General features: G+C 51.9%; 1 protein-coding gene across 3 annotated transcripts; it reads right to left on the bottom strand.

The window, feature by feature from the left end:
* Positions 1-7,207: 7,207 nt before the first annotated feature.
* Positions 7,208-56,642, bottom strand: ANXA6 (annexin A6). Of its 3 annotated transcripts, none has more exons than XM_036313138.1 (26): positions 56,507-56,642; positions 45,514-45,557; positions 40,356-40,446; positions 39,303-39,397; positions 38,648-38,761; positions 37,822-37,912; positions 36,847-36,926; positions 35,452-35,508; positions 34,546-34,639; positions 34,036-34,131; positions 32,871-32,929; positions 31,811-31,933; positions 30,718-30,776; positions 29,101-29,179; positions 27,354-27,435; positions 26,503-26,597; positions 25,768-25,881; positions 21,942-22,032; positions 21,098-21,177; positions 20,482-20,535; positions 15,008-15,025; positions 14,193-14,289; positions 13,234-13,329; positions 10,352-10,410; positions 8,714-8,836; positions 7,208-7,617 (listed from the first exon to the last, which is right to left on the bottom strand). In XM_036313138.1, exons 2-26 carry the CDS (start codon positions 45,529-45,531, stop codon positions 7,558-7,560), a joined length of 2,025 nt encoding a protein of 674 aa, XP_036169031.1. In that variant the 5' UTR covers positions 45,532-45,557; positions 56,507-56,642; the 3' UTR covers positions 7,208-7,557. The 3 variants fall into 3 exon arrangements, with proteins under 3 accessions (XP_036169031.1, XP_036169033.1, XP_036169032.1); XM_036313140.1 differs by lacking the exon at positions 56,507-56,642 and adding an exon at positions 40,106-40,188 and having other exon boundaries at positions 45,514-45,558; XM_036313139.1 differs by lacking the exon at positions 15,008-15,025.
* Between the last annotated feature and the right edge of the window lie 5,371 nt (positions 56,643-62,013).

Below are 62,013 nucleotides of genomic sequence, written 5' to 3'. Positions count from 1 at the left end.
AGAAAAATTAAAATTCAGACCAAGTCACGATGAGGAGAGCAGATACATATAACTATGTCGGCATCTGAAAAATGGGATTCGGGGATGCATTTTGCAAAATTGTGCTTTCCAAGGAAACAAACACCGGGCAGTGTGTTGCAAGATTTTTGTCAAAGGAAAATGCTCCAAGGACAAATGTTGCAAGATTGTTCTGCTGAAGGAAGTGGCTTCTTGGCCCATCAAGTCTGGAACAAAGCTTAGAGATGATCTTAACCCCCCCCCCCCCCCCCCGGCTGGATAGAAGAGGAAACTGAGGCCCAGGGATAGGGAGGCACGTGCCCAGGGTCAGGCAGGGAGTTGTGGATGAGCTAGCGTCACAATCCAGGCTTCCCAACCACTTCCTGTCTCCTCCCTTTCCTCTATTCCTCAAGTATCCACCACGTCTGTTGTAGCTCCAGGTCCCCCGCCCACCGCCTGTACTCCCATTCTCTTGGACAGCACCCAAGGTCAAAGCCTGGGACTAAATCTGTGCCTGGGTAGACACCTGCCAGATAACTGGGGCCAGAGCCAGCGGGAGGCTGGGGCGCGCTAGAGAGGAAGGAGCCGTCTGATGATGTGGCCTGACCTCAGAAAGGAAGCCTGGTCACCAGGGGGAATTTCCCCGGGGGCGAGGTCTCATGTCTATGCAAATATGGTACTCCAAGTAACCTGGACCCCAGAACGGGAGAGGGGAGAGGCAGGAAGCAGGGAAGGCATGGGGTCTGCACCTCCCAGGGTACCCACACTATGCCAGGCTCCCTCTGTGTGATCTCATTTTGTCCCTGAGACACCCTGCTAAGGAGGAAAGTTGGCCGGGAGTCAGTGAGGGGAGGGTACATTTGCCCAAGAAAATGCAGTACATTCCAATCCCAAAGAGAGACCAGGAAGCGGCATCAGTGAGGATGGATTTGGTGCTGCCGCTGCTGCCACTGACAAGGGTGACAGTAATGATGCTTGAGTCCGAGAAGTCTGACAAAGTTTCATTTTAGGTTTCCATCTTGCTCACTGGGGAGTTTTATCCTGGGGCCAGGTCGCCTGCGGAGGTAGTGACCCTGCCTCTCGCTTTGGGTGCATCTCAGAGCTCAGAACGCTAGGGGGTATGGCAGCTGGCACCATTAACCCTTTCACCACCAGCTCCCAGAACATCCCTAGATAAGGGAAGAGAATGGGAATGATATTTTTGAAGGAAAAATCTCTCTTCTGCCTCTTTACATGTCACTCACCTTGAGCCTCACTACCCCCAAAAGCCTTCCCCCAGATCCTGCTCCCTTCCAAGGCTGATCCCATCACTGCCTAGCTCTCCAGAGAGCTGGCCTTGCCTCCCCAGAGCAGGGGGGCAATAGGACTAGAGTCTTGGCAGGGCAGTTAGGCCCCACATCTGTTTATCTGCCCATCGCAGAACATACACAAGAACAGCGGGCTGCTGATTTCTGGAGCTGTGCGCTGCACATGAGGCTGTGTGCCAAGAAGAGTGAGTGTGTGAAAAAGCAAGTGTGGGTACTTGTGTGAGCTGTTTCCTGTGTGGTCAGTAATACATATATGGACCACAGATCAGTCTGATTGTTACCAGCCGTGTATTTGTGGACCTAATCGTTTTCTTTTTCTCTATGTGGCCACCAACGTGTGCCTCTGATTCCGGCGTGCACAGCGTGTCCCTGTGGATATGCCTGGCAGTGATTTGGAATCCCGTGTGTCTGATAAGCAGTCATTACAGGCTGTGAGTGGATGCCAAATACATGGGAGAGTGGGAATGGGAATCGCTGGGCCAGCACTGGCGTAGGATCTCTATGTGCAGGCCCTCCCATCCCTGCCCATAGCTGTCTCTATCCAGGTCAAGGTCATCTCAATGGGGTAGCACTAGAGGGTTCTGACTGCAGCTGGTGGCACAATAGGCAGATGGTGGCAGCGGGGAGGAAGGGGCGAGACCCTCCCACAGAAGGAAATGTATGTTCTGGAAACCGCTACAACAGCTGGGCCTGGGGGGAGGGCTCATTCCTACATGGCTCTGATTTAGGGCTTCCTCCATCCTCACTTAGCTGAGAGGGCAGTGAGGTGGCCTGCACCTGGGGCCTGGGCCTCACATCCTGCCTCTAAAAGCATTTCCTGCCTCTGGGTTCCCAGGTAATGACTCCTGGTTTCACCGCTGCCTCCCTCGTTCATTCCCCAAAACCAGTTGGGCAGTTCCCTTGATTTCTTTTTCTTTCTTTTTTTTTTTTTAATTGATTTTTCACAGAGAGGAAGGGAGAGAGATAATAGTTAGAAACATCGATGAGAGAGAAACATCGATCAGCTGCCTCCTGCACACCCCCTACTGGGGATGTGCCCGCAACCCAGGTACATGCCCTTGACCAGAATCAAACCCGGGACCCTTCAGTCCGTAGGCCGACACCCTATCCACTGAGCCAAACCAGCTAGGGCTCCCTTGGTTTCTTGCTGCCCCGTGTGTTTGTTTTCTTTTCTTTTCTTTTCTCCATCTCTGCTTCCTCCACTCTGGCTCAGACCCTCCTGCCTCCACATCTGGGGAATGACTACAAGCCTGTCCAGTGGTCTCCCAGGCACTGGGCCCATCTCCTCCACAGACACGTCTTTCTAAAGGGCCTCTCTAATCAGACCAGTCTCGTCCCTAGCACCTTCGGGTGAAGTCCACACTCTTGCCTGGACTCTGTGAACTTCCAGATGGTGTTCGCACACTGGGTGTGGGGCCCAAGGTCCAGGGGCCCTTCCCCTTGCCTCCACGTCTGTGCCCTTATTCCAGCTGTTGCCTCTCCCTCCCACCTTTAATATCTTTCATTGTTGGAAGCATATCTACACATCTTTCAAGGTGCCTGGACATGCCTCTTTCCAGGGAGCCGCTCTCAGCTTCTCTGTGGTTAATCTGTGGCCTCTGCACTTGGTACCACTTGCTGCCATGAGCTTGGTTGAATTTTTCTAAAAATATTTCTCCACTTGGCTGAGGGTTAGTGGCAGTGTAGGGACTCAGTAGTCCTCAGAGACTGTTGGAAGAGACTCTCCGCAACCCCGTTCTCCTCCATGGGCTGGAATCTAGTCCATTTACTAATAACAAAGAGCTGAGTCCTTACTGTATCTTGGACAGTGTGGTTTGGTCTTCACAGCCCTGTGAGTTAGAAACCTTTGTCATTCCCTTTTCACAGATGAGGAAATCAAGACATGGAAAGGTCAAGTGACTTATCTATGTCTGAGCGGTATGCTGGGATTTGAGGCCGCCTGCCTGCCTCTGTAGATCTAACCACTGAGCAGAGGGCTGTTATTCAACCAGAATTTCCCACTTGCCTAACTCCAAACGCAAAGCGGGGAAGTCTGCGTTGGGAAACCTGAGGTCTGAGGGGAGTGGAGAGGACTGTTGGGGCGCCGATTTACCGCTTCTGGGTTCTGAAATTTGGGTTGGGCAACTTGACACTTCTCCCTCCTATTGTCTGTCAGCTCAGTCTGGCTTCCGCATGAGGAGGAAGAGGAAGAGGATATGTCAGCAGAGAGAGCAGGGCAGGTGCTGGCCCCAGATCTAGCCCTTACTCAGCCAGGGCCACAGTCCTGCTCTCTGGGCCGCAATTTCCAAACTTATGAAATGGGAGGGCTGCTTTGGATGACCACTGAGGCCAGTTCCCGCTCAGACAATCTTCAGGCAATTTGCTTCCCCACTTGGACCATCAGTGTCCTCATTAAATGGGGTGACACCCCCCCGCCTCCCCCCCCCCCCCCCCCGCACTACTGCAAAGGAATGGTTATGGAAAAGATTCTCCCGCCAGATGTCTCTGGCAGGGACTCTCTGGCACAGTGAATGGGGATGGGGGAATGGGGGTTAAAGAGCCAGTATTTCCCACACTGCTCTCCAACGGCAGGAAATGCGACAGTGGCAATTCCCAAACAGCTGCTCTGCGTCGGACTCAAAGGGCAACCCCTCCCAACCAGCCACTTTCTTTAGGCATTTCCTGTGACCCTGGAGACCAAGGTTGGCACATCCCAGTCCAGAGCTTCTGAAAAGGGTTTGCCCTGAAGGGAAAATGCATGCCTCAAGGCAGCAGGGGAGCAGCGAGGAGCTCAAGAGAGGATGGGTCTGGCCCTAGCTGGTTCGGCTCAATGGTTAGAGCATCGGTCCGTGGACTGAAGGGTTCCCCGTTGGCAGGCTCAATCCCCCACCCCGGTCATGTTTCTCTCTCTCATATTGATGTTAAAAAAAAGTGTTTTAAAAAAATATATTTTATTGATTTTTTACAGAGAGGAAGGGAGAGGGATAGAGAGCTAGAAACATCGATGAGAGAGAAACATTGATCAGCTGCCTCCTGCACACTCCCTACTGGGGATGTGCCCACAACCAAGGTACATGCCCTTGACCAGAATCGAACCTGGGAGCTTTCGGTCCGCAGGCCAACACTCTATCCACCGAGCCAAACCGGTTAGGGCAAAAAAAAAAAAAAGAAAGTTTTATTAAATAAATAGGATGGCTCTTGGTTGAAGCCTCCCCTTGGAGGGGAAGAAGGAAGTGGGAGAACGAACGTTCAGGGAGTTTATAAAAGCACTGAAGCTGGGCCAGGACTGCAGGGTCCCAGTTCTGTCTGCTGCTAAATTGCTGTAACCTGAGCCCATTGCTTCCTCTCTGTGGAAGTGACAGTTGCTGCAACTGAGAGGGAGGTGAGAATTTCTGAGGCCCCTTCCACATTCAGAACATTCACCGCCATCGTCCTCTTCTCCCACTTTGAGACAGTGCGGTTTGGGCTTCTGCTTTCTCTTTCCTTTTAGTTTTAATTTAGTCCACACTTCTCTCCCTTGAACTCTGGCCACAGAAGCGATCTCCAGTCTGTTATCAGTTGATACAGGTGTTTTGAAGGGAGGTGGGTGGAACACTCAAATGGAAGGTCGTAATGATTAGGACCAATTGGGTCTAACTTTTTACATCTTTAGCATCGAGCACATAGCATGGCACATAGGAGGCGCCTGGTAAGTATACGCTGCTGAATGAATGAATGAATGAATGAAGTACCTTGGATTCACAATAGTGGCTACTCTGTCCTCTGCTACAGCTCCAAGAAAAAAATGTGGTTTGTTCTGCAGGCACCTGGGTCTTAGTGGGATTGTTGCACTAGATTCCCAACTGGCCATGCTCCCTTCATGTTTCCTTTTTTATCTTTAATTTTAAAAATTTTATTTTTAGAGAGAAACACTGATCAGTTTCCTCCTGCACACCCCCTACCGGAGAATCAAGCAACCCAGGCATGTGCCCTGACCAGAAATAGAATTAGCAACCTTTTGGTGCATGGGATGATGCTCTACCAACTGAGCCACATGGACCAGGGCCCTCCATGTTTTCCTTAAGTGCATGGCTAGATGCACACCTTCCCTTCCCAAGAAAGGCTCCCCCTGGGTTATAAGAGAAAACCTGGACATACAGGTCTCCATAATTGGATGTGAACTCCCATTTCTAATCTGGTCTACCTTACCCCACCAACCTTGAGGGTCCCCCTTCTACTATTGACCAGTCCTAGAATACAATCTACCCAACTGAAAGAAAATTAAGTGGAAAATGCATGTTGGGAAATTAGAACAGTGTTTTGTCCAGCACGAGGGCGCAGAGCTGTCCTCATTCCTGATTTCTAGGAATTCTACAAGTCCTAGTTTCTCCACTTGTGTGTTCCCTCAGCCTCATGGGGCCTCCCAATTTCTATTCCCTCAGGTCCCATTGCTCTCTCCTTTCCACTCCCAGCCTATTTTCCCACCAGAACATATTTTTAAGCCAATGCCATATTTAGCTTTGGATGCCTCTGTGATCTGCAGCTGACTTCTTGAGAATAAAGCTCAGAAAACATCTTGGGCTCCACCTCTCAGTTCCTACAATGGGGCCTGGCTCAGGGCAGGTGGTGCCATCAAAGACCCCACTCCACACTTCCACGCATCACCTCTTTCACCCCACGCCCCACACAGAGTGCGAGATAAGCAGAATTGGGGGCCGTGTTTTACAAATAAGAAAACTGAGACTCAGAGCCGACGTGCTCACAGACAGTTAATGTTAAAGGTCTGACTCCACAGCTCTTCACCATTTTGTTATCTCTTGGTAACAGTTAAATTAAGTTGGGCAAATACCCCCAAAACTCAGCTGACTCTCATGGGGTTTGGGCTCACCATGGGGTGGAAGACAGGAAGTGGAGAAGACACAAGGTAAATTGTCTTACTTTCAGACTCATTTTGTCAGAGATGAAGAGAGGGCTCTTCAATACTGTTGGGTCCAGCCCCTCAATGTACAAATACAGAAACGGAGGCCCAGTGAGGGCACTGGCTAGTCCAAAGTCACACATTGAGGGAGGGACAAGACCAGGCCCAGCCAGTCTCCCAATACCCACGGTCCTTGCACAGCAGCTAAATTATAGACACAATGAACTCCCAGAACGGCCAGGACAGGGAGCAGAGCCCTCCAGCCAGCAGGCACTGTCATGCCATGCCACTGGACAACGTTAGATCCAAGTCTCAGGGTAGAAGCAGAGCTGGGGGAAGGGAGACAGAGAAATTGCAGTTGGTTCTACTGCTTATCAGTGATCTTCACAAAGTGGAAACTTTCCACGGGCCTCCCCAGATCACGATCACATCTGGTGCCCTTGAAGAGTTCAAAAGAGGAAGTTTGGGTTTGGTTGTAATGGATGAAGAGCACGCAGACAAACGTACGTCCAAGCAGCAGGGGGAGAGGGGGCCCAAGACCCAGAGCTCAGACTCTCCTTTGGGATCCCCAGGAGAGAGTATAAAGCTAGAGCTCACTCCTGGGCAGGCTCCAATGAGGACAATCTAGGCTGCAGGTTCAAGGTCAAATATGTAGGTCCTCACTGGGAACGTATTTATGTGTGTCTTTTTATTCAAAGAAAGAAGTATAAAGAGAATGATCTGGAGGCACATCCTAGACTGTCAATGCTAGAAGAAAAGCCAAGATCTCTTTGCCCAACCCTCTCATTTTGTAGACGAGAAAACAGCGAATGGAGAGGGGAAAGAGATGAGCCCAAGGTCAGAAAGAAAGTATGTGGCCGATGCAAAATTGAACCCAGGTATCTGGACTCCTGGTTCAGTGCTCCAGCACAACCACCTGGACGGAGATGGGAGCTGAAGAGGTGGCAGGACTGTTGGCTGGAAGACCTTTACTCCTCCCTCCCGCCCTGCCGCCAGGCCCCACCATTCAAAACACACACGTCACTCATTTCATAGACAGAGGCTCAGTATCTTTTTGGATTTGACAACGCCCAAGCCAGGGCAGGGGCTGTGGCAGGGACAGAAGGGTGGAGGAGGAAGGTGGGGAATAGAGATGGATAGAATCTAGGGCTACTGTTCTTCAGCCAATCAGATGTGAGGAGTGACCAAGCTGGGCCTTCCGTGGCCCCTAGGAGTGGGAGCCTTTCCTAAACCCCAGCTGACGACAAGAGCCCACCCCTGCCCCCTTCCCCCCACCCTGCCCCTCTCTTAGTCTCTGAAGCTGGAGAATCAGGCTTGGTCACGGTGGCTGGTGCTGATGACAGTGTCTCGGCCCAGGTGCCCGTCAAAGCCAGCGCCCTAGTCCTGGCCCCCACAGATAGCCAGCAAGGCCTTCATGAAGTCTCCGGAGGTGTCACCCTGGCAGAGGCAGAGGGAGAGCCGAGTAAGTGAAAACAATCCTGATGATCTCGATGTCCCTCCTCCTAGCTGCCCACGTTCCATGCAGTCTGTGCATCTACAAATGTGTGTATATGACATCCCTTTCCTACAGAGAAACAGATATGCAACAGCCGCACTATCTGGACTATACTTTTTTGAATTAAGAGAAGATCTCAAACCAACACATAGAGTCTCCTCATGCTTTTTCACGCCTGTATCGTATTCTACCACAGGGATATACATCAGGTATTTAAGCAGTCCTGTATGGAGGGCTTCCACTCTTGTGACTATAAACAATACTGGCATAAACATTCCTTTACGTGCCTTTGGGAATAGGTATGGCTATGTCTTAAAACAAATTCTTACACACAAATACCAAGTCCAAAATGTAAATGTCTTGAATTTTAAATTCTCCAAACTCCCCTTTGAAGACGTGCCACCAAGTCTGTGTGAAACTGCCTGTGAGATTTCCCACAGTCTTGTCAACCAAGTACAGCATCAAACTAAGATCCTGGTCAGTCTCAAAGACAAGAAAATGGGCTCCATAGTGAAAAGAGTCGGACACAAAAGAACCACATATTACTTGATTCCATTGATAGGAAATACCCAGAAAAGGCAACTCTGCAGAGACAGGAAGTCGCTTGATGGTTGCCAGGGCTGGGGGTGGAAATAGGTAAACAGGTACAAGTACCATAGCAGGTGATGGAAATGTTTTAAACTGGATTGTGGCCATTCTTGTACAACTCATTGCATTTACTAATATTTTTAAAATTATACCCTCAAACAGGTGCATTTTATGGTATGTAAATTATACTAGTTCAGTAACAATTTTTAAAAAGCAAAAAAGAAAGGCCCTTGTTTTATCTGGCAATCTTTAATTATAAACCTTTGAACCATCTGGAATTTATTTTGGTATAAACAATGAGGCAGGTCTTTCATTTAGCAACATCCTGGCTGTCCTCAGAGGTAAGTCATTGAGAAAAAGAGTATGGGAATAAAAAGGACTTCGAATCTTATATGTTCAGGGATCTGACTCTCACCCCCTTCCCCACTGACCTCTAGCCCCACTCCTTACCTCAATGACTTCGTTGAGAGACTTGTCATATTTCTCAATGAACTCCCGCCGGATGTTGAGTAGGTCGATCTCACTCCGGGAGACCATGATCCTGGTGAGGGTCTTCTCATCCGTGCCGGCACCCTGGTAGAGCCGGGCATGAGGGAGACACAGGGCAAGAGAAGAAACAAGGACAAGTCAGGCAAGGACTAGAGAGTGTCTATCTGCCTCTCTCCTTTTTCCTGCCTCTGTCTGCCACAAACAGTCCTGACCCTAATTCCCCTGGGCCTACGGCTGACCAGACAGGCAAAACTGGCTTGTCTGAGTTAAAGAGTGTGCCCCCAAAATTCACGTCCACCTGGAACCTTACAAGGAGACTAATTTGGAAATAGGGTCTTTGCCCATGTAATTAGTTGAGGTCCTACTGGATTAGGGTGGCCCTCGATCCAGTGACTGGTGTCCTTATAAGAAAAGGATGGCCCGGCTGGTGTGGCTCAGTGGTTGAGCATTGACCTATGAACCAGAAGATCATGGTTTGATTCCCCGTCTGGGTACACGCCCAGGTTTTGGGCTCGATCCCCAGTAGGGCATGCAGGAAGCAGCCAATCAATGATTCTCTCTTATCATTGATGTTTCTATCTCTCTCTCCAGCTCCCTTCCTCTCTAAAATCAATACAAATATATTTAAAAGGAGAAAAAAAAAAGAAGAGCATGTATGGACATGGACACAGCAGATACAGATAAAGGCAGAGACTAGAGGGATTCATCCACAAGCCAAGAAACACCAGGATTCCCAGCAACCACAGAAGCTAGAGACACCAGCAAGTTTCTCCCTCGAAGCCTCCAGAGGAACCAATCCTGCCAACACCTTCCCTTTGCCCTTCCAGCCTCTAGAACATGAGAGAGTAAGTTCTGTGGTTCCTCAATGTGTGGTCACTTGTTACAGCAGCTCTGGAACACAGGGCTCAAGGAGAAGGCACAGTGCAGGGACTGTGTGGGCAGCTGGGGCCCACTTTGCCCCCGAGAGCTCGCTCATGTTAGGAGTCAGAGCCGGCACATGGTAAGTTCCACGTAAATGGTGTCATGTTTGGGGACTGCAGGCTGATCGGGCTCTCAGCTCGCTCTCACCACGCAGCCTCCCCAGGCTCTGTCAGCAGCTGAGACTCTACTTGCTGGGCTGAGAGGGTGGCCAGCATGGCCTGGGTTTTTGGGAAGCCAGGGCCAGACCCAGAGCCGAGCACTTGCTACCTTCTGTGATCATTTCATAGGAGGCACTGTGTCAGCTGCTGGAAGGTGAGCTCTGAGAGGGCAGACTGTGTCCCCAGAGCACGTTTCTCAACCTTGGCCCCTGGGGCGGGATCATTCTCTGCTATGGGATCTCTCCTGTGCACTGTAGGCTGTTGGCAACCCCTGTCCTCTACCCACCAGGTGCAAGCAGCTGTGACTCCCCAAGCAGTGACGCCCAAGATGTGTCAGAACACTGCCAATGTTCCCGGGGGCAGGGCCACCCTCCTGCCAAGGGCTGAGAACTACGATCCTAGAGCCAGACACAGGGCAGATGCTGCCAAATAGCCAATGGGAACCCAGCTGTCACAGTGCTGCTCTGGGGGATGGCGGACGTGCTGGAAACGGAAGGAACGGACGAGCACGTCTTCTTACCTTCATGGACTTGTAAAGTTTGTCGGCGAAGAAGAGAGGCTTGTTCTTGACACTTTGAACTGCAGGAAGAGGAGGGGGATGCAGGGAACTTGGTCAGAGGAGCTGTGCCCAGACTCTGGGTGGGGCTTTCTTCTCCCACCTCCTCTCCCCACCTCCCCCTCCCCCGTCATTGCCAACCCCAGGGTCATACTCAGGGCCTGGCACACTCACTCCCCTTCCTGATGCCACCTCCTCTGGCTCTCACTGGGTTGCAACTCACTCCCTGCTGAGGTGCTTGTAGCTAACCAAAGGAGAGCAGAGGGACTCAAAGGGGAGAAACCCTCATGAACCCAGGCCCTGGGCCTCAAACTTCTAAGTGCATGGGAATCCCTAGAGAACTCGTTTAAAACTCAGGTGCTAGGCTCCACCCTAGGGGCTCAGATTCAAGGAATATTTCGAGCAGAGTTCTCAGACAACGGTCCTGGACAGCATCACTGGGGAGGTGGAGGAAATGCAAATTCACATGCCCCACCCCAGGTGTGCTGGCATTGCAACTCTGGAGGTGGGGAACCAACTTGTCCCTCTTTGCCTGGGCAGTCTTAGTGTTAGCACGAATCAGGATGGTCAGCAGCCCCTGGTCCCCAGATAATGCCTGTCTGGCTGTACCAATCCAGCCCTTTCTCAAGCCCTTGGCTGCTGAGGGATTTCAAGGCTCCAGAGCACACATGGGGGTGTCTCAGACACCAGTCCCAGAGAGCCAGAATGACTCTGGATAAAAGTATTTCTATGAGGAGGGCAGGGGGCAAGAGGGTGGAGCTGTGCACCCCAAGACCACAGTCACACAGGGTCAGTCCTGCACCCTCCCTGGGACAGGCTCAGGAACCCGTGGGAAAGGTCCCATTTTACCCCGAGCTTCCAAGCTCTGTATGTAGTTCCTTACCACCTTCCACACTGATCCCAGGCTCCTTGGCTAAAAGTCAGAGCTCCTACCTCCCTTTGCTGTCTCATCGCTCTTGTTCCCCCGGTCTCAGAACACACTATGAATTTCCTTGTGCCTCTGTCCTCCTGGTATGGAGCTTCCCATCTGCCCTCCACTACTTTATCCCCGCAACCCCGCCCCATCCTGCAAGGCTGTACTTGACATGCACATCCCCAGTTGTGTCACCTCCTCCAAGAAGCCCACCCTCACTCCAGGCCCAGGACTCAGTCCATCTGGTTAAGGAGCAAACTGGGCAGAAACTTCCATCCTCAGCAACCAACCCTGAAACCTGAAGCCTGCTCACCTGCCTCAGAGGACTCTGGCCCTGCCACGGAGGAGTGAGGTGGAGTGGTCAGTGTGTGTGTGCGTGTATGTGCACACGCGTGTGCACGAAGGCTCGTTCCAGGTGGGAGGAGAGAGGAAAGAGGGAGAATCACGAGGAGAACAAGATGTGAAAGTGCTCAAAGACCAGTTGTTCTGGTGACTGCAAGCATGAGCGCTGGCTCAGGCAGCCTCTGGTTGGAGTCCTGCCTCCACCACTGACACGTAACTTCTCTGAACCTAAAGGTCCCACTTGGTAAAATAAGCTGATAACAGTACCTCAAGAGGAGTCAACAAAAGCTGTGTGCGACTAACTCCACACAGGCCCCGGCAAGACATCACAATAACAGCTAACACTTCTCCAGTGCGTCCTATGTGCCAGGAGGCAGTGTTCTCAGTCTACACATAATTAACTCATTTAAATTTTACACAGACCACTTTATGGGCTGGATACTGTTATTCTCTCCACTTTGCAGAGGAGGAAACTGAGGCACAGGGTTTTTGTGACTTCCCTAAGTGGCAGAGCAAGGATTCGACCTAGATTCACTATGCTATACTGCCCCCTAGGTATTGCCCAGGGGGTAAAGGCCCATTGAATGCTAAATAACAACAATATCTCTATTTCATCTATTCCAAACATCTCTAAAATGTTAACATCTCTAAATCGGTGTGCCTCATAATTGATGGCAATTATGTGAAATCTTCCACCGGTATCTCCAGGTGAGATTAAAAAACAAACAAAAAAACACGAGCTTCGATGCAATGCAATTTATAGTCATAAAAAATATACTACTACTCATTAATGCTAACAAACACAAGTTCAGCCTGTGCTCATATCCATTCACCCATTTCTACACAAGGAGAAATGAGATCCAGAATAGGAAAGACGTTTTCAAAGTCAAGGACTCCAATCAGGTTGTGGGTAACAGAGGTGAGTGGATTAAGTACAAATTAAAAAAAAAAAAAAGTGCAAATTGGTGGTTACAAACAGTCACGGGATGTAAAGTGCAGCACACGGAAGACAGTCAGTAATGTTGTAATGACTAGGTATGGTGCCAGGTGGGTGCTGGGAATACCGGGGAAACACTGTGGAAAGCATGTTACTGTTCTATGTTAAAGTTCAGAACACTATGCTGGACCCCTGAAACCAATACGAAACACCGCAAGTAAACTGTAATTGAAACATAAAAACAGTAAAATTTTAAAAAGGACTCAAATCATGCAAGAGAGTAACCAAAGAGATCTAGGTGCGCGCACGTGCGTGTGTGTGTGTGTGTGTGTGTGTGTGTGTGTGTGCTGCGTGTGTGTACACCGAAGTCCTGCACACATTGCGCCCCTACCCAGCCCGCTATTGCCCTCCTGGTGTCTCCTGCAGGGAGAGCTGTTTCCTCATCCTGCCCTGCAGCCTGGAACAGCCCTCCTGCTGCCCACCGATCCATCACACAGGCAGGACGAGGGAGCCAGTGAGTGGCAGTGTTGATTTTCCGGTACCAGTCGCTTAGGCAGCTGCCACAGCCACGTGTTCAGGAATCTGCCCATGTGCCCAACGCCCCCAGTCCCTGCCCTGGACCTCGAGCCCCTTCCCTTGGTCCCCGCCAGTTACCAATGGCCACAAACGCGTCCTTGACATCCCCAGACATCTCCTTCTTGATGACGTGCTCCACGTCATAGTTGGTCATCTTGATGAACTCCTGGAAGACTGGCCCCAAGAGAAGCCCCAGAGGGGAGGTGAGCTTCAGCTCAGAAGGAGGGGGGAGACCACCCCTCCCCCGCACCCAGCTCCGCCCACAGGCTGTGGAAAGGGGCAGCAGGTATGGCTGTGCCTAGTGCACCATCATTGAGGGAGGAATTTCTGACCTCAGGCTGCTTTGGGCTCAGAGCCAAACCGTGTCAAGTCAGACACTGCCCCAGAGCCTTGGACAAGTTCTAGGAACAGGGCCAGGGCAGTAGATGAGCGTGGCTCCCAGTCACAGCTCTACCGTGAACTTACTGAACGACCCTGGAGGACCCCTCCCCGTTTCTGGGCTTCCCATCCTCCTGTGTCAAGTTGGGACGGAGATTACTCTAAGGCTGCGGTTCTCAACCTATGGGTCGCGATCCCTTTGGCGGTCGAACGACCCTTTCACAGGGGTCGCCTAAGACCATCCTGCATATCAGATATTTACATTACGATTCATAACAGTAGCAACACTACAGTTATGAAATAGCAACGAAAATAATTTATGGTTGGGTCACAACATGAGGAACAGTATTTCAAGGGCCAGAAGGTTGAGAACCACTGCTCTAAGGAATCCTAATGATAACGCTGTGGCAGTTACTATGTGCCCGGCACTGTGTTAAGTGCTTCTTGTGAATTACATTTGTCATATCCTCACAGCAGTCATGCGTGGTAGGGCTAAAATCCCAGTGTATAGCTAAGGGAGCTAAGACACAGATGCCGACTAACTTGCTGAAGGCCCCAGGGCTAAGTGGGAGACTCAAATCCAGACAGTCCGGCCCAGCCGGTGTGGTCGACAAACGTAGGGTCTTCCTGCGGACTGGAAGGGGAGGGGTGAGGCTCACCTCTCCGGAGGTGCGGGTAGCTGCGTGTACACAGGATCGTCATGAAACGCGTCTCCAGGGAGGTCTTGTCTCCGCTGCTGGACGTGTCTGCTATTTCCTGCAGGGACCGTGGGGGCAAGGAGTGGGGAGGGAGACATGGGAAGGCCTTGGTTATCCCTCACTTGCATGTCTTTGCCTGGGCCACGGGCAGTTAGGAGCTGGGCTAACCCAGCCCCCCCAGGGACACTGACACTGGCCCCTTCTTCCTTCCTCGGCCTCCTCAACCCCCACCAGTTCCCAGGATCCCTGGGGACGGACACACAGGGCTGAGCCTCAGGGCCGAGGACTGCGACCCAGGGGAGGGGCGAACAGGCACTGGGCGTGGAGACGCGGGAAGCGTGTCGTGCACACGGCAGGGGGAAGTGGCCCAGCTAGTGTTTCCCGAGTGTCGGAGTGTCACACAGACTAACACACCACGTCTATGTGTCCACAATGATCTAGCCAGCTGCAGCTCTATTTGCATTGATTCAAAGTTTCCCTTTAAAAATAACTGATTTCAGGTTTAAAAAAAGAGTCCATTTAAAGGAAATATTCACAACTCAGGAGATGTAGCACAAATCATGTGGGAAACGAGTGGGTAAAGTCAGGGAAACACTTGCCTTGGCCCATATGTTACCCAGAGGGGATCTTAAAGGAGAGAGAGAAGCTGCGAGGCAAACCCCAAATCACCAAACCCCAAATCACCGCCTGACTCTGCCCTCTCAGCCCCGCCCAGAAGCACAGGCACAATCAGACTTCATTCAGGCCTTAACCCACGGGGAGACCACGGCACTCACCAAGATCTCAGCAGCCACCTGAGAGCAGGGGGGAGAGAGGGGGGGAGGCAAGAGTCAGAGGAGGCCCGGAGAGGGTGGCTCTGGGGGTCCTGGGGTGCAGGGACAGGGGCCTGGCTCAGGGTGGCAGAGGTCCCGAGAGGCCCCAAGGGGACTCGGGACCACAATGGGAGCAGGGAGGAGAGAAAACGTGGTTCCCTGACCTTTGGGCTGGAGATCAACATGGGGATAGGCCTGGGAATTCATTACAAAAATGCTCACCAAGGGGGGAGGGGAGGACACGGAGCAGGGCACTCTGCCCATCGTCACCCGGGCAACCCAGGCACCTCCAGGCCTAGTGTGCTCCTCTGCAAGCCCTGAGCAGTCAGACTTCCTCACACCTGCCCCCACTCGGTGGAGGGTCCTCAGGAGACCTGCCACTGCACTCCCTCAAGTGACAGAGAGCAGACAGGAGAGCTGAGGCCTGGAGGCGAGGGGATTTACAGGGCACACAGCCCATCAGGGGGAAGTGCCAGCCATCCAGTCATTTTACAGGGACAGCGTTCATCGCTGCCTCAGGCGGAGCACAAAGTCTGTTGGGACAGGATTTTGTTAGGCAAGAACCACGACCTGGAATGCCGGGGTGTGAAATGTGGCCTCCCTGTGCACCCCAGGCTGAGTTCTGCCTTTGCCCACGTTCCCAAAACTGCCGACTCTTTCATCTGTCGGACAGACCAAAACCATCCTCTTCATGAACTTCCCAACAGCTCTCTGCTTTGGAAAGCTTCTTTTCATTCCAGAAGTCGGCAATGTCCACCAAAACTTAAACGGCATGTGCTGCTGGATCCAGCAGCGGGTGGCTGGGACCGGCCTCACAGACAGACTGGCCAGGTCTGCGGAGACAGCGCACGGTGCTGCCGCCGCCGCCGCCGCCGCCTTCAAAACAGGGAACAACCGGGCACCATTACTGACGGCTGGTTACCCAGGCCACGCATGGCTCATCCAATGTGAGAAAGGAAATCCACACGGCTATTTAAAAGAACGAGAGTGGCCTGCAGTGTTGATAAGGAGTTTCCATTTAAATTAAGCAGAAAAGTGTAGCCTAACAGGGCATAACTGTGGCTAACAGTGTTCCTTTTATCTAGATAAGGAGATGAACACACACTCTCTCCTCCCTACTTCCTGGGAAGTCGTGTGGAGGGACGGTCAGGACACCGCTGACCGCGGTTAGCTTTGAGGGGGACTGTGGGGGGAAGCTTTTGCATTTTATTTTATTGTTCCTGAAGTTTGATGTTTACATTTTCTCAGCATGGGAGTATGTTATTCTTATTTTTTATTTTAATGTCAAATCGGAGTTATCAGGGCTCCTAGGTTTACGGGATGCGTCTGGTTTTTACTTATACTTTTCTACATTAAAACTGCCCGGCTTAGTAGCTGAACGTCGACCCTGAACCAGGAGGGTTCCTAGTCAGGGCACATGCCTGGGTTTGGGGCTCCATGTGCAGTGTGGGGGGCATGCAGGAGGCAGCTGGTCGATGGTTCTCTCTTCATTAATGTTTCTACCTCTCTCTCCCCCTGCCTTCCTCTCTCTGAAATCAATTTTTACAAAGGTTAAAAAAAAAACCAAAACCCCAGTAAGAAACAAACAAACAAAATGATGTAGCTGAACCTTAAGGACATCATGCCAAGTGAAATGAGCCAGTTACAAAAGGACAAATACTGGATGATGGTGACTATTTGACCTGGAGTAATCAAATTCACAGGGGCAGGAAGCAGAGCGGTGGTTGCCAGGGGCTGGGGAGAGGGAAATGGGCAGTTATTTCATGGGCACAGAGTTTCGGTTTTACAAGATGAAGGGTTCAGCGGATGGACAGTAGTGATGGTTACACAACGATGTGAATGCACTTATTGTCACTGAATTGGACACTTACAAATGGTTAAGATGGTAAATTGTATGTTATATGTATTTTTATTATGTGTCATACACATTTTACCACAATTTTTAAAAAAGTTATGCTAAAAATTCCTAGTATTTTATTTTAAGAGAGGGAGATGTTTTAAAAATTTTAAGAAAAAGGAATTAAGGTATCAAACATTCTTCATTTATTTGGGTCAGAGAACCTCAGGCATATGTTTTTCAAAACACCTTTAAAATAATAGTATTTGTAATATGAAAAATGTAGTGGGTTACTAAAATAATTTTCCAGACAGTCAACACAAACACTTTTCCTCATTAGCCTAGCTACTTCATGTAAAAATTAATCTGGGCTGTTCCTCCAAAAGTTAAGTCATCCACTCCTAGAAATATACCCAAAAGAAACAAAACATATGTGCACACAAAGACTTGTACACAAATGTTTGCATTCTTCGTAATAGCCCTAAAGTAGAAACAACCCAAATGTCTATTAGCTGATAAATGGATTTTTAAAAATATATATATTCATACAGTGAAATATTGTTTGGCAATGGAAAGAAAAATATATGTGGCATAATATGGATAAATTTTGAAAATGTTATACTAAGTGAAAGAAAAGTCACAGAAGACCACATATTACATGATTCCAGGTATGTGAAATGCCCAGAATAGGCAAATCTTAGAGACAGAAAGTAGATCGGTGGTTGCCTAGGGCTGGGGGGCTGCGAGGAAATGAGGAGTAATTGTAATATGTACAGAGTTTCTTTTGGGGATGATGAAATGTTCTAAAGTCGACTGTGGTGGTGGTTGCGCAAGGCTGTGAGGACACTAAAAACAACTGAAGTGTACATTTTAAATGGGTCATTGTACTAGTATGGTGGATGAATTATATTTCAATTGTGCTGTCATATTAAAAAATACAATCCGGGGACTAAACTGTCTAAAACTGGCCACAAATCTTCATTTCACTCTTCGAGTATAACTAGAAAAGTTATAGGTATTCTTTTGTATGGCCACAATTCATTTCACAATTAGATTATCTATATTATTTATTGCTCCAACCAGAACATGGAGAGAGAAAGGGAAGCTATTGGCAATGACTGTGGGGCAAGAGGTGAACATGGACATGGGTCACCTGTTCACAACAGACCCAGAGCCCCAAGAGCTTGTTCTGGAGGCCCAGGTGAGAGTGTGGAAAGGGGGAGGCATAAAACAAGCAAACACTGCTAAGAACTAATGTGCATTATCTAGATTTTCAGGGGTCAACGTGGTTCTGCCTACCAAATGCCTTCAATTTTTGGATACATTTTCTGCCAGCACTCCCATTTCATCTCTAGAAATCGAGTCAAGGGAAAAAGTCACGCATGTGATAAGAGAGTTGGCTACTCGGATGAGGGCTGGTTAAATAAAGTGTGGCAGATCTTAAATGGGTCAGTATATAGCCATTAAATGATGGTGATTTTTAAATATAATACGCCACAGTTTTATCAGGATGTTATTTTTACATTTTTAACTATTAGAAATCAGGAATGACAACTAGAACAATATGTTCCGAAATGTTAACAATGGTTATTACTAGGTTCTGGATTTTGTATTTATTTTGCTTGTCTCTATTTTCTAAAGTTTCTGCAAAAGAATGCATGTAACTTTCCTAGTTATAAGGAATGAGCCCCCACTAAGGCCAGGGTCTAGCATCTGGAAAGGCAGCAGAGTGGGGCAGGGCTCTGGTTCCTTTGGTTGTTTCCACCCAGATTCTCTCTCATCCCTTCTCTTCCCCCAAAGCTGCAAGCGAGGCTCACCACTGCCCCCTGCTGGTAGCAACTGGAAGCATATTCTCATAGGCAGACCAGGCACCAAATTTCCAGAAGCATTGAGACAATGGATTTCGGGTGAGCTTTAAGGAGTAAGCCAGGTTCAGAGACCCTCAGCAGCACAACAGGGCCACTCTATTGAATGAGTGAATGAAATCCAGCCTCAGAAAGCCACTCTAGGGGGCTGGGTTCCCAGGTTAGTCCCTGAAACATCTCATGATGCAGCTGGCATACCCATGAATGGAACCCTGCAGCTTCTGGCAGCGGACTCCCAAACCAGGGGCTGGACACCTGGACGATTGGTTCGGAAGGTGCAGGGAAATAACTATATTGAGTCAGGCAGGCCTGGGTTCAAATCACACTATGGGCACTTAGAAATTGTACCCTTAGCTTTGTAAGGAGTTTCATTTTCCTTCAATAAAAAAGGGGGGGGGGCATAAAAAAGTACAAAGTAGTCTTAGCATCATACTCAGTACTTAGTAAGCATTCGAATAGCTCTATAGTTGTCAGGTCACAGCTAAGGATGCCTCCGGCTCAGGTGCTGCAGTAACATTCCACACCTCTGTTGGTGGAACTGGGACCTGACTCCTAATCCATCAGAGCTCTCTTCAACCCACAACTGTAAAAGAAGGGGCTGGGCCGTAGCCGGTTTGGCTCAGTGGATAGAGCGTCGGACTGCAGACTGAAAGGTCCCAGGTTCGATTCCGGTCAAGGGCATGTACCTTGGTTGTGGGCACATCCCCAGTAGGGGGTGTGCAGGAGGCAGCTGATCGATGTTTCTCTCTCATCGATGTTTTTAACTCTCTATCCCTCTCCCTTCCTCTCTGTAAAAAATCAATAAAATATATATATATATATATATAAAAAAAGAAGGGGCTGGATCCGCAGGCTGTGGTGTCTGTGCCAATCCCTGGACCTAGAGTTTTGGGGCTGGGAATGGTTCAGGAGAAAGAGACAGAGCCCAGGACCTGGGCCGGGCCAGAAGGAGCTGGGATCAGGGCACAGGTGAGTGGGGACAGTGCGGATGGCCTCAGCAGGGGCTGCCAGCCATAGGGACACTCAGGCACAACGGATTTGGGATTGTCCAGCCTCTGTGGGAAGCCACCCCCAGACTTCAAGCTCCCCAAGCCTGAGGAGCAAGGCAGAAGCGGAGAAGCCAAGAGACCCGAGAGAATCCCCTGCCCCCTTATTCACTCAACAGCAAATATATACTGCGTTCTGATCACGTGCCATTTCAGTACACCAGTGAGCAAAGCAAAGACCTCAGCCCTTGGGAAACTCACTTTCTAGGTTCTCCCAGGATATGGCCTTCAACCTTGGTCCCATTTCATAAATAATAAACTAGGAGCTGTAGCGCTCAGGCCCCCGTCCCAGCAAATTCCCAGACCTGCTCCCTCTGGGTTAATTCACCTGGGCTACTGATTTGCGGTGTGACTTGCAGGGGTCACTCGCCCTCTCTGGGCCTGTTTTCCCTCTGTAATACGAGGAGTTTGACCTGGATGATCTGTAAGTCCTTCCAGCTCTCAAGGTCTGGGACTCTTAGCCTAACTCTTCACACAAGAAATACCAGTAAGACCAGCACCCCATCCCCAAACATCACTCGGACAGCTCTGAGGGTCTCAAAATCTCACTTCTAAGGGTGGAAAGGGGCAAGGGGCCCAGAGTCCAAGTGTCTGCCCATCAAACCACCCATGCCTTTGCCAGAGCCTTCCCCACTCCCAGATCCAGGGCCTGGCATGGACGGATGTCAGCTGAAGCAGCTGGGGTCTCACCTTGGCATCTTCCCGGGCCTTCTCCCGATCTTCTCCTCCCTCCTCACGGTTCCCCTGCAGCAGGACCAGTGGGAAAGGTCAGTCCCCAGACATCCACCCTCTCTGTCCCTCAGCAGCCACAGGAACCCTTTCCCTCAGCTGGAACGTGGGGACAATAATCCGGCCCTCATGGGGTCGGCTTCGTGAGCACTGCATGTGAACGTCTGGGAGGCACTTGGCCCAAGGCCCGACTCAGACCCAGTGAACTTGCATCAGGGCCTGGCACCCGGGCTGTGAGAATTCAAGAGAGGGTGGTGGCAGCCCCTGGGTAAGAACACAAGGAAAGGTCACCCACATGGCTTCCTCTTGTCAGCCGAGTGCCCAGAAAGCCAGGCTGAGGGCCATCCCGGGAGGGCTGCCCGGAGAAGGTGGCACCAAACCAGCTTTGAAAAGTGAACAGTGGAGAAGGCTTTACACGAGGAAGTAACTGCCTCAGCAGTGGGACTGAGTTGGCAAGAAGGGAAGATCCCCACTCTTCCTCAGGATTGGGCTCCTGTCCCCTGCCTCCCAGATAGCAACCCTGCCCTCCTCCCAGGGCCCCAGAGGGCCAGCAGGCCCGAGGCCATGAATCACCCACCGTAGCCAGAGAGATGAGGATCCTTCTGAAGTGGCCAGATGTGTCTGAGCTCAGAGCATCCTCCAGGGACTTGTGATAGTCTGAGACAGAGAAAGGGGGTGCGGGCAGCTGTGGGCCAAGAGGACTGGTGGGGCGGACCTAGAGGCCCAGACTTGGTGGGGGTGGTGGGGATGAAGGAGTTTGTAGTTGGTTCTTGGGAGTATTCAGCCATCTGCTGACCTTGACACCAATATGCCCATTGGTCCTTCACCACTCTCTGCTCCTGTCCCAGGTGAGGTCTCGCCTCTCCCATCAAACAGCCTCCCTGTCTTCATTCTCTCTTCCACCTTCCCTCCTGCATGACAGTTGCTGGCCCCACAAGCATAGCTCTCACCTCACAAAATCTACCATTTTAAAGCTGCTTTCAAGAGAAAAACTTTAAGCACTCTTGATCGGTACTGAAGGTTCTTCAGAATAATATAAGGTCACTGGTGAAAAAATTAGTAAGAATTTCAAGATGGCAATGGTGTGGCACGCAATCAAGCATGCGCCTTCTGAATGCAGGGCCCCATGGGGCTGCCAGGCCGCCCACCGAGCTGCCCTTCCTCTCCAGCAGCCGGGGTGCTCTCTCCCCTCAACTCCCAGACACTCTTCTACCCTCAGGCCTTTGTCAGGCTGGGCCTCTGTCTGGAGCTCCCTTTCCCCAGATACAGGGCTGGCATCACCCACGGCACTTATCAAAGCCTCCTGGCCTGAGAGAAGGGAGACGGCAGAGCTGTGGACGAGGTGGGAAGCTGGCGGACCTAGCTGTTTGCCCACCCGCCTCCCAGTAGTGCTGGGCCCAGGCCTCCTTCCCACGACTCACCTTCCTTGTAGGCCTCATTGATGGCCTGGATCTCAGCATTGGTCCGAGTAGCTAGGATTTCGATGAGAGTCTTTTCATCGGTGCCGGCTCCCTGGAATGTCAAGGTGAAGAGCATTGGAACCACAGCCCTGATCTGCGTGCAGAGGCGCGCATGCTCCGAGAAACCACCAGGAGGTGAACACTCAGGCCACCAAGCCCTCCAGGATTTCTCCCCTTACCCAGACGCAGACCCCAGACCACAGACCTTGGCCCAATCAGGGGCAAACATGCCAGCTTGTCAAGATTTCCGGAACCTCCCACAAAAATTGCTGCTTTTCTTTTTAAATGTTTTTATTGATTTTTAGAGGAAGGAAGGGCGGGGGAGGGGGGGGGAGAGAGAGAGAGAGAGAGAGAGAGAGAGAGAGAGAGAAAGAAACATCAATTGGCTGCTCCTGCATGCTCCCCACTGGGGATTGAGCCCGTAACACAGGCATGTGCTCTGCCCGTGAATCAAACCGGTGACCCCTTGGTTCCTGGGTTCACAGTCAACCACTGAGCCACACTCGATGGGCAAAATTTGCTTTGGCTCAAAATTTAAAATGAAAAGAATATATGGTATATGGGTACTTGTACATAAAATGCATATACCACGTGTACATTTCAGAATATAAATATTTACACACGAGTATATAAAAGGAACAGAGGACACGCATCACAGGATCCATGACTGGTCTCTGGGTAGATGAGGGCTCACAGATGATTTCTATTTTCTTTTCATTTGCTCGGTGTATATTTTCTCAAGTTTTCACAGTGAACACGTACGGTTTTGTCAGAAGAAAGAAGGAAAAAAATATGCTCTATTTGTTTATATTTGGATGTATCAGTGACACATGGACTGATCCATTAGGTCTTCGGGACTGAGGCAGCTGGGGAACCCGCTCCTCAAAGGTCCCCGCTTTGAGGGAGGGCGACAAGACCGATGAATTAATCAATCGGTAGATGCAAATATCTGTTAAACACCTGCCATATGCCTTCACTGTGCAGGCTGCTGGGCTATGACTATAAAAACAGGGAAGTCGCCCTGGCTGGGTGGTTCAGTTGGTTGGAGTGTCATCCCATACACCTAACGGTTTCGGGTTCGATTCCCAGTCAGGCTCATACCTAGGTTGCAGGTTCAATCCCTGGTCTGGGCGTGTACGGGAGGCAACCGATTGATGTTTCTCTCTCACATCAATGTTTCTCTCTCTTTCTCTCTCAAATCAATATTTAAAAAAAACATATCCTAGGGTGAGGAAAATAAACAAACAAACAGGGAAGCTGTTTTCTCTGTCCTGGGAGGTTACTGCCCAGTGGTAAACTGGTCCCTGAGTTCTCTGCCCTGAAGCAGACTGAGGCTGCTGAGATCTCTAACAGCCTCTTTATTAAAAGCTGCACTGGTGAGGCCAGCCTGATCCTCAGTGCCCAGACACCCAGGGTCTAGCCCAGTGATGGCGAACCTTCTGAGCTCGGCGTGTCAGCATTTTGAAAAGCCCTAACTTAACTCTGGTGCCCTGTCACATATAGAAATTTTTTGATATTTGCAACCATAGTAAAACAAAGATTTATATTTTTGATATTTATTTTATATATTTAAATGCCATTTAACAAAGAAAAATCAACCAAAAAAATGAGTTCGCGTGTCATCTCTGACACGCGTGTCATAGGTTCGCCATCACTGGTCTAGACTCACCCTTCTCTCAATTCTGTGTGGGTTTTTTTTGTTTTTTTAAAGTCATTCGCTTTTTTTGTCTAGGAGTTTTAAAAGGACAAATAATCTCAACTTGCTTTGCCAGGGAATGTTTGTTCTCTAAATCTATCAGAGGCCAAAGCCCTAGTGATTTTGAGGCAGGATAGTAAGAAATTAGGGAAACTCCTGGCAAGTGGAATGAGGGAAACTGAGACAAAAACAGCTGCGTAAGGCTGAGCTAATGAATCACAAGATCCTATCTTCCCTAACCAAGGTCACTTGGGAGCAGATGGCTCCCCAATCAGAGAGTGAGTAGCTTAAATCCCCCTTCAGGGAGACAGATAACAGAGACCCAGTTGATGCCATCACTGCCAGCCAAACTCCAGAACAGATGAAGTCAGGGGAATAAGTAATTAAAAAGCCCAATTAGAGCCAGACAAACCCAAGATAAAAGTAAAGCAGTGAAGCTGACCGGAGATTTATCCCAAACTCCCCTATAGGCTGACTTCGATGCATCAGCACGTTAGAGGACACGCCTGGAAAGCTACTGAATATTCTGTTGAGACCCTGCCCCAAGACCTCCCCTAAAACTCCCACCTTTAGAAAAGAGACTCGAACCCTCAAGACCCCGTGTGCTCTCTCTCCCTTGAGCACACCCACGCCTCCCCTTTCCTCGGTGCATACTTTTGCTTTCCTTCTCCTACCTAAACTCTAAGGATCCCCATGAGACTTGCAACCAGGGGAGCAGCGGCAGCTTGTCCTGGGCTAACCCTCGGAAGCTGTCTCTAAGGATTCTCCTTTTACCCCTGTAACTTGTTTCCTGAGTCCACGCAGCCCAGCATGGCTCACTTCTTTTGCCTCTGCAACTTCCTTTCCTGAGTCCACGCAGCCCAGCCCAGGTTCGCTCCTGTTGCTGTGACTGTGCCTCTTCTACATCAAGCTTCCTCTGTTTCACTGTCCCCAGCTCTAATAAACATAATCTCAAAATCTCCTAGACCTGTGTTGTGACATCTTTTCCTGCATCAAGTCAAGAACCCACACATTCCAGACTGTGCAGGGCAGACCCGCCTTGGTCCCGGTCCCTTTCTGGTGACAATTTCATGTAGTTGTCAAGTCAGGCTCTAGAGCCAGACAGATCTGATCCGAATCCCAGCTCTACTACTTCACAGCGCTGTGACTTTGACCAAGCAACCTAACCTCTGAGCCTCAGTTTTCTCATCTGTGAAATGGGGACAAAAAAAAGAAAAGCCTTGCCTTGTGGGTTGATGGGACAAGTCACTAATCGAAAACACGCAGCCCAAGTTAGGTGCTACTATCTGCTCTTATTAAAGGGTATTGGCTCCTGGCCCCGTTGGAGCCTTGGGAAGCAAAGCAGCCTCAGCAACAGCCAGGCTGGGACAGAACGCCCTTTCTCGCTACTCGCAGGGCCAGCCTTCAGAGCGAACGGCGCCCTTCATACCTGTGACCGCACTTGACCCTCTCCCACGCTGAGAGGGCAGGGATGACTGTTTCCATTTCACAGCTGAAAGCACACAGGCTGAGAAGTGTAAGTGGCCCAGCAGCACACAGCACGTATGTGGCCGGGCCAGACTAGAATACAGACCCCAACGGCTGCTGCTGTTCCTTCCAGACCCACCCCGCTTCCTCCAGCTGCTCCAGGAGCTCCCTCCGACCCCTCTGGTTACTGGGCCTGTGGCACCACTCGAATCAACCACAGTAAAAGCTGAGACTTAGGCAGAATTCCTGGGAGGAAGGAACTCTTTCCACTGGAGGTGCCCACTGCTAGGATATGCACAAGCCATCACACCGCCAAGGGGAGAAAGGCTGGCTGAGAGCCAGGAGCCGCAGAAGAGAGGGGAGTCAGGGTTGGGGAGAGACAAGAGTCCATCCATTTAACATTGTTTTTGTCCCTGGATTCAGCCATGTCTAAAACCAGACCAAGTCCTGTACTTTTCAGTTATAGGCGCCAACATCCCCTTCTGTGTTCAAGACAGCTGGAACTGGGTGTGGGAGGGGCTCTACCAAGGAGTTACAGCCAGCCCACCTAGGCTCTGAGGAGCCCCCGTGTCCCTCCAGCATCTGCACAGACTGGACCCCATCCACTTGCTGCCCACACTGTACCTCCATGGCCTTCTTCAACTGCTTGGCATCGTAATGGTCCGGTGGCAGCATCAGCCCCAGAATCAGCCTCGCCAGGTCTCCAGAAAGCTCGGACTTTAGGTCAGCCATCAAGTCCTGCAAAGGGCAGAGCCGAGGTCACGCCAACAGTAGCTCTTGCCCACATGTGACCCAGGTCAGGGAGGATATATGGAGGAAACAGGGGCTCCCCGTGGGGGCAAGGGCTCATGGGAGCCTGTGTCTGTTTTTGCTGATGTTGGGTTTACTGTTGAGAGGAACTCAAAAGAAGGTGGGGAAAACACAACTCGGAGGAAGGCCTGCTCTCCTCGGAGCAGCAGGCAGGGGAGGACAGGGGACAGTGCCACCTCAATCCGGGCAAACACGCCAGCCGCAAGCAGGCGCCACGAAGGCACAATGAGGAGTGACACTCAGCCTTGAAGCCTCTCTGTGCAGAGGGAACTGGGGGACGCCCGAGACACTGCATGAAAACAACGTATACCCTCGATCTCGCCCGGAGCCGAGCCTCTAGCAACTCCAAGCCATTCACGAGTGTTGCTGACCACAAGGAACTGGGGGGATGCAGATGTGTCTGCAGGCAGCCCATACCCAGCGATGGAGATGCTCTCAGAACACGTGACCACATGGGGCCCCCCTGCCATGAAGACCCAGGTGCCCCTCGGTGCAGAGCTGGCTGCGACAGGCCAACGGACAGCCCAGGTCCCAGGCTGAGTCCCTTACCCGGCCGAAGTGAGACTTGAAGGTCTGCCGAAGCTGCTGCCGCTGGGCGTTGCTGCGGTGTGTGATGATGTCGATGATGGTGTCCTCGTCGGTTCCTGGGTCAGAAAGCCACGGGCTCAGAGGCAGGCCTGCGGCCCAGCTCCCCCCACGCCCCCCACTGATGGGCCCTGTCAACCTCTGGCACAGAACTCCGTCTCTCAAAAGCATCTTTACGCTGTTATCTTTGAGTCCTAGATACACTCAGCAGATACCATCCTTCCCAGGAGACAAAGGAAAACGAGGCCCCGAGAGCAGGGGCCTTCACCCCAGGTCCCAGGGAGGTGCCCGTGGGCAGAAGCGGGGAAAGGGCAATGGAAGCCCCACCCTAGATGCTGTCCCAGTGGCCTTTCTGAGGACGGGCCATCCTCCACCCCAGGGTAGTTCTCCTACAGGACAAATGGAGGCCTGGAAGGGGTGGCCACCAGGGGGCACTCCCACCTGAGCCTGGGGACTCTTGGGTTACAGGGTCCACACCCCTTATTCTGCACGTGGGGGAACTGAGACTTGGGAGGCTTGAGGGATTTGCCCAAAGTCACACAGTGAGTCGGTGGCAAAGCCAGGACAAGAACCCAGGCCTGTGGGTCTTCCGCCTGCACTAGGACATTGATCCTGAGGCCTCCTTGGTCTCTGGGAAGGGACTGTGCCAAGTCCCTCACCAACCCCTCCCGGCCATGCCCCCTCCACTCAGGGAGCCAGGAGCTTCCTCAGGAGGGTGGAGACTCAGGGGCCCAGGGCTGAGCCCTCTGCTCTCGCTCCTGCCTGGCCCCCTGCCAAGCTCCAGAGGCGACCCGGCCCCTTTCACGGCCCCTTACCAAGCCCCTTCATGGCTTTCCTTAGCGCTTTGGCATCTGCGTCAGGGTTGAAGTCGTTGGCTGGACGCACAGTTCCATTCAGCTGCAAGAAGCAGAAATAGACTGAGCAGGTGCCTGGAGGCCCCCCGGGGGGCCAGGCCAAGAGAGGAGCATGCGAGGGAGGGGAGGCTGTCCCCACGAGCTCCAAACCAAGCAGCCTGGGGGGGAAAGAGGCAGGAGTGAGGGCATAGCAGACAGACCCTTGCCCGAGAGCTGAGAGGGAGAGAGACAGAGCTACGGCAAGTGCTGGGCAAGCAAAGTGTCCAGGCTCTTGCCCAGTCAGCTCTGCCCTGGCTCCACGGGGGCCTCCCCAGTCCCTCAGTCTCGTCCTGTTCCCAAGGCCCTCCTGCCTCTTAAAGAGCCACCGGCCCCCCGAAAAGACAACAGGAATGCTCTGGAATACTAGAACAGTGTTTCCCAAATTTTAGTCACCCCTGAATGACCTTCATTCTGTTTTCCATATTTATATACATCCTAAACTACTTAATTTTTTTACTGAATTCAATCTCTTTTCTGTTTTCCTTAAAGCATTCCTTTTGAAATACATTTAAATACTGCTCACGGGCAAGGCTTTCTGTCCAGGTTGTTCTCTGACGCATCCTCAGCAGTGCCGGACACAGTAAACACTCAAAAATACTTGTTAAATTGATGAATGAATAACATAATTTATATCACTATCCCAGGTAGGAAGTTGGTATCTATAAACCCAGGAAACTAAATGTAATACAAACAAAAACAAACAAAAAACCCACGTTGTCAAATACACATCACCACATTTAAGCAGGTGCCGTTCTCGCCAAAAGCAAGGCTCAGAGCTCGGAGCTGGCTCTGGCGGCGCTCTCTCTCTCTCTCTCTCTCTCTCTCTCTCTCTCTCTCTCTCTCTCTCTCTGGAAAAGGAAAATCAGCAGGTGCGGCAGAGATGCGGCACCGGCCAACACCCTCTCTGAGCCATGACCAGAGAGAGTGAAGAAATGAAGAGGAGCAGCTCCCTGCCCCGTGAGGTTGCGTGTAATTTCGTGCTGCGGAGGCCCGCTCTCCCGGCTAAATGCATTTCCCATGTAACCCCAGCTGATATGCAATGGCAGCTCTTGCCTTATAATTTGGGAAACGCTGTTCTAGAACATCAGAGCCCAAGAGCCCTTCAAGGGCACCGAGACCGCCATGTCCAGCACCCTCATTATAAAGGTGGAGACAGAGGCTCAGAGAGAAGCGGGGACCTGCCTAAGGGGGCACAGCGAGTATCCAAGGTCCCAGATATTTCCGTGTGGCCCGTGCTCCCACTCTGAGTGGTTTGCTCCAGGCACGTCTGTGAACACTCTCATCCTCGTCCTTTGTGGAGTCTGGGTCTGAGGGTGGTCAGGACAACCTTGAATCCTCCGGTGCACCCCTGGGTGCCCCTCTGTTCTCAGCTTTCATGCCTCCTCAGCCCAACTGTTGGACCCAGGAGGGGACAGGCCCCTCCGTGGAACCAGCCAGGTTAGCAGTTAGTGGGCCAGGACCCTTCCCAGCGTGTTAGAAGTCAGTGCAGGAAGCAGACGCCCACACCAGCGTGCCCACACAGTCGTCACTCCCGGGAGAAAAGGAAGCTTCGGATGCGAGAACCCTGTGTTGGCCAGCAGGGGGCAGCTGGGCGCTGACCAGAACAGCAGGAAGGTGCGAGCAGGAGAGTGGAAGCTTGTGGTCAAGCAGGAAGTGGGGAGGGTCTGACCTCTACTCGGCCCACTGCACTAAGCTCCCACATCTGATAGGCCACCTGCGCTGCCTCCGGGAAGAACTGGCCAGCAGCACTGGAATGGAGGGGTGGGGAGGACAGGAGGGAATGTCACCGTAGGCACCACACACACACACTCACACACAGCAAATCCATCTACCTTCTCCCCAGCCTATGCCTCACCCATTCACCAGAGCCCTCTCTCCTTCCATCTCTGAGGGCCTTCTGTCCTCTCTCGAGACCCCCTGCAATGCTGGCTCTGCCCAACAGCCTTCCTGCCCGGGTCCCAAGCAGGACAGCACTTCTCCAATCCTTCTACTTCCCCTCTTCCTGGTACTTTGTGAGTGATTCCTATCCAAGTCTCCCCTCTCAGAAAAGGCCATGCCCAACTTATGGCCACATCACCTCCACCGCTCCTCCTGCAACGCACCTGGCGTGTCGGGTGCTCAGTCAACATCTGCTGAACTGAACCACCCCCTGTGGCTCTTACCAAGGGGAACAAAGGTTCCTGTAGCCCTCACTTAACTGGACCCTGGCAAGCCAGGGACTCAGAGGTGGAAGGAGGGAAGGGAAATCTCAGTACCCACAGTTCCCTCCCCAGCACACTGGTCAAGTCACACTCCAATGTCATCTCTTCACTGGCCCACCACCCGGCTCATGTGCCAGGAGGAGCCCCCAGCCCTGCTCCCTCATGGCCTCACCTTTGTTCCCCGCACTCTACACAAGTGCGACCTCAGTTATGAAAACGAGCCAGGCTGGCCCTGGCTGGTTTGGCTCAGTAGTTAGAGTGTTGGCCTGTGGACCGAAGGGTCATGGGTTCAATTCCCAGTCAAGGGCATGTATCTTGGTTGTAGGTTCCCTACCCAGGTGGGGGCCCGTGTGGGAGGCAACAAATTGATGTGTCTTTCTCATAGTGATGTTTCTCTTTCTCTCTTTCCCCTTCTTTCCTTCCTTTCAACCTCTAGAAATCATTGGGGAAAATATCCTCGGGTGAGGATTAAAAAACAAACAAACACCAAACTAGGCTGTACCCTCTCATCTCAGGGCCTTTCCTCCATCCCAAACCCTCTCCTGCAGATGCTGACTTAACCACCCCGCTCCCCCCCGCCCCCTTGGGCCTCAGCCTCATTGTCTTCAGGAGCCTCTCCCAGCCTGGGTTATGCACCTCTATGTGCTTCCACAGGCTCACACCTTCCCCCCCTCAGGACTGTCCCGTACATAGGCCCTGGTCTGTATGCCTTTCTAGGCTGCAGACATCATTAGGTGCTTCCCACAAAGGCACTTGGTAAAATACACTGAATACATGAGTAGGGAGAGCAGGCATCTGTATTTTTGCCATTTAACGGATGATGAAACTGAGGAGCAGCTATGAAGCAGGCCTGGGCCCCGTCTTCTGGCTCCTGGTTCACACCCCCAGACTGACGTGCCAGGAGCAGACATCGCATGTGCAAGGCCACGTTCATGTTCACACAGACACTCGGACGTTCACCCGCGTGGTGCTCCTGGCTCGGGGAATCCCCAAGCTCATCCGCTCCATCCACTGGGGTGAGGGCCAGGACAGCCCTGGCCTGCCGCCCCCCAAGGCCACTGCCCCGGGGCCAAGGACCCACTTACTCATCGTCTCCCCCACACAGCTTCAGCAGAGCCTTCTTGTATTCGCCAGATGTGTCATTCTGGAAGGAGGGAAGAAAGCAGGGTTACCTTTCACCCAGCCCTGGGATCCTCAGACAAGGAGAGACAGTTCTGGGGAGCCGCAAAGAGGGGAGGCGAAACATTTATTCACTGTAACCCTGACTCTCCTCCTGTCTGGTAGTGGCCAAGACACCAAACAGTGGTGTACCTGCAAGTATTTAACAGCTGCTCTCTGGGGGGAAAAGCAAAAAAGCCCTGATGTGTAGCATCTGCCAATTTCTGGGTATAAATACCTCCAACGGACAATTCCAAGCACCAATCTGATTTCACAGACTGTGAAATTAAGAAGAAACGCTCATTGCTCATCTATCAGATAATCCCCAGCCCAGCCCTCCCAAAGTGAAGACAGGCCTCCATGCACAAAAACATTGGCAAAGGCAAAAAATAAGCAAACAAATGCACATTTAATGGAGGTGGCATATTCCCTCTTGGAGCTTCATAATGGACTCAACACATTAAAAGCTGTGAGAAATTCTGAGATAAAGAAACTGGCTTATCTTTGCTTATTCTAGTTTTTTCCCAAACATGTTCCCATGGAGCCCTTTTGCACATCATGCCTATAAAATTCTGCTTTAGAAATATACTTAGGGGAGCACAGCTTGAACTCAGAAAGCTTCATCCCATTCACCCCCCAAAAAAGGAGAAAAAAACCCAACTCTACATCAGTCTCCTGACCAAGTCTCATGAGCTGGACACCCCAGAGTCAGCAACTGGCCCAGGGCCAAGGGGTCCCCAATTAACTCCTCAGTGTCCCCGCTTCTTCCCCAAGACTGAACGCTCTCCGCCCTGGGGTGGAGTCCTCCTGGATTCAGCTTGCGTGCCCTTCAGGACCCAGCCCTGCCTTCTCTAAGAGGCGCCTCTCGGATTCACGTCTCACAAGCACCGGCAGACATTAGCTTCCCCGAACGTGCCACAGGCAGGGCTCCCAAGATCCCGGGACTCCAGCTTTCCAGGACAGCTGCTCCCAGCCCTGTCTCGGCAGAAAGCCCCCGTCTCGTCCCCTCGCCCCGCTTACCTTGATCATGCTGTAAAGCGACTTCTCATACTTGGTCCGGAATATCTCCCGAATGTCCAGCATGTCCAGCTCACTCCGGGAGACCATGATGCGGATCAGGGTGTTGTCCCGAGTCCCCAGGCCCTGGAAGACAAGTGGGTTTGGGGGACGGAGTTGAGAGGAGGCCAGAGCGCTGACAGCCCCCAGCTTAGTTGAAAATACAATTTTCCTAACAAAACGTTATGATCAGGAGCAAAAGAAGCAGAGCTTGGCCTTCCCTCCCTGTGTGTCCCTCCTGCTTTGATCTCCATCATTCCGACCCTCGTTAGTTTACCTCACTTTGTAGCTCTAAGGAATATATTGTTTCGGTTTGCACATCTGGGATCTTTGTAACTGTGCCACGGTGACCTTACTTTCCCTGCTACTCCTGATGGAGACTGGGTTGTTCCTAGTGTTTTCCTGACACGGACAATACTGAGAAGACTGTAAGAACACAGGCCACACCTCTCCAGGGCCCCACTCTGGCACCGGGAGACACGGACTAGGCTGCCCACCCCTGTGGGATGGCCACGCAGGGGCCTGGGTCTCTGGCCTCTGGCAACACATGCCTGTGTTCATTTCCCTGTGTGCTATGGGCATGTCATCGGTTCTCTGTGTCCTGGGTGTTGTCAGATGCCCAGAGTGAAGTCGCTGGGTCGTGTGTGAGCATCGTGACTCTTAGCGAACAATGCAAAAGTGCTTTCTACTTACCTTGGTCTCTATATGAACATTCTGATAGATTTTTTTTAAAGTGGGGTTTCCAGCCCACCTGGCTGGATGGATTGGGTGCAGGCTGTCACTGTGCCCTCGGCTCGGTCGGGAGGCCAGGGCAGGTACTGGGTGGGAAGGTGTGTGACCAGGGAGCATCGCAGGCTCTGGAGCTCACCTGGGAAATCTGCTCTCACTCTGACCTGCGGCCAATCCCCGAAGGCTCCCTTGGGCCAGTGGACCACAGGGACTTGCCCAAGAGTCCTGGGGCGGGGGGGGGGGGGGCGGCAGAGACCCCTCCCCGAACCCCGTTCACATCAAACCCATCGCTCACCTTCATGGCCTTGAAGAGCCGCTCAGCAAAGTACTCAGGGGTGCTCCGGATACACTTCACTGAGAAGAAGAGGTGGTTTCAGGAGGAGGATGGGGTGACCTGCCTCTGTTGCCATTGCTTAGGGGGCACCAAGTCCAAACCCAGGAAGAACCTGGCTCCTGATAACCTGCAGCCCCAGAGCATCCCAGACCTGTCCACTTGTACCTCAAACCCAGGGAGTAAAGAACTCAGGACGCGGGCCTCTTGTAACGTGGGTCATGCATTACAAAGACCCACTTTCTAGTCCGTTGGGGGTTCACAGGGAACTGGGCCAGGTGGGTGGTAGCATCTGGGCGGAGCAGGGAAAGGTGTGTCTTTAGATTCGGCTGCACTGAAAGGTACTGGCTGCTGGACTGCTGGACCCCGCGGGCAGAGTGGCCAGAACCCGACCACTGGAAATGGGGCTGCCAGGGGACAGCTCTGGGTGGGAAGATGAGGCCTGGGCTGTAGCCCTCTCCCAAGAAACACACACACAACCCAGGCTCAGATATGCGGGCTCTTGGAATGTCTAGATCGCAAGGGCCTCTGGGTCAGGCAGTCCGTCCCCTGCCCCCATTTGTCAGATGACGACACTGAGGCCCAGCAAGGATAAGAGGCTTAAGTCAACAGCAGATTTGGGAGAAGCCCAGGTTTGAATGTTGACTCCACATTGACCAGTCAGCTCCTGGCATCCCTTACACCGGAAGTTCATTACAAAACGACCCCTCGGCCAGTGACGCAGCCTCTGTGCAACTCAGTTTTCTCATCCGTGAAATGGAGGCAACGACAGTGCCCACTCCAGGGTCCTTTTTGAAGATCAAACCCTCAGCACAGTGCCTGGCACACAGCTCACGCTCCACGAAACCCACTCTCCTGGTCAGTGTTTCCTGACCCCGGCCCAGTGCTCTTTCTCGTCCCACCACACACTGGAGGGTGAGCAGGGGGAGGAAGCCGGTGCCTGAGGCTCGACCCCCGCCTCCCCGCCTCAGCGGTGCTGCTCTGGCCAAACCTTTGGAATTCATTGCCCAACTGCTCTCCCCTTTCCATGTCCACACCACAGGGTTTCTCTTTCCCACCCTCAGCCCCCTGCTCCTGGGCCAGCACCCCAGCCTCCCTCGCAGCCCCAGAAGGCAACATCAGGACGTACCCACAGCCAGCATCAGCTTCTCAAAGTCCCCAGACAGCTCCTCTCGGATGCTGGCTTCGATGGGCTTCCCCGTGGTCTTCAGATACTCATCGAACACTGAGGGGGACAGAGGGTCATGGGTGTCAGGAATGTCCCCGTGGCATTGAGAACAAACAAGGGCGTCAGGGGGGGAAGGCGCTGTGGCCAGGACGGAGTGCCAGCATGAAGGCAGGGCTGGTGCTGGGGAGGTGGCAAGGAGGTCGTGCACACACCAGCCACCTGCTGCGAATGCTGTGAGCGCCTGTGCACACCTCGGGCTCCAGCGTGAGGACAGACGGGACTTAGATGGAGGGGATAAGCATCCTCCTAATGACTCTGGTGAAGGACATACAAACCACTGCCCAATAAAATCGGGACCGGTGTCTGGGCTGCTGATGAGGTAGTTCCCACGCTCCATCGTAGGGAAGGAGAAGAGAACAGAATTCTTGGCACAACTCCCAGGGGGCAGCTGCAGTCTCTCCTGGCGCTTACCCAACCGAAGATGCTGCTTGCTGCGATTCCCCAAAATGTAAATGAACTGGGCTTCATCTGTTCCCCATTTCAGTTCCCCCGCCTCGTACAGGTCCTGAAGGGGGAGAGGGAGGGCTAGATGAAAGAGGAACCTCAGGACGCAGGGTCGCTGGCCAAGACTCTCAGAAGTGATGTTGAATCCCTGAGCAGACCAGTAATTGGCAGCCTCAGGACCTTTGCATATTCCGCACAGCTTTCCCCCTTTCTTTCTGGGAAACTCCCAGTCAAGCTTCAAGTGCCAGATGAGACATCCCATTAGTTCTCAAAGCACTTCCTGATATCCCCAGGCAGACTTGTTTCCCTCCCTCCCCCTCTCTTCCAGTTTCTGCTTATTTATAACTTTGATCCACTGTATATTACAGTGATTTCTTTATATGTCTGTTTCTCCACTATGACATGGACCCCTTCAGGACAGGGACAATATCTTAGCATTCTCTCTATCTGCCCCTCCAGAGTTACTGCATACAGTGGGGCTCAAAACGCCTGGAATGTACGGTATATCCAAGGAGAAGGTGTTCATGTGATTAACATAATCCCAGTGCTGTCTGATTTTGTTTATTAGAGATCCCTCAATGCTTGGCAGAGTGCCTGGCACATAGTAGGTGTTCAACAAATATTAACTGAATAAATGGAAAAATTAAGAAAGCTCCAAAACACATCTTACCCACTTTACCCATGTTGTATACCTTAGAAAGACAACATAAATCCTCTCTTTAACAGAGCACTATATATACATGATGCCCGTGAGTCAGTTATTTCTGGTACTTGCAAATCACTTCGCCTCCAGCCCTTCCCCGGGGCCCCAACCGTTCCCCTCTCTGGGGCTCCCTCGCTGTGCCTCAGGGACCTCCATCAGGGCTTGTTTACCTGGGCATCCTGCTGCACCAAGTCCTCGCTCACTACATCGTCCTCCTCCCTGGTTCCCTGGGCAGAGAGACAAGGAACACGTGGTTCAGATACCAGGACCGGGAAGGCCTGGTGCCAGTGGTGGGGACAGAGAACACTGGGAAAACCCCGGTGGCCCGAGTGTCCAGGAGCAGTGACTTACAGCAGCCACTGAGTCGAGACCACATCATCTATTTTGTGGGGAATCATAGTCCCTCCACTGGCTTTTCCCTTCATCCTTGGAGCTGGGACCAGAAGGGGAGTCGTGGGGACAACCAAGGTCCTGCCAGGTGCCCCCTCCCAGAGGAAGCCAGGCCTTGTACCGAGAACACCTCGGAGGGCAGGGCCCCTGCCACAAGTCCTGGCACGGCCCACGACGCCCCCAACAAGATCACAAAAGTCTGCATGTGTGCCTTCTGGCAGGGGCCCCCACGAATTCACCAACCAGAATCTGAGGCCTGGGCCCTCAGAGCTCAGCTCAGACGCTGTGAAGGCACCAGATCCCCTGGTGCTCCTTGCTCCCCCCAGGCCCTCGGCCCATCGGACACTCGCAGGCACAGGGGACAGCCAACAGAAACAAAGCGGTGGCTTAATTACATACACAGCTTCCTAACGGTTTGCTCCTCGGAGCTGGGCTTGCCTATCTCAGTGTCTGTTCCCACAGGGCCTGCGGCCACAGAGATGGCTGCGCGGCTGGACAGGTACAGGTGAAACGGCGTGAGACCTGCTCCCCAGCGCACTGCAGCCATGCAAAATGCAGGCCTGCTGCTGCCAGAACTTTCAATTATTCAAAAGAGTCCAGATGCCTGGAGTTTTCTAACAAAATCTCCCTGTTTGTAAATATTAGCAACTAACTAAATATGGTTGTGTTTTTTTAAACCCACTGTGTGGGGAAAATCCCTACTTGGCAGCCTTTCTATGGTCTCTTTTTTAAGTGCTCCTTTGTGGGGAGGGAGGAGCAGCAGGGCAGGCTGTGGGGGATGCAGTGCGGCAGCCCCGGGACCACCACAGCCCTGACTGGAGAAGCAATGGCAGGAGGGAGGCCCAGAGCAGAGGGGGAGTGCGTAAGGAGAGAGGAAAGAGGTCACGGGAGAGGATATTCCTGGGCACAGAGAGGAGGGTGCGTGCAAAGGGAAATGTGGGTCACCTGCCTGTGCAAACCATGGTAACAGAGCAGACAACTGGACGCTCAAATTCTACACCAGGTGAGCCAGAGGGAAACCATCTCAAGTTCAAGGATAAATGGGCAGAGGGGGAGGGAGTGGCCGCAGTATGTGAGGAGCCACCAAGAAGCCCCCCCCACAGGCTACCCCGTCTGTGGGGACGGGGCGGTGCACTCTGGTAGAGAGCTCCGGGGAGGGCCCCCCGTGGACCGACCTGGAGCAGGACCACGAGCATCTTCTGGAAGTGGCCGGAGGTGTCGCCAATGATGTCAGCCTCCAGGTCTCGCTCGTAGGCTGCAAGGTTGGAACACAAGCTCTAGTCCCATCTCCAGGGCACCCCAGGGATCCAGGAGAAAGGTCCCTGCTACCCCCAAATGATCAGATATTGGTTACAAATCCCAAACCCCAGTCTCCATGACAACCCTGGCAAGACCCAAGGTGTATTTTCAGTTCCTTGTACTGACCCATGAAAAGATACGATGGCATCTCTATCCCCACCTGTGCCCTCCTCCTCCGGGCACCATCATCGCTCAGTGGACAGCGGCTACAGCCTCCTGACTATTCCCTCTGCGTCTGCTCTCACTCCCTCTCTAATCCACAGCAACAAGGGTGACCATGCATTAAAGCCATGTCTGATCACGGGCTCCTGCTTTCCACTGGACTTAGAATAAAACACCATCGCTTCCTCTTGGCCTACAATGTCCTGTGCCTGATCCTGCACTGCTCCAGCCTCACACTGGCTACCAGGCTCATTTCTGCTCCAGGGCCTGGGACCTGCTGTCCCTCTGTCTGCCAGGATCTTCCCCCCACTCTCTCTAGTACCGGCTCCTTCTCATTCCGCAGGCTTTCCCTGACCACCTGTCTGAAGCAGGTCTTCCGCAGTTAAGGTTTCATTCTTATCTCATTTGTCTCCTTCATAATATCACCACATCACCATCATCGTGTTTAACTGTTCATTGTCTGAATCCCTCATTATCTCATTAGTCTATACGCTCTCGGAGACAGGGACTACCTAGCGTCATATCCTGAGAACCTAGCACACTGCCCAGCAGAGAACCCCTGTGGATAGGGGGACAGTCAGATGAGGGAAGGAGGACAGATGGATGGATAGGTTCTTAGGGTTTCCATCATTGCAATCACCCCCATTTCATGTCTAAAAACCCCGAATGGCCCCTCCCACCCATCTCACCATCTTTGTATGCTGCCACCAGCTGGTGGATCTGCTCATTGGTCCGGGAAGCCAAGATCTCAATGAGGCACTTCTCATCGGTGCCGATGCCCTGGGAGAAGAGAAGGGATACATGAGTCAAGGGCTGGGATGAGCCTTGGGCTGGAATCCTGCAGTGGCCAGAGCTATGAAACCCTCAGCATTTAGGGTGCTCCTACTACAGCTCATAAGCAGCGATTGGGAAATAGATTCTAGTCCCCCTTCTAGGCCAGCCCTGGCCAGGCAGCTTGGTTGGTGAGAGGTTGTCCCAATATGTCTAGATTGCAGGTTCAACCTCTGGTCTGGGCACATACAAGAAGCAACCAATGAATGCATAAATACGTGGAACAAATCAATGTTTCTCTCTCTCTCTCTCTCTCTCTCTCTCTCTCTCTCTCTCTCTCTCATTCTCCTTTCCTCTCTCTCCAAAATCAATCAATAAATTAAAAAGAAACTTTATATTTCTGGGTCTCAGTTTTCTCATCTGTAAAATAGAGATGCTACCAGTTGCTCTACCACCTCATAGGGAGATGGAGAAGGTAATGATCTCTCCCATTGCTTCCTCAGGACTAGAAACTGCTGGTGTGGGGGTCTGGGCCAAGGGCCCCTTTCCACACTGACCTGTGTCCTCCCGCATCTGCCCACCTGGAGGAGAACGTGGTTCCCTTCTGGGATAGGGTTTAGGCAAGCTGCCTCTTGAAGCAAGGCACATCCGTGCGTGGATGAGGGCTCACTGAAGAATTGCTGTAGGGCCAGAATCTTACCCTTAACCACGTCCACACCCAACACACACAGACTCAGTTCTTACCGAGAGGGCATCTTTAATTTCTTTGGCATCACAGTAGGCAAGTGGCCTCATCAGACCCACAATCAGTCGTTCAAACTTCCCCATCAGCTCATACTTCAAGTCTGCAATGAGGTCCTAGCAGGTGGGGGTGGGGGTGAGAGGAGATGGGGGAGGAAGGGGAAGAGCAGTTGCACTGATAAGAATTACATTTAATGAGCACGAATTCTGTACAGGCACTGACCTAAGTAAGCTCATTTGATCGTCACACTTGGAGGTGTGTGCTATCATCAACCCAAAGAGGCAGGCGTAGAGACTTCAGGTCACCTGCCCAAAGTCACGCAGCTGGCAAGTGGTGCAGGGGTCAAGTCCACAGCGTCCTGCCTGTTCCCCACCATTGTTTATTTACTTGTTTATTGTGTCTCCCTCCCACTATCAGTGAGTCCAAGGGGTTGCCACCTCCCTCCCTGGTCTCATCCATCCGTGTGGCCCTAACACCCAGCATAGGGCCCAGGCAATTTGTGGCTGAACGGTCCCTGACTGAAGAGAAAATGAGGCCAAAAGTGCCAGCACAGAGGCTGACCAGGAGCAAAATGCTTGCGAAAGACCCTGAAGGAACACACAGGCTATGAAATCATTCCCCCGGCCCCGCCCCCTGCCCTCCGGTCACCATGGTTACCTTGCCATAGAGGGACTTGTAGCTCTGGGTGATCTCCTGCCTCTGCCTGTTGCTCCGGGAAGTGATCAGCTCCAGGATGGCCTCCTTGTCACTGCCTGGAGAAGGGGAGGACACCCATCACCTTACCCAACCTGCCTCCAGGAAGCCCACCAGGGCTGCTCCCTGCAGTCCTCGGCATTAGCCTTCTACTCATCAGGTGGTGGCATCACAGAGGAGGGCCTATGGGGCCCATCAAGCCCCCACTAAGAGGGATCATAGCACACGCAGTATGTGTGCTCAGAGGGCCCATGATTCAGCTCCTCATCACACAAATAAGAAAACCGAGGCCTGGGGCGGAGGGAGCAAGGACTCACCCCAGGTCTCACAAAGAGCCTGGCTTAGAAAAACTCAGGGGTCCTAACACCCAGGACAGGGTTCTTTCAACAAAGAAAATAAAAGAGAATATTGAGGCCCTGGCTGGTGTTGCTAAGTGGTTAGAGTGTTGGCCTGCACACTGAGGGGTTGCAGGCTCGATTCCTGGTCAAGGGCACATACCTGGGTTGCAGGTTCAATCCCTGGGCCCTGTCGGGGTGTGTGCAGGAGGCAACCGATCAATGTGCCTCTCTCACATCAATGTCTCTCTCTCTCTCTCTGCTTACCTCCCTTTCTACTCTCTCTAAAAATCAATGGAAAACATATCCTCAGGTGAGGATTAACAAAAGAACAAAAAGAGAGGATACTGAGAACCAGGTTCCGGGTAGTGGTCACCCCAAGAGGAGAGGAGTGGAGTGGTCAGCAGGAGGACCCGCCAGGGGGGTTCTGACCACAGGAGGAAGCGAGTGCAGTTCCCAAGCGGGGTGGCAGGTCTGTGGGTGAAGCTTCTGTTTATTCTTTAGACCTTGCTGGTCTGGAGTATTTCATTGTAAAATTATGAAAAATAATAAAAAGAGGAAACAAAAGAGTGAGTGCATCTTCCATCTCACCCCCACCCCCAACAGGGCTCAGGGCTGTGCCCACAAGCCCCAGCGAATCCCGCCTCCTTTCCTGTGCCCACTCCCAGTGGCGGGCACCCACCGATGCCCTTCATGGCGGTATACAGAGCCTCGGCATCCTGGCTCGGATCGAAGTTGGGGAAGTCATGAATGGAGCCGCGGTACTTGGCACCCTGTGGAGAGAAAAGCAGAGGGTGAGCTGCTGACCCTGACCCTGACCGGGGCTCCCAGCCCAACCCCAGGTCACATTCCCAGCCCTGGCCACAGGCGGAGTCCAGGCTGAGCCCCTCCTCCTAAAATTGAGCGTTGACCACAGAAAGCCTGGCTGAGGGCTGACTCTCCTGGTATCTGCTACCACAACCTGCCCCAAGGACGGTGCCAATTCCCGGTGGGAGGGTGGCCCAGCCGAGCCCTCAGCCTTGCACCACTTTGCTGGGCCCAGGAGAGATAAGAAGCCAGGCCTGGAAATGATCCCTACAGGAGTAACAAGAGCCCCGCATAATTCTATGGCACTCTCTGATTTACAAAGCCCTTTCGCCTCCACTGTGACTCTTTAGCAACTTGGAGAAGCACCTAAGACAATCTCTACCACAGAAGCAAAGACACCAAGAGCTGGAGGAGGGAAGCCTGTTGGCAGGGCCCCTGGAGGCCGGCTCTCTGCCTGCTCCCCTCGGCTCTCCAGCTCCAGAACCCTGCAGCTGCCAGCTCCTGGGGGCGGGGGTCTTGGCCCGGAGAGCCCAGAGCCACCCTCAGGATCAATGCCAGGACAAGGCACCGCCCCTCTGGGACCAGTACACTGAGCTGTGAACTGGTATCTGAGGACAAGCTGGCTGGGTCCTCGGGGCCAAGGGGCGGAGACGCAGAGCCAGAGGATCTTAGACATCGAACCTGAATGCACAATAGGCTGGTTCACAGCGAAGTCAGGGGTGGGTCTGCTACGCGGCTGGAGAAGCATGGGGTCTAAGAAAGCAGCAGAGAGCTGAGAGCCGAAGGTGCCGGGGCCCCAGGCACTGAGCACACAGCTCAGGGACAGGGCACTCAACCTGGGCCAGGCCCGACACTGCAAGCTAGAGATTCAGGGAAAGAGAAGACCCCATCCCGTCTTTCACGAGCTTCTGACCCAGTGGAGGCGAGGGGCAAACATAAAGCTTGCCATAAATACCCGAAGACAGAGGCCAAGGAAACTGGGGAAACAGCAGAGGTGGAGGCCAGCCTGGGGGAGGGAACCAGGAAAGCTTCGTGCGGGGTGGGGGGTGGCCCACATAAACTGTGCCTTAAAGGAGGAAGTAGACAGGCCTCCGATCGCCTCCCGCGTCTCCCAGGGACCTGGCCGGCATTTGGGTGCTCTCTGGTTTACGTCCGCAGTTGCTGGCTTCTCCGAGGTATGCACGCGTGGGCGCCGCGAGGGTACAGGGTTGCTATTTAAAGTTCTGACAGGGCGGATGGCCAGAAAGGAACAAGGTCCTCTTCCCGCCATCAGTGAATCCCTTGCAACCTGATCACAGCCCTGGCCAGAGAAGGAAAGAGGAAGGGACACGTGCCAAATACCAGGACCAGAAAAGACAGTCCCTCTAGAAAGCTCTGAGCGTCTATCCTGCTCGCTGACGTATTCCAAGTACCCAGCACAGAGCTTGGCACAGCAGCACCCACTGAAGACGTGTTCCCCAGATATGAATGGGTGCATGAATGGGTGATGACCGAGTGTGTTCTGAGCAGAAGGAAGGTGGAATCTAAGCTGTGTCCTAAAGGACGCGTAACAGCTGGCCCTATGGGGGCTGGGCAGGGAGAGAGCTTCATACAGAGCAAACAGCCTGCCAAAGGCTTGGAGGCAAGAGCAAGCAACATTGAGGGAAGCCAGCCCAAAGCTTCAGTGCTCAGTGCAGACGCCCAAAGTCGCCAAGATCACGGACTGTAAACTGCCAGGAGGGAGCGAGAAGACAGAAACGTGTCCCCAGGATGAAGGACAGAGGTGTCAGCCATGGCCCGTGAGCTGAGAACCCTCTCCTGTCCCTGCTCCCCCATCTCCACCTTCTCCCTCCTCACACACTGTGGTGGCTGAGGCAGTGTTTGGGGAAGGAGCTGCAGCTGAAAGATGAGGCAATGCCATCCTGGGGGAAGGGAATTCTAATGACAGGCATAAGGCTTGATCAAAATGACCCCTTAGAGCCAGGCCGGGGTAGCATCAACCTATGAACCAGGCTTGATTCCCAGTCGGGGTACATGCCCAGATTGTGGACACAATCCCCATTAGGGGACGTGCTGGAGGCAGCCGGTCAATGTTGATGTTTCTTTCTCGTGGATGTTTCTATCTCACTCTCCCCCTCCTTTCCTCTCTCTGAAATCAACAGAAACATATTTAAACAAAAACAAAAACTATCATAGCCGCCAGAAGAGGGGGGTGCAGGGCGCCTCAGCACTGGTCACACAGAGACACAGAGACAGTCCTTCAAATCACCCAGGCTCAAGTGTCCTGCCACCAGTTATTCTCCCACCAGCTTGGTGACTTTGGTGCCACCTGAGCAACTGCCCCTACTTCTCTGGCAGACAGGTTCCAGGCCTCAGGTGCCCATGATCGAGGGGGGAGGGAGAGCAGAGACGAAGGGACTTTCCACCCTGAAATATTCAGCAGGTCCGGATGCCAGCTGGTAAGCAGCCTGAACCCTGGGGCTCTGAGGTCTTGGGCCCCATCCAGGCGGCGGCTAGAGTAGGAGTGTCCAGGCCTCTCGGGAGCAGAGGTGACACCACCCAGAGAGAGGGCTGTGGCCAGGGCTCCCCCGGAGAGCTGCCTTGATCACTCCTGACCCAGGCCTCGTCTCTGCACCTGCTGGAATTCCAGCACCTGCCCTCTTGGCCTGTCCTCAAAGTGTTCTTACACCCATGGTCACATTCAAACTCAGACCTCCCTGTGCAACTGAGGCCACAGAGCCATGCCTCCGGCACCTTTCTGACACCACACTATTTCCTCAGTCTTTGGGCCTCCAGTTCTCCTCTTCTGAACAGAAAGGGAGGGAGACTAGCACAATCACAGAAGTAACTGGGCCAGAGGAACGAGTAGCTTTTCTGTGCATGCATGCATGTGTATGTGCATATGCGCGCGCGCGTGTGTGTGCATGTGTGTGTGTGTGTGTGTTTGCATGTGTGTGGTGAAAGCGGGCACACTAGAAGCCGAACTAAGGTGCTAATAATTGGGAGCAATAGACACAAACTTGGAAGACCTCTGTCACACTTCTCTAGTATTGTCTTCTGCAACCTCCTCCTCTCCCTAACCCTTTGCACTCCGAGCATGGCTATTACTGCTACTGCCTGAGAGCACTGCATCCCCTCCCTCCCTTCTGCTCCAGCAGCCCCTCTACCTAGGCTGCTCAGCCCTTTCTCTTTCCAAGTAGCCCCTCCAGGCAGCTGCCCCATTCCCCCCACCTGTGTGCCCCCAGAACATCAGCACCGTGCCTGGGGGATTCCAACTCACCCCATAGGACCAGGGACCCCTAAGGGTCTGCCACCCCACGACTCTTGCCTGCAGGATGTCTACTGGCCCTTGGCCCATGGCAACATGGGTCAGCCAGGCAGACAGCATGGTCTGGGAGCACTAGACCAGGAGTCCAAGATCTGAGCCCCAGGTCCCGGCCCCTCTGATCTCCCAGGGTCTGATATGTCTACTTCAGTCACCCAGAATCTTGCAATTCGAATGCCTCTCAGGAAGTACTCGGGGATGACTGCCTATGGAGAATGAGGAACAGCAAAAGTGCTGCCTTGGATCTTTGCCCATAACCAGGAATACCCTCTCCTCCTGGTCAAAGAGGCCACTTGTGCAAAGTGTACTCACAGAAGCTCACAGGGGGTCAGAGCTACATCGTCCTATATCACATGATACACTGTGCTCTTCAAAAACTGTGACTAGACATCCTTAAGGCTCTTGTTCATTGGGTGGCGGGCCATGAAGACAGGGACGAAGTTTAGTTTTCACTGAGCTCAACCACCTCACAATGGAAACTGAGGCCCAGAGAGGGTAAGAATCCATCCAAGATCACACAGCTTCTGTATTATGTCCACGGCCAGAGGCTCTGTGACTGAAGTGAGGCACAAACGGGCCAAGTCGAGAGGCCCTTCGTTTTATTCTCCCTTTCAATCCCATTGCTGCAGTGACCATGTCTCTTTCGCTAAAGCCAGCAAACAGGCATCTCTCTCAGGCAAACCAGGCACAGAACGACCCTCGCTCTTTCCAAGGGCAGAACCCAATCCTGGCCACACACAGGAGTGAAAGCTCTGACACACCTCAAATTTTACTGCCCACAGGTGTCACACAACATGAAAGACTGGGGTCTCGCCCGCCTGGCGTGGCTCAGTGGTTGAGCGCCTACCTAGGAACCAGGAAGTTATGGTTCTATTCCCAGTCGGGGCACATGCCCAGGTTGCGGGCTCGATCCCCAGTAGGGGACATGCAAGAGGCAGCCGATCAATGATTCTCTCTCATCATTGATGTTTGTATTCCTCTCTCTCTTTCCCTTCCTCTTTGAAATAAAAAATATATTTTAAAAGGAAGAAAGAAAGAAAGAAAGAAAGAAAGAAAGAAAGAAAGAAAGAAAGAAAGAACGAACTCGGGTCTCCTAAGCCAGGGGAACTTAGTTCTAGGATGTGTGTGACAGCACACTCCCACCACCAGAACATAGAGGACCCTCTGGTGCTCCTGCCTGTCCAATGTCCATTTCCCTTCCTGGGGGAAACCTTCTTGGGCCATGAAGTTCAGGTGGGACCAACTCTACTTTCTGGACCCAAGTTACCCAGGCCCAGCTAATGAGAATCTAACCTCGGACTTTCCCTAGAATCACGGGGAATAAATGATGTTGTTTCCTCCAGGCTTCTCAGGAAGCAGAAGGAAAGCCTGGAGCTATTGGTGACTAGTGTGCCAACTCAGGGAAAGATCTGCCCAAGAATGAAGCCCACCAGAGGAATCCCACTTCAGAGGCAGAGTCTAACACTAGCATTTGGACCCCTGGATCCAGCCAGACCTGAAGGCCTGGGCTCTCAGTCATGTGCACCAATACACATCCTTCCTGCTTAGGATGCTGTGTGTTGCTGTGAGTCACATGCCTGGAGGTGCTGTGACGTGGAACAGGAACAAGCAATGCCGGAGAATCTCTCCTGCTCCGTTCAGGCTGAAGGTACCAGGGGTCTGTGCAGCACACCCAGTGACTCTAGGAGCCCAGGCCCGGGGAAGGCAGAGGCGGGGAGAGGCTCCTTACCTGTGCTGGATTGGCCATGGTCTCAGGTTCTGCAGCAGAATACACTGTGGGGAAGAAAGAGACCCCATGAGACTCCCTTGCACTCTGCTCCCCTCTATTCTCTCCCCCAAACTTGCTCACCCTTCCTTCTTCCCAAGGGAGAGTATGTTCTCCCTGCTCTTTCCCAGCTGCCTCCAGCCCTTCAGGTTCAATGACACCCCAATACCTGGCTCGGGGCCAGGTGAATTTTCCAGAGGACAATGAACAGACTAGCGGTGTCCAGGCACTCCCACCAGGATGGGAAAGGGACTTGGAAGGAACCCAGAGGGAGAGAAGTCACCATCACTGACTGCACGTGGCCCCTCCAGGCGGGGCAGGGTACTTTCCTAGAAATGGTCTCACTTAACCCTCACAGCAGTCCTTCCCAGCATCCGTTCCCCTTTCTTATGGAGGAGAAAACTGAGGATGAGGGGAGTGGGGGTCAGGGAGGTTAAACAATTTTCCCGAGACCACACAGCTTAAAACTGAGCTCAGTCAAGTCCAGATTCCAGAGTCCACACCCTCTGCACCCTGCGTGCCCTCTTTCCACGTCACCAAGATCTGTTCCAAAACCCAGCCAGCTGAGCGGTCCGCACATGAGAAGACTCGGGGCTCCTGGTCCCCTGCTGCACATACCTGAAGGGCCACGGTGCCTGTGTAAGTCAAGAGACACGTCCTTAGCATCTACTCTGATAAGGCACCGCTCTCGGGGCTGAGTTCAAAACCTGCTTTTCTGGAGCTTACTCCGTAATGGGGAATGCAAATGCATGTGGTAAAAACGAGGGAGAAAAGCCCCGGCTGGGTGGCCCAGTGGGTTGGAGTGTTGTCTTGTAAACCAAAAGGTTATGGGTTCGATCCCCAGTTGAGGTTCGTATAGAAGGCAACCAATTGATGTTTCTTCCTCACATTGACGTGTCCTCCTCACATCTCCCTCTCTCTCCCTATTCCTCTCTCAAAAATCAAGAAACAGGTGAGGATTAAAAAAACAAAAAACCACTAGGGAGAAAAGATAAAGCTTGGTCAGGAGAGAGCGACAGTGGTCAGGGGGCTCAGTGTGGCTGGTATGGAGGAGGTGGGGTCAGGGGCCCAGTGCTTGAGGCCACTGTGGAGACTTTGAACTTTTCTTTGATGAAACAGAAAGTCATGGGGTTGGGGGGTGACTGAACAAACAGGACACACGATCTCACTGAAGGAAATGCCAGGACACAGGTTCGACACTAAAGGATTAAGAAACGAAGGCAGTAAGTCACTAATATTGAGGTAACTATGCCTGGTGCCAGGTGGGTACTTGAAATATGGGGGGACACTTTGTAATGTATATTACACTACGCTGCACACCTGAAAGTAATACAAGATCATACTCAATGTCAACTGTAGCTGAAAGATAAAAGTAAAAAAGACACCAATATCTCACCTAAAAACAAATGAAAAAGGAGGTGTGATTGGTTTGGAAAGGGGAAGAGAAGGGGGAGGGGCCGATAATGAGCTCCCTCAGCAGGAAGGCAAAGAAGGAAGCAAGCAGTCTCCTCAGAATGAGAGGAGAAAGGAGGGCCAGTCCTTTCCATTTTATGGAAATTAGCACTTTTTAAACCATGTCATAGATTGCTTTTTAAGAGTAAACGTCACAACTCTTGTCGGACATACTCCGTAAGATCTATGAGGGGCTGGGCTAGGAGAGAGGGCAGACGCCCAGGTGACTGCGGCTCAGTGCTTTCCAGTTCTGCACAGCAATTCTCCCCCAAAAACCCCAAACAGAAACGCTGAAGGGACAGCAGCCCGGACCTCACTGTGGGGTCACCGGGGCCAGTGTGACACAGTGGGGGAACACCGGTTTTGGAATCAGACAGACCTGAATTCAAATCCATTTTGTCACTTATGAGCTATGTGACCTTGGGCATATGACTCATCTCTGAGCTCAAGGTTATCTCAAGTGCAAAACTGGGGCTGCCCTTTCCTGCCTTGGTGGGGGGTTGGAGGATGAGACACTGGTCGGGAGCAGAGCACACAAGGCCAGGCAGAGGCCTGTTCTCCGTAAATGGCGGCATTTGCTGCACTAGTGGGAAGCTCTGAGGACGGGTCCCCACTGCCTGACTATGAGCTCCCCAAAGGGCAGTCGGCAGGCAGACAGGAGATGCGGTAGGAAGTGAAGAAGTGAAGTGAAGAGCAGAGGACAGCGATTTGTCTGCAAACACCCTGCTGTTTCCCTGACAACCAGGGGCCTCTTGGTACAAATATGCAGCTCTTACCAGGAAATGGAAACCTCCCCGCCCCCCACCCCCGCCCCTTCTCCCCCAACTACCCTAGGGTCTGGCTAGGAGCCGGCCCTGGGTTTCCCTGGGGCCTGGGGGAAAGAGTGGGTGAAAGAGCACCAAGGCCAGCAGAGAAACAGGGACTTCCGAGGAGGCCGGGAAGTCAGCTGAGGCGGGAGGGCGGGCAGAGGCCTGTCACCTGCGCCTCCCGCCTCGAAGCATTTTCTTTTGGCCCTGGAGATGGAAACTCAGCTGCTGGCTGCAGCCCAGCCCATCTGGACAAGAGCCCCTTCCCAAGGAGAGCGGCTCAGAGGAGGGGCCCCGAGGTCCTTGGAAAATGCTCTCAGCTCTGAGAGCTGTTTTGAGTGCCTGCCTTGTGTGTACGTGGAAAGCAAGCTTCTCCCAGAATTAAATGTTCAGACTGCAGCTCAGGGGGGTCGATTTCCGACAGCCCCCACTCCGAGGGCTCGGGGACACTCTGGAGCTAATCTCAGAGGCGCCGTCTACACTGCTGTACCCTGGCTTCACAAGGGGCTCTGCGTCTTCCCAGAGCAACCCAGAACACACTTCCCAATTGGCTGAGTAAATGTTTTCTATCCAATGTTTCTGAAGCCCAGAGGGCCCCTTAATGATCCACTACTCTCCTCTCATTTTCTAGACGGGGTAAGGGCACCTTAGGGAGACAAGGGACTTGCCAAGACCAAGACCACAGCCACCACTCTGCCTCCCAGCCTGTCACAACAAGCACCCGCACAGCCCTGAGCCCTGGCTGCAATGGGACCTTAGGAAGAGGCCCCAGGGTGAGACCCGGGTTCTTGTTCCCAATCTGTCTGTAACCTCAGACAAGTCAGGTTCCCTCTTTGGACCTCAGTTTCCTCATCTGTAAAATGGGGACATTATCACTCCCTCTTTAGGAAAATCCAGGGTGGATGTGAGAGGCTTTTACAGACTTCAACCAGGAATCTTCATAGCAAAATCTCAGAATATCAATCCTACTAGGATTCTCCCCAGACCCCACAAGATTCCTCTCCAGCACCCCATCCCACCTCAATATGCACGTTTCATCATCTTGGTTGAAACAGTTTCTCAAAACCAGCAGGTATGGCCACTCTAGACCTGAGCCTCTCTCCTCCTACGAACACTGAATCTCTTCTGATCTGGCTGCTCATGAGGGCTCATCATGGCTGATCATTCCAGAAATCCACTCGAGGGCAGAGTAGCGTCGTGGCTGCTGTGGCCAACCCCTGCCTTTGCTCTGTAGCCTGCAAGCAGCCCTGTTTCCTCCTCCCTCTTTGGGAGCTCAGGACTGACTCTAGGAAGAATGCTCTGGGGTAGAGAACACACCAGAGCCGGAAGAGCCTGTGGCTCGCTGCCCCAGAGCTGGGGAAACTGACAGCTGGACAGGGGAAGGTCATGTCCAAGTCATGCAAAAGGCATGGGCTTTGAGATCAGATGTGACTGTGAGTCACAGCTCTGCTCCTGCGACCAATTTATGATTTAAATGAGTTACCTAAACTAAATCTCAATTTCCACATCTGCAAAATGCATTTAAATGTCACCCCCATGTACTGAGAAATAAATGAAACAGTGAATGTACAGTTCTTAGCACGGTGCCGGCACATAGCAAAAACAGAATAAATGGCAGCTTTTATAGTGACGAGCCCAAACAAATACAAGGGAGGCAGCGTGGCATCCTAAGAAAGAACGCAGGTTTTGCTGTCATGACCCAAGTTCAAATCCTGACACAGCAAATTCCTAGTTCATGACCGTGGGTGAGTTATGTCATTTCTCTGACTCGGTTCCTTCATGTCTGAAATGACAATCTCATAAGGTTTTTGTAAAAATTCAATGAAGTAAGGCAGGTAAAATACTTAGCATGGCAGATACAGATGCAATGTTTAATAACTGGTGGCGTCTGTTACTGCAGTCATTCTCTTAGACCAGTGTCTCCGGTTTTGATGGTCCACTGTGATGTCTGTCATACACATAGACAGTTAAAGATACACACAGAAGGTCACAATCAAGAGTGCGGACTCGCCCTAGCTGGTTTGGCTCAGTGGATAGAGCGTCGGACTGCAGACTAAGGGATCCTTGGCTCGATTCCAGTCAAGGGCACATACCTGGGTTGCAGGTTCGATCCCCAGTAGGGGGTGTGCAGGAGGCAGCCAATCAATGATTCCCTCTCATTGATGTTTCTATTTCTCTCTCCCTCTCCCTTCCTCTCTGACAACAATAAAAATATATATATTTTTAAAAAGAGTGTGGATTCACTGCAGCGACGCAGAGGGAGGAGGAGAAAAGGGGGAGAGGCCAGGCAATACAGAAACACCAGCATAAGAAAAACATTTCTGTCCTCCAAAGGCTGCCCTGGCCTGTGTGGCACAATGGGTTGGAGTGCCGTGCTGTGTACCAAAGGATTGTGGTTCCATTCCCAGTCAGGGCACAAATGTAGGTTACGGGTTCGATCCCTGGTTGGGACCTGCAAGTAACCAATGTTTCTCTCTCTCCCCCTCCCTCTCTAAAATTAATAAAATAAAATTTATTTTAAAAAGGTGGCTTGTGGGCTTTGGAGGAAGAGAGTGCACTTTTAGGGAGGGAGGACATGTTGTGGTAAGGGGGTGAAATCAGGTGTGTGGGGTGGACAATTTGAGGAAAATCAAGAAATAACCTGACCGTGGATGGTGTCCTCAGTGGTTAGAGCATCAGCCGGCAAACCAAAGGATCTTGGGTTTGATTTCTGGTCAAGGGCACGCATATCTGGGTTGCAGGTTTGATCCCACATGCAGAAGGCAACCAATCAATGTGCCTGTCTCACATAGATGTTTCTCTCTCTCTCTCCCTCTCTTTTTCTCTCTCCCCCTTCCTCCCTCCCTTCCACTCTCTCTAATAACATCAATGGGAAAAATATTCTCGGGTGAGAATTTTAAGAAAGGAAGGAAGGAAGGAAGGAAGGAAGGAAGGAAGGAAGGAAGGAAGGAAGGAAGGACTGGAAGGTGGCATATGTGCCCCAGGAATCCCCAAGGGACTTAAACTTGAGCTGTGTCACTGCCCTCAGTACAGCACTTCCCTTCCCCCCTCACCAGCTCAGCATTCAAGGCCCTTGACATCCTTCCTGATTTAACTGCCCTCTCCTCCCTCCATCCACCACCACACCCTCCCCTGCACCCTCAAACCCAGAATCTCTGTCTACCAGCATTTTCGATCCAGCTTTCTAGCATCAACACCAGTGCTTTTAAATTCTGGCTTCATCAATACCCACTGGGGGCTTGGGGGGGTGGGAGGTTCAAACTAACCAAACCATACATAAGGCCAACCCCCAGAGATTCTGAGTCAACAGTTCAGAGGTGAGGTCTGGGCTTTGGTAATTTTTTAAACTTTCCTAAATGATTCTGCCAACTCTTCCAGGAAGCCAGGAGAGCTTTCTCCGGCCTCTGACAACCCCCCCCCCCCCCACCCCAGCATTCTGAAACCCTCTACTCCAGGTGGCGTGGGGCAACCACTGTGGATTTAGTATTCGCCTATTAGATCAGCGGTTCTCAACCTGTGGGTCGCGACCCCTTTGGCAGTCGAACGACCCTTTCACAGGGGTCGCCTAAGACCATCCTGCATATCAGATATTTACATGACGATTCATAACAGTAGCAACATTACAGTTATGAAGTAGCAACGAAAATAATTTTATGGTTGGGTCACAACATGAGGAACTGTATTTAAAGGGCCAGAAGGTTGAGAACCACTGGATTAGACAGAGGCTGCTTGCCTCCAAGGTGGAGGAGGTATTGTGGGGGGAAATCTGTACTTCAAATTCTCCAGGTGCCTGCTTCAGTCTTTGTTTCTGAGCTAGTTGACAGCTCAGTAAGTTGTACGTAACTGACAGTACAATAACTCTTATGGCATGCTCATCCTGTCCCACCTGGTAAAGTCTAATTATTTCTCTCCTCCTCTGATGGAAAAAAGTTTGCCTCCATTGTACATTCCTTTCAATATAAAGATGTCTACTGATTCTCTCTGGAGCTGGTATAACACCTGGCTGGTTGGGTCATTAATTAATGAGTACAATAAAATCTTTAGCACATGGTCATTTTTATAGCTGGGTGAGCCATGATTCTACTCTTTCTTGAAAACTGTTGTATATGTGTCTTTGCCATGTGCCATAGTGTGTGGCTCCTAAGGACTGTTGGATGAAATGCACTGAGTAGCTTTAATGCTGTCTTTAATGACCCCCTTGAAAAATCACAGTGTAGCCCTGGCTGGTGTGGCTCAGTTCGCTGGGCATCGTCCCGTGCACCAAAAGGTTGCTGGTTCTTGCTGGTTCCAGTCCCAGTCAGGGCACATGCTGGATTGCAGGCTCGATTCCTGATAGGGGGAGTGCAGGAGGCAGCTGATTGATCTTTTGCTCTCACATCAATGTTTCTCTCTCCCTCTTCCTCTCCCTTCTCTCTCTAAAAAATCTATTAAAAATACTTTTTAAAACCACAGTGTAGGGGAGGAAAAATAATTTTCCGTTTACTAGACCTTTTAGGTTCTTCTGTCTAAAATCAACATGAGACAACTTAACAAGAGAAAATAACCAAATTTATCACGTATGTACATACAGGAGTTCCATAAGAGTACGGGACTCAGGGCAAATCTCCAGTGGAGGCTTATGAACTCCTCCTAAAGGGAAAGGAGAAGTGGCCTGGACTTCAAAGAGGAGGCAGACAGTTCACAGACAGGTGAGAAGGAGGAAACATCTGGGCCACCCAGAAGTAATGGGACCCTCAGGGGTCTCACCACCAGACTGTTAGGTTCCGCTCCATCTGCCACATCCAGTTCACTGTGATGCTAAGGTGAATATGCTAGGGTGAGATCCCTTCCTGGGGCAGATTTTTCTATCTAAATTATTTTAGGCAAGTAGTGGGAGGTAAAAGGCTCTTCTTGAGCCCTTTGTTTCTAAAACAAACAAAAAAACAAAAAACAAAAAAATCAAAACCACACAGCTGAAAATAATCACTATTCCCCCAAAATGGGCATATTTGGGGGTGGCAAACTCTGCTCCCCCTCAACAGAATGAAAGGAGCCATCCAGCCTACTGCTTTATTCCTAGTTAGATAGCTAAGAGAGGAAATGACCTGAGGGGTGAAGTCACTTGCCCAACTCATAAAGAAAATTCTTAATTAAGCAGGGGCTCATTTTTCAAAAAGCATTTACTGAGCCCCTCTTGGGTGTCCACTGATGGGAACTGGGGGTAGGATAAAAAATGAAACAGACGAGTCTCCCCCTGCCACAAAGTTGGCAATTTAGTGCAGTAACCTGCATTTTTTTGGATCCCATACACCACCAGCGACAAAGGAAAGTAATTGTGCATTCATCATGATGAACAAAAATAGACTTTTTAAGCATGAGATCAAACGCATATAAGAAGTCAAGAAGTTTCTACCTGTACTTTTCTGATGAAAGAAAGTCATCCTTAGTGCCTGCCGGGGCGTGTGCACCCCACTTAGAGGTCCCTGGCCTATAAAATTTAGACCCTTCCCTTTCCTCTTTCCTGATGGCTCCTCCCCCTGCCCGCAGGAAGACGCCCAGGACCGCCCCAGTCCTCCCCAATCTGCCCCAGTCCTCCGGGAGCCTCCCGGGTAAATGCCATTCCTGGCCCAGAGCACAGAGCACGGGCACACCCCCCAGCTCAGGCACTCGGGTTTCTTAGAGAGCAGTGTCTTTCCCTCTCCTGACCCAGAATCATTGATCCCAGGGCTGGACAAGGCCGCAGGGGATGACTGGGCTGCCCAGGTTGGAACTGGACTGACCCGGTTTGAATCCCAGCTCTTCACTTTCATGGGAGGCAGCAAGGTGTCGTGTCTCATAGTACAGAGGCTAGAGCTCGAAGGCCTGTGCCTAAAGCTTACCCAGCTAGGCAGGAGCCTTGAGCAAGCACTTAACCTCCTAAATAAGATGAGAGATAAAAATAGTGCCTACCACAGAGGAGTTATGGTGAGGGTGAAAAGAATTAAAATGGGGGACATCTGTAATAGTGTCAACAACAACAAGCTAAAAAAGCCCTAGCCGGTTTGGCTCAGTGGATAGAGCATCGGCCCTCAGACTGAAGGGGTCCCTGGTTCAGTTCTGGTCAAGTTCTTGGTTGCAGGTTCCCCGGCCCTGGTTGGGGCACGGGCAGGAGGCAACCAATCAATGTGTCTCTCTCACATTGATGTTTCTCTCTGTCTCTCCCCCTCCCTTCCACTCTCTCTAAAAATCAATGGAAAACATCCTCGGGTGAGGATTAACAAAAAAATAAAATAAAAAGTTAAAAAGGAAGAAAACATGGTTAGTGCTTAGAGGCCCTGGTGCATAGGACACATTATGTGAGTATATTATTTCTCCCCTAAACTTTTAAAGGCTCAGTTTCCACATCTGCAAAATGGGCATGGTAACAGCATCTCACATACCAAGGGCTCAGCCAGGGCCTGCCAAGTTGGAAGGGTTCAATAAATCATAGAAGTTGCTATTTTATTATTAAAGAGCACCAGGACACTCGTTTTGCAGATGAGGAACCTGTGGCTCAGGTCACCTGCTATCTAGAGCACCACCCTCTTCTGAGATTACAACAGTAGCACTTGCTTCTCTGTGCGCAGCACTCTACGGTTTACAAGACACTTTCACATCTGCAATTCTGTAATCTCAGGAGGGTAAACGCATCCTCATTTTACAGGTGGGGGATCTGAGGCTCAAAAAACCCAAGGACAGTCATTCCTCCTTAAGAAAACGGAATGTGGCTGATTCCCAGCCAACAAGTTCATAAGCATAAAGGCATCCATCCCCACTACGCAGGCACAGACTTCCGCTCCTCTACGGGGATGGGGGTTTTGGGGGAGAGAGATGTGCATACTCAGAAATCTGGGTAAAGACCACATCCTGTGCTTTGTCTCCACCCAGGAAGTATCTTGGAGAGGCCGGGTGGGGTGAGGTTGGCTACAACACTGGGCCTCCCCAGAAAATCCTAGAATGATACAACAAGAAGACGCATGCAGCCCCAACCCACTCTACCAGCTGGGTACCCTGGGCACATCTCTTACCCCTCTAGAGAGGGAGGAACTAAGGACCAGGTAGGAGGCGTGTACCCAGGGCTCCCTCTCATGCTGCAGTGCAGAGGTTCCAGACCCTGGCAGCTACCCATCACTGCGGAGCTCCCCCACCCCTCCCAGGAATCAGCCCCAAGAGGTCAGGTCCCCGACTTCCCAGGGGCAGCCTGGAAAACTCACAAACACATTCTGCCCCAGCAACAGCTGTAACCCTTACCCAGAAACCACAACTATTTTCTGTATCCCAGCAGCTGCCTTGGGAACAGGGATGGAAGGCAAAGGAAAATGGGTGAGTGACTGTCACAGCTGCAGAGGGGGAACGAGGCCTCGGCCTCCCCGCCCAGCCCCACCCAACTCCCAGAATTCTAAATCTTAGGACCTTGAATCCTAGAAAACCAGCACCAGCTCTGGAAGAGAAAGCCGGTTCAGCAGACTTTGCTACGGAGGGGGTAAAGGAAGGCCCAGAGAGGGAAGGGGCTTGCCCAAGGACCCCCAGCACCTGGAACTATATATAGCCCAGCTTTCCACTGACCCCAGGCCATTGCCCTCTGCATGGTGCAGGGCGTGATGGGCAGAAGGGCAGGGTCCGTGGGAGCTGAAGCAGGGCGGGTCATTCACCCCGAAGGGGAGGAACTAAGAGGTCAGGATATCCCCTCTGGGTCAGTGGGGCCAGCGATTTAAGGTGTGCTTCAAGGTGTGCTTCGGGCAGGGAAAGAAGGGGAAGTGAGGGAAAGGGCGGACTCAGGGAAAGCAGAGGCCTTTCACAAACCCTGGAGCCATATGTCCAAATTTGGAATAGTCCTGGGAGACCCACCAGGGCTTAGAGAAAAGGAGGGGGAGGGAGGAAGCAAAGGCTGCACCCATCCTCCCAAAGGACCCCTTGCCCCTTCCCCTTGCAGGGCTACAAGGGGGTGGAGGGCAGGCTTTTCACAGCCACTGCTTCCCCGGAGAGGGGCTGGCTCTATCAACTTGTCCTTGAGATGGAAACTGAGGCCGAGAGGGGAAGCTACCGATTCAAGGTTACACTGCACGTTGTTGGTGGAGCTGGGCTTCCATTCAAGAACCTCACTCCCGTGCAGGTGTTCTAGGGGTTCCCGAAGCCCCCAAGTTTGGGGAAGGCCTACACCGGGCTTGCGGAGAGCAGGAAGAAGGGTGGGGCCTTGGGTGGAAGCCTCCTTTAGAGGCAAGCAGGGTCCCCGGGGCCTTGCGGTGAGGACAGCCGGCCCACACCCAGCCAACCCTCCCCCCGGCTGCATCCTCCAGCCACTTCCGAAGGCGGAAAGTCTGACTCTTGGCGACCACTGCCTGCGACTCGGCCACACCCGTCCTGCGGGGTAGGGTCCTTCGATCCCCCCCCCCCCCCCCCCGAGTCCCGGGCCTTCCCCGCGCCCAAAGCAGGGTCGTCGCTGCCGCGTCCCTCCGGCCCCCCAACCAGGGCGCCCTCCGCCCCCGCTTCGCCGCCCGCAGCACTGGCTCGGCTCCCCGCGCTCCCGGAGCCGCACCCAGCCTGCGACCCTCTCGGTTACCGCGCCCTTGGGCTCCGGTCCAGCTCCCGGGCGCCCCCTCCCCATACCCGGCGGGAGGCGTTTACTCATCGCCCCCGCGTCCTCGCAGCCCCCGGCCGGGGGGTCCCCGAGAGCGAGACCCGCTCGGCCTCAAAGCACTCACCGCGCGGCCGAGGCCTCTGGTCGCCGACCGGCGGACGGGCAGACGGGAGGAGGGACGGGCGGACGCGGAGCTCGCTGGGTGGAAGCCCGTTAGCGGAGCAGCAGCCGCAGCGCGGGGGCGGGCCGGGCGGGGAGCCGTGGGCCCAGCATGGACACGTGGCGCGCGGGGGCCAATCCGGCTCGCCCCGCCTCCCCGCCTCCAATCCCACCCCCCTCCTTGGCTTAGATTCCGTTCCTCAGGGCCCACCAGGATTTGACTTACCTGCTTTCCGGGAGAGAAGGGCCAGGGAAGCCCCGATCTTTGGCGAGTGTCACACAGCCAGTGGGTCGTGGAGTCAGGAGAGGAACCTGAGCCAGGTGACTCCAGGGAGCTGCCACTTCGTGCTTCGTTCTGGGTAGTGCATTGTCCAGAGGAGAGGGAGGCAAAAAGACCAGCAGTTATGATCCAGGACTGGGGGGAAAGCAACAGACGTTTTCTGAAAGCATAAACTCTTCGGCAATACAGAGAAAGCCGAGTATGATCGTTCCCACGGGATTTGTAAAGACTTCCTGGAGGAGGCGATGTTGCAGTGAAAGTCAGTAGGACCTCCCATCCTCCGCCTCCTTAGGGAGCCCGCTTTGGAGAAAAGACAGAAAGATGGCAATTCTGAGATGTCATTCAGCTGCAGAGACTCCCTGGGCGAGACTCTGATGATCAATTTGCTCATCTGAAAGAGAAGGATAGCCAACATTTTTACAAGGATGGTCCTCGATCTGTACTATTTCAGTGACATAGGAGACCTAGTTGGAAAGTCCTTTATTTCCCAACAACATTGAACACCGTTCCTGAGCGGGGAGGCCGAAGTACGCCAGTGGGAAGTGGAGTCCGGCCCAGACTACATTCATATTGTTCCACCGCCACCTCTATCTAGTTCCAAAACGTTTTCATCACCCTAAAAGGAGACCCCATAGCCTTTAAGCAGTCACCCCAATCTCCCCTCCCCTCAACCTGGCAACCACCAACCTGCTTTCTGCCTCTGTGGATTTACCTGTTCTGAATATATCATATAAATAGATTCGAAGTATATGTGGCTCTTGTGTGTCTGGCTTCTTTCTTTTAACTTAATTGTGTTAGTCAGGGTTTTCTGGAAAAACAGAACCAAAAGGATATAAGAGGAGATTTGTTATAGAAATTGGCTCACACAGTTATGGAGTCCGGGAAGTCCCACAATCTGCCATCTCCAGGCGGAGAAGCAGGAGAGCCAATGGTGTAATTCAGTCAAAGTCTGAAGGCCTGAGAACCTGGAGCCCTGGGGACAGGAAAAGGTGGGCATCTCAACTCAAGGGGGGGGTGGGGGGGGAGAGAGAGAGAGAGACAGAGAGAGAGAGAGAGAGAGAGAGAATATGTCCTTACTTTACCTTTTGTTCCACTCAAGCCCTCAATGGCTTGGGTGAGGAGGGCAGGTGCCTTTACTCAGTCTACTCAATCAAATGCTAACCCTCACAGACACACCCAGAAATTAAGCTTTACTAGCTCTCCAGGCATCCCTTAGCCCAGTCAAGCTGACACATAAAATTAACCATCACAATAATGATTTTGAAGTTCATATCAATACTCTATCCTTTTTATAGCTGAGTAGTATTCCATTGGGTGGATGTGCCACATTTGTTTATTCATTCATCAGCTTGTGGGCAGGGCTGCCATAAATGCTTGTGTACAAACATTTGATTGAGTTCATGTTTTCAGTCTTCTGTGTATTTCCTGAAGAGTGGAATTGCTGGTTCATACAGTAATTCTATATTTAACTTTTGAGGAACTGTTGAACTATTTTCCACAGTGGCTGCACCATCTTTCTTTCTTATTTTACTTATTCATTTCTCTTTCGTGGCTCCTCTGGTCCTGGCATGTTTCCTCAGCTCCCGAAGAGCTCTCATGGTTCCCCAACCTTCTCTGTGCATCTCTCTCTCTCCTTTGTTTTTGTGAAGATGCCATTCAATTGGCCCTCAGTTGTCTCTGGGGAAGAATTGCTCTAAATACAGGTGTACCTTGCATCTGCTCTTGGAAAGGGGTGAGTTCAGGGTCCACCTACGCTACCATCTGGGACCAACCTCCAGCTGCACCATTTCATATTCCCACCAGCAACGTATAAGGATTCTCCACATCCTTGCCAACACTTGATATTTTAGTTTGTAATTGCCCCCCTAATTGGTGTGAAATAGTATTGCATGTGATTTTGACTTGCATTCCTCCAGTGACTAACGATGTTGAGCATCTTTTCAACTCCTTTTTGGCCATTTGTGTATCTTCTTTGAAGAAATGTCTATTCAAGTCTTTGCCCATTTTTTAAATTAGGTTGTTTGTCTTTTTGTTGTTGAGTTGTAAGAGTTCTTTATATATTCTGGGGATGACATATGTCTCAAAGGGTCATCAGACCCCTGTGCTAAGAGTACTGAATACCACTGAGGGGAAAGAGTAGAAGCAGATCCCTTAGGAGGTTTTTGCGGTAACCTGGGCAACAGATGCTGGTGGTTCAGTGTGTGTGTGTGTGGCGGGGGGGGGGTGGCAGGGGGGAAGCACCAAAAGTCTAAATTCAGGATCGATTCCGAAGAACTGACACGTAGCCTTATTCAAATTCATAAAAGCTTTAGTAGGAGAAACTTACATACAGGGGCAAGGCAGCTGCTTCCAGTGGGGGCCGGCTGGGGAATAATCCACAAGCCTCCCAGGACAGGGTCTCTTTTTAATCAGGTGTTAATAATAAAACCATAGGATGGAGAGTCCCAGAGGCCACCAGAAAGAACACCCCATTCCTAACTTATCAGTAGCATCAGGCAGTGATCCCACTCTATACATTCATTAACCCCCTTCCTAGGCCTATGGTGTTTACCTTTGGGAGGGAGGCATTCTGGTTTTGGGGTTAGTTGGCCAGTCAACCAAGCCTGAGGCTACAGAGAGTTAAGGGTCCAACATTTCCCAGAGGCCTTTGCTGCTGGAGCCCTATCGCATTTCAGCGAGTTCACCTACACTTGGCCGGAGGTGGTGATAAGTGGTTAGAGACAGGATATATTTGAAAGTGGCGTGAGCGTGATTTCCTGAAGGATTGGATGTGAGGTGAGAAAAAAAGAGAGGAATCAAGAAGGACTCCAGGGATGTTGGCCTGAGCCACTGGAAGGATGGCGTTACCATGAACTGAGATGAACAAATGCAGGCGGGGCAATTTTGGGGTTGGAAGTGGGAAAAAGATTAGGAGTGCAAATTTGGACCAGCTTGTTCAAGATTTCTATCACGCATCCAAGAGGAGACATCACAGAGGCAGTTGGATAGACAAATCTGGAGTTCCGAAGAGGTCTGTCTGGAGATATGAATCTGAAAGTCAGAGGCATATAAATATTGCTCAAGGCCTGAGAAAGAGATGAGGTCATCAAAGACGGAGAGAACCAAGGGACATGCTGCACTGAGTCAGGGGGAAGAAAAGGGTCCAATTAGGTGACTGGGGAAGAGCTTGCTGTGTCCTGGAAGGAAACCCAGGGGAGCGCGGTGCCTTAGAAACTATGAGGAGAAAGTGCTTCAAGCAGGAGGGAGTGGCCAGTGTGCCAAATGCTGCTCTGAGGTCCAGCAGGACAGAACTCAAGAATCCATCACGGATTTAGCAACGTGAAGGTCAACGTTTCTCGTGCTCTGAAGAGCAGACGTGTTGGGGGTAAGGGCCAGATAGGAATGGGCTTAGGATAAAAGTGCCCACTACTTATTCTAGGAGTTTTGCTGAAACAGCCAGCAAAGAAATGGGGCAGTGTCCAAATTCTTAATTTACAGTGAAGTTCCGAGAAATGGTGACCTTTGCCCAAAGACAGCCCGCGTGCCTGAGGCGGGACTGGAAGCCAGGTTGCCTTGACTTCAGAGGCCAGTCTTGTTCCTGAGCTGCAGAAAAAGGAGAATGCACTGCTCAGTCTCTTTGAGTTGATCATCCCATTTCTGGGAACCACACCTAAGAAAACAATATGAAATACAGAGAAAGGTTTGAGACCCAACACTGTATCTTTTTAAATCCTCACCCAAAGGGAGAGATAAAAGGAGAGAGAGAAAGAGGGAGGGAGGAGAGAGAGAGAGAGGGAGGGAGGAGAGAGAGAGAGAGAGAGAGAGAGAGAGAGAGAGAGAGAGAGAGAGAGAAACTGATTGGCTGCCTCCTGAATACATCCTGACGGGTATGTGCCCTGGCTGGGAATTGAACCCGAAATCTTTTTGGTGTACAGGACGACATTTCCACCAACTCAGCAACCTGTCCAGAGCAAACACTGTATTTTTTTTAACCACAAAACAGAAAGAAAGAAACAATTGAAACATCCAGGGGCCATGCAATAGCAAATAAGCCTATGTTACTGGGAGGAAGGCTGGTGGAAGAAGGCAAGCATGGGATAGAAACACTAGGATGACTTCAACTCTTTGGCCCTCTCCTAACCACCTTTCTCCATGGAGCTAGGCCCAGAGTGTTTGTAAAAGAGATCGTGCGACGTGGCCAGAACAATGGACCGGTGTTCCCTACTTCCCCACCTCCCTTCTCTGGGCTTTAGTTTCTCTGATTTAGGAGGTCAGGATCCCCCCCCCCCCCCCCCCCCCCCCCCCCCCCGGCTGCCCTCGGGGGAAGCTGGACATGGTCCGATACTGCCACCTGCTGGCAAGTCCCAGTTATGTCGGCCTCCCTCAGGAGAGGGTGCCCGTGTTGGGCATTCTGGAGATGGGTCTCCCTTTAAGTTCTCTAGTGCAGGGATTTTCAGATTTTCAACCCGTGTGCCACAAGATTTTTAAAGACATGAGATACCTGACTATTTAGTCAGGGACACTGACCTCTTTTCCTTTAGATTGTCAAATAAGAAAATGACAACAGCCAACACAATAGCTGTCTGGTGTGAATGAATCAAAATTATACCTATTTTTTTTTTTTTTTGTCAGATCAGAACAAAAAAATTTTTTTGGTGTGCCCCAGAATTTCAGTAATTGGTTTCTGTGTGCCATGAGATGAAATGGGTTGACAAACCTTGAAGGAACCCTGTTCCAGTGACCACCAGGAAGCCCCCTTCTGCCACAACTCCCCTTAAGGCAGCGGTTCTCAACCTGTGGGTCACGACTCCTTTGGCGCTCGAAAGACCCTTTCACAGGGGTCGCCTAAGACCATCCTGCATATCAGATATTTACATGACGATTCATAACAGTAGCAACATTACAGTTATGAAGTAGCAACGAAAATAATTTTATGGTTGGGTCACAACACGAGGAACTGTATTTAAAGGGCCAGAAGGTTGAGAACCACTGCCTTAAGGCCTGTCGTCGTCGTGCCTGCCATTCCTCTATAGGAGTTGCGGATTTCACTTCTCTATGGGAGAGAACATAGGACTTTCTAACCTCTTGGCGTGAGCTGATTGTTTTCTGCGATAGTGTCTTAGCAACATGAAGATGCTTAGCTTTGGGCAGGCAGGTCGCTTAGAGGGCGGAGAGATGGAGAAGCAGTGCACAAATGAGAGCCAGGCTTCACA

This window comes from Myotis myotis, unplaced genomic scaffold, assembly GCF_014108235.1.
Source record: "Myotis myotis isolate mMyoMyo1 unplaced genomic scaffold, mMyoMyo1.p scaffold_m19_p_6, whole genome shotgun sequence".
Classification (NCBI taxonomy): Eukaryota; Metazoa; Chordata; class Mammalia; order Chiroptera; family Vespertilionidae; genus Myotis; species Myotis myotis.
Note: the sequence above shows the minus strand (reverse complement) of the source record. Positions and strands in the feature narration are given on the sequence as shown.

What these genes read in the sequence shown, in the direction of transcription:
- ANXA6 (XM_036313138.1), bottom strand. An exon ending in GAAGCTGATGCTGGCTGTGG is followed by an intron (nt 32,930 to 34,035) that starts GTACGTCCTGAT and finishes TCTTCTTCTCAG; the next exon opens with TGAAGTGTATCCGGAGCACC. An exon ending in CGCTTTACAGCATGATCAAG is followed by an intron (nt 30,777 to 31,810) that starts GTAAGCGGGGCG and finishes CCCTCCTTCCAG; the next exon opens with AATGACACATCTGGCGAATA.